This window comes from Henckelia pumila, chromosome 2 (genome assembly GCF_033568475.1).
Source record: "Henckelia pumila isolate YLH828 chromosome 2, ASM3356847v2, whole genome shotgun sequence".
Classification (NCBI taxonomy): domain Eukaryota; kingdom Viridiplantae; phylum Streptophyta; class Magnoliopsida; order Lamiales; family Gesneriaceae; genus Henckelia; species Henckelia pumila.
The window spans coordinates 7,381,989-7,442,428 of NC_133121.1; the positions used below are offsets into that span (position 1 = coordinate 7,381,989).

Below are 60,440 nucleotides of genomic sequence, written 5' to 3' on the forward strand. Positions count from 1 at the left end.
TAGTACAAAAAAAAATATTTTGAGTATTAAATCTAAACATCTTTATTAATGTCAACACTTGCAACATATGTTTAAGCACTCAAAAATCATATATTTGTACCAAATCTAACTTATTTGGTACTAAATATTATATATCAGTACCATATTAATGTTTTGTACCAAATTTCATCCAAAAAAGACAAATGTGCTTGCACTCCCTAAGCTGTATAAAAAATGTTTCTACATTTCTTGGACCCACGTTTTTTTCGGATGAAATTCAGTACCAAATTTCATCCAAAAAAGACAAATGTGCTTGCACTCCCTAAGCTGTATAAAAAATGTTTCTACACTTCTTGGACCCGCGTTTTTTTTCGGATGAAATTCAGTACAAAACATTAAAAATATGGTATTGATATCTGGTATTTGAGCACTTATTGGTTTAGATTTAGATCGGGTACAAAAAATTATATTTTGAGTATAAAATTTGAACAAATTTATTAATATCAATATTTACAACAATGTTTGGATACTCGAAAATCATATATTTATACCAAAACTAAAACAATTAGTACTCAAATATCATATATTAGTATCATACTTCTACTATTTTGTGCTAACTTATATCCAAAAAAAATACAAATATATTATTAACATCAATACTTGCATACATGTTTTAGTACTAAAAAATCATATATTAGTATCAAATCTTAATGATAGAGACCGATTGAAAAGTGAAGTTTAGAGTTTGGGATTTAAAACAAATTTTTTCATTTATTTCATCAAATGTGTTTGTTTGTTTGTTTTTTTTTATAAAAAAAATGCATTTCAAGAAGCCTTTTTTTGGTTCTGCTAATTCGACACGTTTCCCTATTCAAAACCCTAGTTTAATACTGCGTTTGCTTGCCGTGTATGGAAATTGGTTTGATGTGTGACGTATTGATGACGTTCTGCCAATGGCTGGATTCCACGTGGAAGGGTTTTGCCTAAAGGTGACGTTCCGGTGAAGACCATTCAGTATATAATCAGCGAAGCAACGAAAGAAAATATGAGAAACACAAAACAATCATTAAATAAATTTTTTTAAAATAAAAATAAAAGCAAAAGACTATGCAATAATTATAGAATATATATGTCTATTTTATGTGCTGGAGTACAATGATAGGAATATATGAATGTATATAAAACGTTACATACATTGAGATAGTCAAATAGTTGCTAGATAAAAGTTTCTTGATCTACCAAAAATTATAACATGTTATAAAAAATATATAAAATATTTTGATATTTTAAAATAGCGTTTATCTATCTTTTTTAGGGCTAGCTTTCCCAACAAAAAAACATATTGTTACCTGATATTATTTTTAAAATTAAAAGTAGTAATAATACCCTTTGAGGATGAGGAAAATAAAAGAGAAGCATGAGATGTTTTACTTGTTGATCGTAGATCGCAAATGTGTTGTTTTGGTCCCCTCGTCTATTATGGTGGTTGTGGGCGAGTCATTTAATATCGGAGAGTGACTTATCGATGATTTTAAGGAATCAAAAAAGTTATTGCCATTAAATTAAATTTCCGTAAATAAGAACACGACAAGCCAATACGTTAGTATTTATTGAAATATCCATCATTTTGAAACTTGTAAATCAATCGCAGGATAAACATGCATGATCTTCGATTTCAAATTTGTCAACAAACTTGCTACTTTTTCAAGCCATTGTTTTCCACCCGAAATTCTAAAATTAGTCAAATAAGCTAATAATTATTTGTACTTTTGGTCCTTTAATTGGTTTAAATTTTATCTTAATTTTACTTTTTCCACATATAGTCTTAATTTTTTAAGAAAACAATTGGGTTTTATGTCTAAAAAACCCCATGAATTCTATCAAGTTATTTAAAAAAAATCACACAAAACAATAATCATAAATACGGAAGCATGTCAGAATTCATGATTAATTTGTAGCCGATTTTGGATAACGATATTCAATTTTGCAATTTTCTTCCAAATCAGAGAGTTCTGTTGATATAATATAAAACTGAGACGTTATTCGGCAAAATTGGTATTATGACCTTTTTTTAATAATTAAACAAATTTTACTATTTTTAATTTGACCCCTCAGCAAATCAAAAAATATCATATATAATATCCATGAAATTATATCATAACAATTAAGTTCTAATTCTTTAGTTTTAAATTAGACAACGTCAATTTATTACTTATTTAATTGATCAGATTTAAACATTTATAATTACAGTTATGACCCCTAAAATTCTAACAAATTTTTATTTGAGCATTGATAAAGGACCTTACATATAAATAATGCAAGACATTTTATCAAATCTCCATCATATCCTCCACCCATTAAATATTAAATATTATTTTTTAAAAAAATTTCAAATCACATAATTTTTTCTAAAATAAAATATTATAACAATTTTATTTTTTAATATTTGTTTATTCTAAAACTATTTTCATATATGTATAACTCGAAACATTATTTTCATATAATTATACATTTTCTGGTAATTTCGACGATAAAAAAATTTTATAATACCAAACACATCAATATTTTTAAGTTATTTAAAATAAGTTTATCCAAACACTTTTAACAGCTTATTTTTAAAACAAGTTCTAACAGCTTATAAGCTCGTAAAACAGTTTTTAAGCTCTAAGAGCTTATAAGGTCTTTTTAATAAGCTTAGCCAAGCACGATAATGTTTGAGAGAGTTTTTAGGAAACACTTATCAGCTTTTCTTTTACAAAATTAAGTTTTTCCAAACACTACCTAAGAAACGTAACGCAAATGAACAAGCTTATCGTGATTTTGAGCTCTTAATCTTGTCTTCCACAAATACCATGTTACTAAAAGAAAGCTATTTGAAAGTTATTTTTGGAACGTATTTGCCCCTAAAAAGAAACTCATGACGCCATTAAATATAAGTTTATCTATTTCAAATTAACCATAGAGAACATGAAATTCCATTTTAAGTAAAAGTCAACTTCGTGTTCTGGGAATTAATTAAGGCTTGGTGTAACACAATGTTTTATGAGAAATATATATGATGTTATTGATTGAAAGGGTAAGTAGGATCAGACAAGCTAATTGAATATGAATTGGAATTTATAATAATATTGATGATACTTATTCATAATTATAATTATAACGTGTTTAAGAGTACGTTTTTTAAGAGACGGTCTTATGAATTATATCAATAAGACGAATAAATCTGACATTTTTACTTTTTTCATAAGTCGAGTCAAATATGATATATTCACAAAATTAACATGTGAAATTGTCTCATAAAAGTTTTTTTACTTGTTAAAATATTGTCATGCTTGATTAATTATTGTCTGATGCGTGTTTTCCTCCGAATTTTTTAATGTGTGTTTTTTTCATTTATATATAAATATAAATAATATAAAATAAAATGAATATTTATTTTGAGCTACATGCTAGAGAATATCCTTTGCACCCTTATTTTCACATGTTGGAAAATCCTAAACTACGTTTTTGTTATATTATATCCTAATCGTCCACATAAGCTAAAATTTTATTGTAATTTCATGCTCATACATTATGTATACGTACCATGCATGTGTGTTGCAACTGAACTTTTCTTGTCCATGTTATTAATGTAAGCAGATTCATAAATCAAAAGTCGTTGCATGAGAATATATTTTTTTAAAAAAAATAATTGTCACTTCAAATATTAATATTAAAGAATAATACAAATAAACTATGCTTTCACAATGTTTTATTTTTAGGAAACTATGTTTTCATATTAGATGAATAAAAACAAGCAAGATGAGTATCTTGAATGAAAACATCATGAAATGTGAGACTATTCAAACAAGTAGAATCTATTTCTGATTTTCATGAATTCTTGTGAAACAGTCTTATAAGTTAATTTTATGATATAAATTTCTTATTTAAATCAACCATGAAAAAATATTACTTTTTATGATAAACGTATTACTTCTTATTGTAAATATGAATAAAGTTGGCATCTTTCATGGATAAAGATTTGTGAAATTATTTCAAAAAAAACCTGCTCTTAATTGATTTTAGAGAAAGATTTAATTAAATCGACGATAACCATTAAGCCTGTACAAGATTGATAACTATAACTCATCTCACGAAACCAATAAAATTGAGCATGATACCCCAATGTTTTGGATAAATTAAATTACATTCATTATAATTATAATAAAATAAAAATAAATAAATATGTGAGTCCTGCAAAATAATTTGGAACTTATAGTTTCGAAATTTTGAGTGGAAGATTGTCAGTTGCAGTATTTACAGAATCAAAAGACCAGTCAAACACATTTCCCCTCCGACTTTGCAGAGCATACGTGGGGTTTGACAAAGGAGGCAGGCAACATACCATATATATGCTGCTAAGCTATATTCATGTCAAAATCTCATCATTTTTCTCTATTTTTCTTATTATTTAATTCTTGCTAAGAAAACTGGATTTTTTTTCGGGAAATCGTTATTTTCGGTGTGCATTAAGTAAATTTTTGAATTAATACAATAGTTTGTAAACTACGTTAACCAGGTAAACCATACTAGAAAAGCTCTGTGTGACTGTGACAAACTAGCCCAAAAAAGTATTGGTTGGGGAAATCGAACTCCTAACCTCTGACCAAGAGTTCATCTACTCCACCAACTTGAACATTTCTTAAAAAAGAAAACTGTATTATTGATTTAAACTAGTGTTTGTTTCCTTTCGAATAAAATTATTTTAAAGCAATTCCCATTTATTATTTTCAATTATAAATTGGCGGTGTATTGACATGTAATTTACTCGATATTTTTAATTATCTTTCGATGCATGTTGTATAATCTTATATTAAAATAGAACAATAATATATAAATTACGTTAGATAAATCTCGTACAACCGAAAAATATTGGATAGAACAATATCTAACAAGGTACTTATCAGCGATGTGAAAATTATTGAATTTACGTAAGTTTCGACTTTCTTTCGAGCAAAAGAATTTTATTAAAATATACAAACAGTGAGCCTGAATGAATCGATATTATTTATATATATAAAAGAGTGTTTTAAAATCCCCCGCCGTAGAATTCCATCTCTCTTCCCACCAGCCCTCCTGCAAAACAAGTACACTGCATATTTAGCTTTTTGCAGTTCCTTTTTTCTCTCATAATCACACGCTCCCGCACTCCAAGCAACCTTTATCAGACACCTCCAGCTTCACCAAAACACTGTCCAAATGGGTTTTCTTTCTCACAACTTTTCGCTGACTCGAAAAAGATGAAGAAACCCAGAAAGAAATAAGCACCCCTTTTGGTTGGACTCTGTGTTCTTTGATCCCTTCTTTTCTGCCAAAAAAAAAACAATAAGAGCAATCATTTTTTTTTACGTGTAAATTATCGATGGCCAATCTTTACGATACTACAAGCAAGTGTTGTTCATCTCCTTCTCCAGCGGAGCCTGATGACATTTCCCTGTTTCTCCAACAATTTCTGCTCCGTTCTTCTGGCAATGCTTTGGTGGAGAATCGTGAATCCGGGTTTGATATTGTTTCGGGTTCGGGTCGGATTTCTGCTTCAGATATGTGTTCCGGGCTGAAATTGCCGACCGGGGGTTGTTTTCCGGTAAGCACGGTGGTGAATGTTGCGTCTTCTTCTGTTGGGACGCTGGATAACGATCCAGATGATTATGACTGCGAAAGCGAGGTAATATATATTTATCTTTTTCTGGCAGCTGTTGTGTTATTACATCTACTCGATATTTCCTATGATTAATTATTTCACAGTACAGTTGAAATCATTCTTTATTTTTCATGTTGGAGTGCCTTATAAATGTAATTTGTTGATATTATTTGATTATGTGCAGGAAGCCATTGAAGCATCGGTGGAAGAAACAGTGCCAAATGCAATACACCAGAGGATTTCATCCAAGAGAAGCAGAGCTGCTGAAGTTCATAATCTTTCAGAAAAAGTTGTACTCTCTATTTGCCTTTCCAGACTTTGAATTATGTACATGTTTCAGTTCCTTTGATAAGTTTTGGTGTTTTTATGTTTGTTTGACAGAGGAGGAGAAGCAGGATTAATGAGAAAATGAAGGCATTGCAAAATCTGATACCGAATTCGAACAAGGTTAGGAAAACCTGAACTTGGTGTTACACTTCATGTGCTTCACTTTTTAGCTAATTATTATAATGGTGATTGGGTGATTTATTGATTTTCTCCAGACGGATAAGGCTTCGATGCTTGATGAAGCTATCGAGTACCTCAAGCAGCTTCAGCTCCAAGTACAAGTGAGTAGAGTGTGGCTTGTTTTTGTCTCCGAATGAATTATTTACGTTCGGGTTGAAAGCTGTGTGTAAACCTTCACGAAGCATGTAATTCAGCTATTTTGTAACCAATTTTAGAATTGGTTAATGATCAAATATCTAATAGTAGCATATAGTTCTGGTGAAAGTATAAAGCTAGCTCGAAATCACCCCTCTTTCTGAACACGTAAGACGAAGGATGTGGGATGGAGCTCCTGGTTCGATGGTAAACCATATATGTTAATAGTATTTAAGATTGAGGTTGATAACATTTGCCATGTCTCAAGGTTTCGGAGCTCGCAAGATGTAAGAGGTGAAAGATGTGGGATGGAGCTCCTGGTTCGATGGTAAACCATATATGTTAATAGTATCTAAGATTGAGGTTGATTACATTTGTCATGTCTCAAGGTTTCGGAGCTCGCTAGATGTAAGAGTTGTTTCACCGGTGGTAAATCTTTTGTATAGATATGTTCAGCTGTTTAAACGTCGTTTATTTGGTTAATTTCGTCCGAGTGTACATACAACTTGCTCGAAATTCTCAAATTCCAAGTAGGATGAGCCACACTTGTTCTAGTCATACTTGTGAAATGAAATTATTAAAATAGTTGCATCAAGCAGCGTCAACTAGTCTCTTAAGGCTGGTTTTTTTTGGAGAATGATCACAATGGTCAATTTGTTTTTCTAAAATTTTTGTCTCTGATTAAAGTTCATGTTTTATGTACGGATCCGATTCACTAGATGCTAACGGTGCGAAATGGATTGAGTGTGTACCCTATCTGTCTGCCTGGGATGCTGCATCCGAATCAAATCCCTCAGACAAGACCAGACAGCTACGAGGGAACTAGGTCCTTAAATATGAACATGACGAAAGCAGCTTCCATTGATCAAGAGACCTCGGCTGAAGCCATGCTCGGTGTACAAGATGATGGTGTTGAACGGATGCCCGTTTCCGGTTTCTCAACCATGATTAATTCAAGAACAGCTTTTCAAACAGAATCATCAATCCGGGCACATTTTGGACCAATTCAGTTGCTCAAATCTTCACCAGTAAGCTTGGTTTTTGCCTTTTCAGCCTACAACATATCAAGTTTATTGATTACTCTGATAATTTAATCTTTATTACGTGCGAAGGAAATTCGTCAGGAGGATGTTCTGCATTTGAACCATAGAATCGAGGATTGCGTTCCAAGTATTTTGACAGGTGAACGAACGCTTAATTAGCTTGCACTCATTAAATAATCAGTTCATGTTTGCACATCATTCATTGGATCTTCTAACCTTCTCTTCTACATAAAATTAAAGGCTACCAAGTAGGTTCCGAAGGAAACACTTTACTTCCTTTCTATGCGCAAGCTTCCAGTGTCAAGTCGAATGGACTAGAGCACTCATGCTTGGCTGGAGAAGACCTTTTAGGCGGCGGTGTAAACCTTTCACGTTTTGTCAACAACCCAACGTTTTCCCCACATTTTACCGAGTAAGTACTCGCATACGTCAAAGAGCCGTTGATCTTCATGGTTTATGTTCAACCATGATTTGTAGTCACTCTTGCTCTTCTCATCTATCAGCTCACGCAATGGAATCAGGCTGAGCAGCCGTCCCGGTAAATTGGAAGGCGATGAATTCTGTTTCGATGGTTCAAGTTAGAAAGTAATTAATGCACCATCCGCCATTACTTGGAAAGGGCTGTAATCTTTTGGTCGAATTTGTACTTGTGCCGGTGGTTGATTCTTGTCATGTGTACTAGACTTGAGCATACTGGTTGATTCATATTGTATCTTAGGTTTGAGTAATGTATTTGGTCAAAAGTATTCTAGCTTAATTTAGCTTGGCTTTGAAGAATTGACTAAGACGGCCGGGGGGGATCGATTATTTTGCAGTAGACTGAGACGGCCGGATTCGGTCCTTACGGATTATCCAAGTTCAATCTTCATTTGATCATTTCTATATGATACTATTGCTTGCAAGTTTCAACATATGAATTACAACGTTAATTTTTTATGAATACAAAATTGTGTGCAATAACAATGTAAGAGTCCTACAAGTTATCTGTTCTCATGTACAATTATTTTTAAAAAAACAAATGAACGAATTTCTTTGTAAGAAAAATAATAGAAACAAATGAATACATCTTAATAAATGGAGCCATGATGCTATCCTTCACCTCAGGGTGATCCAATTGTCGGTAACAGACCAATCAGGAAATTGATCACTCCCAAGATTCTGCAGCCGTCTCGCCGGAGTCATAGACCAAGAACCAGATTCCAGGGGATATTCTGGCGAGGCGAAAGTCGTTGAAGAACTCGATACCGATGACTCCCACTCGGGAAAATCAAATGGACATGTAGGAGATATTAAAGCTTTGTTTTCTTCTTCTTCCTCATTAAAATCAAAATCTTGATCATCTAAAACAAAGGGATGATTCAGGAGCATCTCAGCCGTCCATCTCTTGCTCGGATCCCTCACCAAGCATTTTCCAAGAAAATCTTTTCCTAGCTCTGATAAACTTTTGGGAACCTCTGGCAATTCTTCTCCGGCGCCAATTCTGAGCAACAGCCCCGCCACGTCGGAGCAATGCCACGCCGGAGTCCCGGTGGCCATCTCCGCCACCGCGCACCCGAGAGCCCAAATATCCGCAGGAGTCCCCTGTTCTCCGACGGTGACACTCTCTGGCGACATGTACAGCGGCGTGCCTCTCAATTCGCACCCCGAAAAACTCTCTTTTCTTCCTCCGGCCCGCTTCGCCAACCCGAAATCGGCGATCTTTACGCCGCCTTCCGGTCCCAAGAGAATGTTTTGCAGCTTGATGTCACAGTGCACGTAGCCCAACTTGTGGATATAATGTAGCCCTTTGAGCAAAGCTTTTGTATACCGCCGGGTTTCTGATTCCGGCAGGCTCCGGTAGCCGGAATTCTTGATTTTATCAGCCAAAGAACCACCGGGAGCGTACTCCAACAACACATTGTACAATTTCTCGCCATTTTCGTACGAAAAACTGTCTCCAAAGCAACGTATAATTTGCGGGCAATCTTTAAGCGCCTCCAAGATCAGCTTCTCGTTCATCAGTGAAGATGAACGCACGACCCCACCAGACTTCACCGCCATCAATGGCGGGAATAGAGACGTTTGTCTTCTGGGCATAGCTAAATTCACTGTAGCAGAACTCCCATGTCCCAATTTTTCACCGCGAACCCAATCCATGGCCGATTTCTAGTGCTGAATCAGAAGCTTTCGATATACAAGGAGACGAAACGATCGATGAGACTGATTTTTTTTGAAAATTTGAAAACTTGTAATGTATTTATATTAGGATTTTGGATGTACAGGTGACGCAGATGGGTGTCAAATTTGGGTACTTGGAAACGATGTTTCGCGGGAATCTTGAAATAGCGTACACAAGTTTTACAACTGCGGTAACTAGTTTTCCACGTGCTATTTAACATGTTACAAAAACAAAAACTTTCGACGATATTATGATAATGTATTACTTGTTAAATTTTTATTGTAAATACGAGTGAGTTTGATTAATTTTACGAATAAAGGTATATGAGATTGTTTCAAAAAAAATCAATTTTAACATATTTAACTTAAAATATATAATTTTCAAAGACCATAATTTTATATTATATAATATAATATAATAATCATAATTTAAAAATTTTTAAACTTTTGAATGATTAATTTCTCATATTAATCTTGAAAATAAGATGAAATTAATTAGCATAAAAAATTATGTACATGATCGATTAATTTACCTTCATTCAAGATTTGACGGAGGAGATCACTATATATTATGAGTACGAATTTTCGTTAAGTTCTCGATTAATAATTTCATAATTCTATATCGAAATATACAAACGTAAAGTTGATTTGGTTGATAAACCATTAATGAAAGTTGTTTTCTTGATAATAAATTAATAATTCCGTATTTTTATATTAAGATAAGATTTACGAAAATTATATATGTTTCATCCAGCAAGATTCATTAATGATTATAAGAGTGTCACCACTTAACAAAATATAAAACATTTCATTCTGATTAATGCAAATAATTAAATACTTTAACCCAACAACCCAAATTACTAGTCGATGCATAAATTAAATCGTAGAATCTCACGATTTATCTCCAAAACATGATTGAACTTTAAAGCACCACGTTGTCCGCAGTTAATTAAGTACATTAAATAATTAATTTCTTGTATAAAAAATTTGATTGGATTTGTCAACTGCCGCCGTTCTTCCAACTCAGGTGCAATCAATCGTAGTAATGCCTCAATTGTCCTATTCACTTCAATTATCACAAGCCAGTTCCTTTTATTATTTTTACTTTATTGTTTACGTTTGATACTAATAATAAAGTAATAATTTGTTTTGTTTTTTTTAATAAAGAAAACCATCAAATTCAAATATATGATATTACCCAATAAATTATCGTTCATCTAGTACCGAGATTTCATTTTTGGGACGTAGTCTTGAGTCCTTAGTATTTTCCCCCTTTTTTTTTTTTAAAGAAAAAAAGACGATAGAAAAACACTTGTGTTGGCATGGACAAAACGTTAATGTTATTTTAAGCATGCAAAATGTTTTATTAAAATGGCATATCACATGGGAATCCTGGCCTCAGAGTGTAAAAGTATAGGATGTCATACTAAATGTTTGGTTGTTATTGCCATTCATGTCAGCAACCACGTTAAAATTTTCATGCCCACCACAAAACTTGCAAGTCTAAAAAAAAAAAAAAATTTAAAACTATTGAATGATATAAGAAAAAATTTTGTTTTATGAATGTGGAATACACGCTTTATTTATTTATTTATTTACACATATGTATAGATATTTTATATAAATACGGCCTGTTTGGTTTCAAAATTAGAGCTTTTTCAGAAGCCAAAAATTGTAGCTTTTAAAAACATTTATTTTAAAAAATCTCTAAAAAATCAAAACGAGCTCTAAATAAGAAACTTGTACAATTTTATTTTTTTGGTTATTCGCACCCATTGTCCAAAGGAAATTCGTAGTGTAAAAGTTATTATTGTGAATTATAAAATGGAGCAAAGGTAGGTGGATGAATTGAACACAACTCTTGCTTTTATATATATATATATATATATATATATATATATCTTTGAAGATTTGATTAAATCTCTTGTCCTTTTCTTCATCATGTATATATATATATATATATATCTTTGAAGATTTGATTAAATCTCTTGTCCTTTTCTTCATCATGTACGCACAAAGAACCCTTTTTGCATGCTAAATACAAGTGGCTAGGTCCACCATTTCCATGAACTAAATATTGAGCACAAGTCCAGCTAATATGGGGGGTTGGTGAAATATCCAAATTTTTCAGTGGTTAATTAGGGGTCAATTCTAAACAGCACATACTCCTCCTTCATAGGCATTGAATTGAATACATGAGCATCACATGTTTACACGTACAAATTAACGTAAATAAAATACGTATTTTTAAGGATAATGTAAGGGGATGGGAAAATTTTAATTAGATTGTGGGTAGATTTCAATCTAACATATGAGTAATACCCAATGATAGATTTAATGTCTCATAATTTGTCACGTCAACAATATATAATTAATTATGCCTATGTGTAAAAATATGAACTGTTGAATGCATGATTTGAGTATTACTCATATGTCTAGATTGTGTTTACATTGTAATTATATCTATTTGAGAAGATGAATTTTGGTTTTAATTAAAGTTGAGTATCTTTTATGGTATTTATAAATCATCGTATCTTTAATCAAATCGTACTATTTCTTACATTTTCACAAATTTTATTTCGATTCAAATTGTTGTGAAATATATAAAAGATTATGTGCATCGCTGGATGCACTAGTATAATAATAGATGGTCGGAGTATAATAATTTTTCACGTATTTTATGCTTTATGTATAAATAATTAAATTACCATTTTAATTGGTGCTTAACTTATAACAAAAACACCTTAAAATGGTTTATCTGGTATATTTAAGTACACGAGAGTTTGTGGTATAAGATTTGTCCAATACAATTTACTTGACTAGTATATAGTTTGTAAACTATTACGTATCTAATTAGCCTAAGAATTTATTCAGTATAATAACGACAACATGTAATTTCTTCGTCATTATTAAAAGAAAAAAACGGATAATGGACACCTTGCCACGAATTGATCGGAGTGTCATTATAAATGATCGTACTTTATTTCATTCAATTAAGTGAGAAATGTCGAAATCAAGTAAATAGTTGTCTCAATAAATGTATTAATTATCACCTAACAATATGTTATCTATCATAGGTATAATATATAATTATTTTAAACTCGAGAACTGTCCGCATTTATTAGGCAAGAAAGTTAATTAACAATAAAAATAGGGGGACAAATTAAAAAGAACACAAATTTTCTGCTGCGGCATGCATCAACATATATATAGCGTAACGTACACCCAGTTCTTTTCAGCCCATACATGGTCAATAACTAAAGAAAAACAAGTGCTGAATCAACGTAAGTTCCTGGAAAATTAAGTAGAAAAAATATGGAACCTTTGAGATCTCATAAGAAACACCACAGTAAACCCCTAATGAATCATAATATACAATCCTCCTAGAACATATCGGGATTTTCATCAAATGAGAAGTTGTTCAAAAAATCCTTCCCTTTGTTGAAAATATATATAAATATATATTATTATTTATTGTTGAATGTTGAAGGTTGAAAGTTGAAAATTGAGTTGTAAAATATTGAAAATTAGTGTGTGATGATGTAATTAATGATGTATTAATTTTTGACTAATCTCCAATTGAGATCTATAAATAGGTCTCTCCATTTGTGTAGAAAAACACAATTGTGAAGAGAGAAAAATTTTATAAAGTGTAGAATTTGATAAATTTTGAGTTTTTGAGTTTTTACTTTTTACCGTAAATTTTTACTTTTTCACAACACGTTATCAGCACGATCGCTCGAAGGTTCTCTATATTTTCCGACGCTCCAAAATACAAGAAGAAGTCAAAAATATTCAACAAGTAAGAATTTTTATTTTACTGTTTATATATTTTTATTGTGTATATATTAATATATAATATCATGTTATGAAAAAAATAAGTTTTTTTTCAAAACTTGTTATAAATCCTGGGAGGATGTTAAGACGACATCCCACACTCCCGGTAAGGGATACGACAAGTATAAAAGCCTCTAAGGTTTTTAAACAATAACGTGATATATATTTATTATGTATATATATTAACTATATTAATATATAATTTCATGTTATTATATAAAAGGTTGTCTATGACACTGACCTTATAATAACGTGATATGATATATATTATTGTGTATTTATATACTAACCATATTTGTATAATCTCATGTTATTATATAAAAGGTTGTCTACGACACCGATCTTATAATAATGTGATATGATATACTATACCTGACTTTATACTAACTATATTGGTATAATTTCACAACATTATATAAAAGGCTGTCTACGACACCGATCTTATAATAATGTGATATGATATACATAATTATTTAACTATGATTATCATTATATGCATTACATGATTATCACGAATTTTTATTCAACACATACTCAATTTTTTCTTTACCCCCAACGGTCACAAACGGTAACAAAACGGCTAGTTTTTGCCCTATAAATATGTTCACTCAAACTCATTTTCAATCACACCAAATTCATTCTTTCTCTCAAAATATTTTATCCTCGGTTTTTTCGAAGATGGAGATGATGACATTTATAAGGATATTTTTCATAACGACTATGATCATCATGCTCACGAGTCTTTTACTCACCAGCGATTTTCCAACACATATTTTTTCTCTATTTGTATACGCACTTGTAATTTACGTTCTTCCATTATTTTGTATTGTCATATTTATGGAAATTAACTAATAAAATGCATTGTTATTTTCTAGTACCACCATGTCGAACTTGGCGAAACTCGAATTCATTGCACTTGATATAACCGGAAAGAATTATATGCCATGGACCCTCGATGTATAAATGCATCTCGAGTCATTGGGTCTTAACGAAACTATCAAAGAAAATAACATATCATCCTCACAAGATAAAGCAAAAGCGATGATATTTTTACGCAGACATCTTGATGAGGGGTTGAAATGTGAATATTTGACCGAAAAAGACCCAATGATTTTGTGGAAAGGGTTAAAAGAACGTTTTGAGCATATACGGGAAGTTATACTTCCGACCGCACGAGATGAATGGAATACTTTAAGATTCCAAGATTTTAAAAAGGTGAGTGATTATAATTCTGCGATGTATCGAATTGTCTCACAGCTGAAATTTTGTGGGCATAATATTACTGAGATGGAAATGCTTGAAAAGACATTTTCCACATTCCACGCATCAAATATAACTCTACAACAGCAATATAGAGTGCGTGGATTTTCAAGATACTCAGAACTCATCGCATGTTTACTCGTGGCGGAAAAGAATAATGAATTGCTCATGAGAAATCATCAGTCCAGACCTACTGATTCAACGGCATTTCCTGAAGCAAATGTCGTAAGTAAAAATGAAAACCAAAATCAAAGATATAGACAAGATTTTGGTCGAGGTCGTGGACGAGGACGTGGGCGTGGGCGTGGGCGTGGACGTGGGCGTAGAAATGATCGCGGTCGTGGTCGAGGCCATGGATTTGAAAATAAAAGAGATAGTAATTTCAATAACTCATCTCAAAGGAACGTCACGAACCACCCACAAAAGAGGCAGCATGATAATACGGGTGAAAATGAAAATCATCCAAAAAGAACTGAGAGTGTTTGTTATAGATGTGGCACTCCAGGACATTGGTCAAGAACTTGTCGAGCCCCTGAGCATCTGTGTAAGCTCTATAAAGATTCAATAAAGGGGAAAGAAAAAGAGACCAATTTTACTGAAAACATTGACCATGCAAGTGGTTCAATGAATTTAGATGCTGCCTACTTTTTGAATGATTTCGAAGATATTGATTAAATGTACTGGTTGGAAAAGAATGTAACAATGTAATTTTTATTTTATAAAACATATTATATTTTGCATGTATTGTTTGCATGTATCTTTCTTAATTCATTTTATTGCATATTGTTTTTGAAGATCATTATGGAAAATGCTATGATCAAAGATGGAAATAATGCACTGAAAGTTTGCATACCAGATAGTGGTACAACGCACACTATCCTCAGAAATGAAAAATATTTCTTGGAATTAAAACCAACAAAAACAATGGTGAATACAATATCAGGTCCTGTAGACTTGATTGAAGGATGTGGCAAAGCACAATTTTTGTTACCTAATGGTACAAAATTTTTGATAAATAGTGTTTTATATTCACCACGATCACAAAGAAATTTGTTGAGTTTTAATGATATATATTCTCATGGTTATGATACGGAAACAATAACCGAAAGAAATGAGAAATATATGTGTCTTACTACATATAAATCAGGAAAGAAATATGTAGTTGAGAAATTATCAATGCTCCCTACTGGATTGCATTATACACATATAAGTCCAATCGAATCAAATATGGTTATTGGAAATTCTTCAATACTAACAAATTGGCATGATCGATTGGGACATCCTGGTTCAATAATGATGCGAAGGATTATAGAAAATACAAGTGGTCATCCACTGAAAGACCAGAAGATCTTTCAGAATAATAAGTTTCAGTGTAAGGCATGTTCTCTGGGGAAACTTATTATAAGACCATCACCAGCTAAAATCCAAAAGGAATCACCCATATTTCTTGAACGTGATATTTGTGGGCCAATTCATCCACCATGTGGACAATTTCGATACTTTATGGCATTGATCGATGCCTCTAGCAGATGGTCACATGTATGTTTATTGTCCACTCGGAATGTGGCATTTGCAAAATTGATGGCTCAAATAATAAAATTGCGGAATCAATTTCCCGAATATACGATCAAGAAAATAAGACTTGATAATGCTGGAGAATTTACTTCCCAGACTTTTAACGACTATTGTATGTCGATGGGAATTACTGTTGAACATCCTGTAGCTCATGTTCATACACAAAATGGATTAGCTGAATCATTGATTAAACGTCTGCAGTTGATTGCTAGACCAATGATTATGAGAATGAAACTCCCTATTTCTATATGGGGACATGCAATTTTACATGCTGCTGCATTGATTCGCATCAGGCCAAGTGCATATCATAAACACTCCCCATTGCAGCTTGTATTTGGCAAAGAACCAGATATTTCTCATTTGAGAATTTTTGGATGTATGGTGTATGTGCCTATTGCACCACCTCAAAGAACAAAAATGGGACCTCAAAGAAAGAATGGTATTTATATCGGCTATGATAGTCCATCAATCATTAGATATCTTGAGGCTCAGACAGACGATGTGTTTACAGCACGGTTTGCTGATTGTCATTTTGATGAAAATAACTTCCCAATGTTAGGGGGAGAAAAGAAACACATCGAAAAAAAAAAAAAATCACATGGTATGTACCATCATTATTACATTTGGATCCTAGAACTAAACAATGTGATAAAGATGTACAACAAATTGTGCATTTGCAAAGAATAGCAAATCAAATGCCAGATGCATTTGCAGACACAAAAGGGGTAACAAAATCATATATACCTGCTGTAAATGCCCCTGCTCGAGTTGAAATTCCAAAGAAACAAAATGAAGACATTCATGATGTCATAAAACGCCTGAAGCGTGGAAGGCCAATCGGTTCAAAGGATAAAAATCCTCGGAAAAGAAAATACATAGAGAAAAATGATGATCAGAAAATAGAAAATGGTGTTCCAGAAGAAACACGCGATGATGAAAATATTCTGTCAGAACCACAAACTGACGAGAATCATGAAATCTCTATCAATTATATTAATACTGGAAAAATATGGAACCGAAAGAATTTACAAGATATTGATGAGATATTTTCGTACAATGTGGCATGTGACATCGTAAATGAAGATAATGAACCAAAATCTTTTGGTGAATGCAAAACTCGAAAGGATTGGTCAAAATGGAAAGATGCCATCCAGGTTGAATTAAATTCGCTAAATAAACGTATTGTTTTTGGACCTATAGTCCTTACACCTAAAGGTGTTAAACCTGTTGGGTACAAATGGGTTTTTATTCGAAAGAGAAATGAGAAAAATGAAATAGTGAGATATAAAGCTCGACTTGTTGCACAAGGTTTTTCTCAAAGACCTGGAATTGATTATGAAGAAACATATTCTCCTGTTATGGATGCAATTACGTTTCGGTATTTGATCAGTTTAGCAGTGTCTGAAAACTTGGACATGCGTCTAATGGATGTTGTTACAGCTTATTTATACGGATCACTTGATAGTGATATATACATGAAAATCCCTGAAGGATTTAAGATGCTAGAAGCACAAAGTTCAGAACCCAGAGAATTTTATTCTGTGAAATTACAAAGATCATTGTATGGGTTAAAGCAATCCGGCCGAATGTGGTATAATCGGCTAAGTGAACACTTGATGAAAAAGGGATATGTAAATGATCCAATATGCCCTTGTGTTTTCATCAAGAAAACAACATCGGGATGCGTGATTATTGCTGTATATGTTGATGATTTAAACATCATTGAAACGAATAAAGAAATTCAAGAAGTGATGTTATACTTGAAGGAAGAATTTGAAATGAAAGACCTTGGAAAAACCAAGTATTGTCTTGGTTTACAAATTGAACAAAAAGAATGTGGAATTTTTGTTCACCAGTCTAATTATACAGAGAAGGTCCTTAAACGTTTCAATATGGATCAATCAAATCCTTTAAGTACTCCAATGGTTGTCAGATCATTGAATATAGAAAAGGATCTATTTCGTCCATGTGAAGATGATGAAGTTGTTCTTGGTCCTGAAGTACCATATCTAAGTGCCATTGGTGCCCTTATGTATCTTGCAAATTGCACTAGACCAGACATATCTTTTGCAGTAAATTTATTGGCAAGATTCAGTTCATGTCCAACGAAGAGGCACTGGAACGGAATTAAACATATATTCCGTTATTTACGAGGAACGACGGATTTGGGACTTTTGTATCCAAAAGATACAAATCAGAGAATAATTGGTTATGCTGATGCTGGATACTTATCTGATCCACATAAGGCACGTTCCCAAACCGGATATGTATTTACTCGTGGAGGCACTGCAATCTCTTGGCGATCACAGAAACAAACACTTGTTACAACTTCATCAAATCATGCCGAGATAATTGCACTACATGAAGCAAACCGTGAATGTGTCTGGCTTAAATCAATGACTCGGCATATCCAAACTTCTTGCGGATTATCAGTGGACAAGAATCCAATCACACTGTATGAAGATAATGCCGCATGTGTTGCCCAAATGAAAGAACGATACATCAAAAGTGACAGAACTAAACATATTCCTCCTAAATTCTTTGCATACACTCAAGAGCTGGAGAAGAATAAAGATATTGATATCTGTTACATTCAATCAAGTGAGAACTCATCCGATCTCTTCATAAAGGCACTTCCCACGGCGATATTCAGAAAACACATTTATAATATTGGGATGCGCAATCTACGAAATATGTGAAGAATCATTCATGTTGACATCAGGGGGAGTTTACGTGGCTGCACTCTTTTTTCCTTACTATGGTTTTTGTCCCAATGGGTTTTTTCTAGTAAGGTTTTTAACGAGGCAGTATACAACACGTAATGGAGATAGTCATTCTATCATGATCATCATCACAAGGGGGAGTGTTGAAAATATATATAAATATATATTATTATTTATTGTTGAATGTTGAAGGTTGAAAGTTGAAAATTGAGTTGTAAAATATTGAAAATTAGTGTGTGATGATGTAATTAATGATGTATTAATTTTTGACTAATCTCCAATTGAGATCTATAAATAGGTCTCTCCATTTGTGTAGAAAAACACAATTGTGAAGAGAGAAAAATTTTATAAAGTGTAGAATTTGATAAATTTTGAGTTTTTGAGTTTTTACTTTTTACCGTAAATTTTTACTTTTTCACAACACCCTTATCATTTTCAAGCAGCACGTTTTCGAGAACAAACACTTGTTCGGGTTCATGTTGACTATTTTTGATTTCATTAGAGTTCGGGTTTATGTTGACTATTTTAGAGTTGATTGGGGTTCGGGTTCGGGTTCGGGTTCGAGAATTTTTTGGTAGTATATATTGTGTCAAGCCTACCTAAATCCACTTGTTCCACACGATATGATGCCTACTTATTTTCGTCATCCTTCTTTAAAATCCTGAGAAATTATAACAAATAACCCGTCAAAAATGTATTTTTATAATTAAGCTTTCTACTAATTAAGTATTATATGATGTAGTCTTTTGCAATATAATATCAATAATCCTAAAATATCCTTCTTTATTCTGTTTCCCTATATATATAAAAAAAAACACTTCAACTAATTATTGAAAGAAGTTTCATTTTTCAATTTTTTTAATAAATAATTAAGAATAGTGATTTATTTAAATGAATAAAATTTTACAAATAATAATAATAATAAATTATAATATTAATAATCTTGTGAATTTCAGTTAAAATAATAATTTACTGGCATCATTAATGATAATTAACATTATTAGTTTAATTAGTATATACGGTTTGCGATGGTTCTCGTGTTTATTAACTTATTGCAACTAATTATTCTTATTTTTTTGTTTTCAAACTCATATAATTCAACACTTTTTAATAAATAATTCTTACGTAAATGAAATAAAATGTGCCATTATAATTGTGTGTATACACACATTTGAATTGTACTCCTAGTCATTCGGTTATCGGGCCCATAAATAGGTCAGATCCAATGATTGTGGATCTAGAATGCAGGTTCAAACCAGGCCCAACCCAAGAAATTAATTTTCTTCCAGTTATCAGCTTGGGCTCAACTTCCTGGCGTGACATGAACCCAAGTGGAAAATAATCGTGTATTAAAGCAATCTTATATTAGTTCTTCTTAATACTTATTCAAACTTTGTTTTAGAACAATATTATCCCATTGTTAATTATTGCAATGGAAAAGTAGCGACACCGACGCATACGGTAAAAAATTTCGTTACATCAGGATCCAACTTCGAAATTTCATCTCAAACTTGGAAAAATCACACAACCCACATTGTGTTATTTCATATTTCATGTACATAAATAACGAAATATATTTTAGATCTTTTCAAAAAAAAAAATTAGTAATTATTATAGGGATGAAAATAAATTTGAAGACCAATGAATTATTGACTGAGGTACAAAGGACAAAAAAGTTTGTTAAAATAGTAACGTACACCAGCAATCCATTTTCAATAATTCCACGACAGCCAAAATTAAATGTGCAGGCCATGTATTGTATAGTCACAATCCAAACTCGATCCATAGAAATAAAAGAAGTAGTCTCCCTTCTCCTTCTGCTTCTTTGTATCAACCACATATCCAAAAAGCTATCTGAATTTATAAATGGCCAATGTTTTAATATTGTTCCACCATCGGCAGACATTTCACTTCTCGCCGCCACACCCGCGGCGGACATGTGAGGCTGATGCCACCACCTCCGCCGCCCACAGGAGACATGATTCTTTATTGCTTCAATATGCCTCACTCACGTATACATTGACTAATTTATTAGATCGTTCACTAATTTTGTATGATGCAATTTTTTTTACAATTCTATGTATTTCGAAATTACTCTTTCATATCTCATTTCTATTAACCATACTTGTAGTCATTTCTACTAATAAAGATTGAAATAAATTTTTTTTTTTTACATTATGGGAAAAAATATTTTATGTATAGTTAAAATTTAATAAACAGGCGTGCCAGAAAATACTAGTAGTTACATAGAAAATAATATCAAAATTACTCTTGATATTACTTTCAAATATGCACAATTTCTAAAGATGTCTATATATCATTTTTTTTAAAAAAAAATGCTTTTCAATATATATATATATATATATTTATTTATTTAAATAATTTGTTTTTTTAAAAAAAATTATTTCAATAATTTGTTACACGTTGTGTTAGGGTTTTTTTTTCACCCCTAATTAGCCAAATATCTATATCTATATATATACACACATGAGAAGAACAGGCTAACGGTCGGTTCAGACAGTCGCAGAGTCATGGGTGTGTGAATTGTCCGTTGAAGCATTTAACCATTTATGGTCAACCTTCGAATATTTATCACTTGCATTTGTTAACCCGTTTTAAATTTAATTATTGCTTTTGAAAAGATTCCAATAGATCTCCATGTCAAAACGAAAATATATACTACTTTTTAGCCAGGGAGATAACTTCATGGTTGCATTCGGCTTTACCAACTGTGTGATAACGATCGATATGTTATTTATATGTAATAAAAATTTTGGTATTCTAAAAATTTTGCTACGATATATGTATAATATTTTTTTATACCATAATTTTCGATACAATATATGATATATAATTTTCGGTACAGTACGGTATATCATCCCTAATTATTACACTCCAACAAAGAGCTTTTGCCAAATGCATGTTGATAATAAAACCATCAATGAATGCTAACTATTGGTATCAATCATACCACGAGAGACGAGCAAAAAATCTTCATCAGCTCATTTTTTGTATCGAGTATATATAGATTTATTTCATCAATATTTTAGAATAATAAAGTGTCTTGGGTCAATATTTTACACATGAATGTTTCGTCCCTTCACATTTTACATATAGACGAACTATTTTTCATCTCATATATTATGATAAATAAAAGTAATACATCCGAAAACATAGTTAGCAACCTAAATTTTGCACATGACAGCGAAAGAGTAAGCCTGCTAGGGCACATAACATTATGTATATGAAAAAAGATTTGAGCTTTTTAAATTTTCTTGCAGGCCTTCTTCCTTCAAGTTACTTTGTGGATGAAAAAGAAAACTTAGCGAATGAATGATTTTAGTTTCGGACCACACAAGTAGATCGAACTAGACCTGACCTGGGTGTTATGTCTGGCAAAAGCCAAACGTTGGAATATCCAAACAAATCTATTTTGATCAAATTCCAAAGCACACCCCTTTCCCTTTCTCACTTCTTTCCATTCATATTTCATCTCAAAAGAAGACACCACCAACCTCCACTTCCAATCTTCTTTCTATTCATATTTCATCTCTCAACCAATGAATTCACCTGCCGTAAATCACTCCTTTTGAGTGAGCAAGATATTTGAATTTTTGTTTTAAATAAAAAAAACAAAAAAAAAGGGAATTAATTTAAATTAAATTTATGAAATATGGCAACAAGTATATTATTTTAATGTATGAATTTTTTTTTTATTAAAAAAAATGTCAGAAACATTAGGTTCCGTGGGTGTGTGTTGCCTCGAAAGTTAATTGCAACACCCATACTCGTCAGGCGCACCATTGCCGCTCCATTTCAAACAATCACTGCCCCACCCTCACGTCGTCGTTTCGCTTTCCTTTTCCCTTCCCTTAAATATTTTCATTTTGATTGATTATAAAATATGATGCAGTCATAAGTTAAATTTTAGCTCACGTTCTAAATTTCCCTGTTTAAAATATAATTATAAATATGCGAACAATTTAACTAAGTTAAATATTATTAGTTAAGTGTTCTCAAGAGGGAAAATTTAGCTTGACTAAAACATTTGATACATATTATATACAAGGCTTTCAATTTCTTAAATCACAAAACTTTTTTGAAATAATTTTACGAATCAATTTTTGTAAGATGAATCTTCTATTTGATTCGACTTATAAAAATATAACTTTTCAAGCCAAAATTTATATTAGATATATATTGAATCAACTTGTATTACGGATATAAATCTATCTAGGTAGAACCTTGTGTAAAAAAAAAATGATTTTCACTCATAATATTTCTAATATGATTTTCCATTACATGTCGAACCATATTTTGTTTAAACAAGATTCACAATCATTTTATAATAGAATAACTTGATTTTCTATATTTTCACAATTACACTTGCTAAATCATATATTCCTATTAGCCAAAGTTTTTGTGTGAAGGCAAAAATGATGAAACACGAGACTTGGATAGGAGGTGATGAAAAACAAAAAGCGAAAGGAATCTTGGTTTTACGACAACGATGACCGGTTCACCGACTCAGCCAGTTTCCCGATTCTCGCGATCAGCTCGGGAGACAGCTTCTTAGCCTGTTTCTTCTTCTCCCGTCGGAAATCGAAACCCAATGCATCGGATACCTCCTCGGAGCTCCATCCCGCTTGCCGGAGCAGATCCGAGAAACGATCCGTTTTCAGAAGCAAAGCGTCCCGCACGGCTTGGTTGTCCAGCATCACCATCTCCCCCTCGAAGAACCCAGATGCCGACACGTGTACCATCTCCGAGATGTCGGATTCCGTCCACCCACCCTCTCTCAGAACGGATCCCATCCGGGTCACGTACTCGTCGATCCATTTTGGGATTTCGGATTTCGGCATGCCGAAGTATCTGTCCGGAGAAGATGAAGATGAGGACGAAGAATTCGAGTTTCTCCGGCGACGTTCCACGGCGGCGTCGCTCCAGAACTCGACCCATCTCGGCGCTCTTCCGCCGGAGATCGCGTCCAGGCTTCTTCTAGAGTAGTTGGCGAATGATCCCGCTGATTTCATAGAAATGGATCTTTGCTTGGCGAGGCCATTCGGGTCGGATCTTTGATGGAAAAGGGAAGATTCGCGGTCGAAAAAGTCGGACAAATCGCAGCCGCAGCAGAAAATTCTGTTCTCGTCGACGTAGAATATGGGGTTCCCCGCGAGGCAGGGATTGCTGCTGGGTATGTAGCAATGGTTGAAAACGGGTATCAAAAGCGGGGCCCGTTTCAGGGCGTTCCGGGCCATCTTGAGAGCCTTCTCCGGGTCGGATGGCCGCTGACCCCATGATTTGGACCATAAAGCATTACGAGCTATGTGGAAGGAGACTGAAGCAATGGGCAGGTCGATTGAGGCGCGGAGGTGTAGCCGAGCCGAGCCAACCGATCGCCAGTCCGGGAAGCCGGCTCCGACGGGAAGACCGGCCGAAAGCACCGCTCTCAAGTCCGGCGGGAAGGCGAACCCGAACTCTGCTTCTGCTAATGCGAACTCCGACTCGGACAACCCAGGTTGGACCCGGATGCCCGAGTTTCTCAAATGGGTCATGACTTTATCCGCGAGAGAAGCGAAGGAGACGAGGCTATTGCGTGGAGGGAGGGGCGTCGATGGCGCAGAGGCGGCGGCGCGTGCAGAGAGGCGGCGGAGTCCCGCCACGTGAGCCGGGTTCAGACCAGTCATCCTTCGATCCACGTCCACCATTTCTTGTACTCGATCACAACTTTAGACCTTTCAAGAAATCACTACAGAAAAAAAAAATGTAAAGAAAATTCCGAAATCTCATATACTGATCTTCGGAAAAGACTAAAAATTCATTCAGAGAAAAAGGGTATTTTGAGCTAGAAGTGATTCACAGAAAAAAGCTGGAGAAATGGAGATGGAGTGAAGCTGAAGACTGCAAGTGAAAATGGGAAACGGGCAACGATCATGGAGGAATTTATAACATGGTTGTGGAGGTGGGGCCCAGTTTCATATTTTTTTTAATATTTTTTAAAATTTTCTTCTTTTTGCCCTTTTTTTTTATTTTTAAATGCAGTTGAAATAAATGATCCTAAAGTGAGAGATATATGATCATAAAAGCTTGAGGTAATACAAAAAAAGTTGAAGGGGTTAATTGTTTTTCTTATTATCGGGGTATATATAATATTATTATTAACGACATTAATAATGAATTAATGTTTCTAAAAAGATGGGTTCAACGGTAACCAAATAAGGAAGTAGAAAGGGTCAAGAGGCGAGGCCGTGTCCAAAAAATGTTAGGTGAAACGTTATTTTGTTGTATTTTAAAACTATATAAGAAGGTTAATTGCAGAAATTTATTGATTATTTACATATATTGATAGGATTATATTTAGATTTTGGTTGAACGTTGAATTCTTAAAATTAAAAAAAAATTAATATCATCGACTAGTTACAAAATCTGTTATTGATTTCATTTTTAGATTATTGGTGGATTTATGTAAGTTTTACGCGAAATTTATCGTGCTTGAAAATATTTGTTTGAATGACAGATTGATATATGTATAATTTCTTTATTTTAAAAATAGATTATATATTTATTTGAACAGATGATGCATATCTACTAACTCTATGAAATAACTTTGAATATCTAAACTGATTTATAGTAATTAGTTTCAATAATTTATTACAAATTATGATTAAGAAGTTGATTAGTTGTATGTTTTTAGTGAGGAAAAAATTGGGAAAGTGTTCAATAGAGTTATGTTGTCTGCTAAAATAGCCAGTGGGATAATTCTACAGCCGTGCACGCCGGATGTCATTACTAAAAAAAATGCCAATTTTTTGTGTAACAATAAAATAATAATCTATTTTTTCCTTCATTAAATTCAGTTTCAAATAAATATTAATAATAATAAATTAAAAAATCGTTAACCATGTGTCGTATATAATTCAATAATACCATCAAGTAACAAATTACCAAATTACTAATTGGTAAACAGAGATCCATATAAGTGAGATTCGAACCCAAAATCGTTTGTGAAAATGAAAATCATTGGATCCTCTTGTCGAGTCCGGAGAACTTTGCTAAACAAAAAATAATGATACTAATTTGATCGTAGTGAATGTGAATGGAGCTAATCTTGGGTGCATAATAAAGTGTAAAAGTGCACTTCTTTCCAATAATTTTGCCGACTTCTGAATATAAATTTGCGTATCCCTCCATTTATATATAAGAATGAATTAATTTTTTCACAGAAATGTTTGTGGACCGTCTTATAGGTTGTTTGTGAGAATATCTTTTATTCAATACGAACCATGAAAAATATAATTTTTATGTCAAAAGTTCTTATTTTTTATTCAATGTATGAGTCAGTCGATTTGTCTATAGATCTCAAACAATTGCTTTTCGAACGAAAAACAATTCATGAATATGAGAGATCATTTACCACTAATTTAGAATTCGACATTCCCTAGTAAGAGATAATATTGTTTTTCTCGATACATAACAATACATAATTATAAAATCAATCGAAATTTAATTTAAACACCAAATAAATAATAAAAAGGTGATTTTTCACAGTTACCACTTACCACACATATTGACACCATATCTTCAATAGCACCGGCCTACCAAAATGGGAAAAAAGAACACCCGCTATATTTATTATTAGTTGTTGAATGTAATAATTAATTAATGGAAAATAGTTAAATTATGTGTATCTAAAAATTTAAGTTTTTTTTGTGGACAAATACGTATACAACATTTTTATAAAAATATTTTTTTAAAATTTATATTAGAATAAATATTTACTTGAACAATTATTTTATAAAAATGTTTTAAAGTTAGAAAAATGTTTTGACAACTATTTAAAAAACGGTTTTATAGTTAAAGATAAGTAAAAATATTTTTGAACAACTATTCTATTAAACATTTCATTTTTTCATTTAATCTTTATAAAAAATTAAAAAAAAACCTCAAATAGTTCTTAAAAAACTATATTTAGTGAACAATTTTTAAAAATATTTTCAAAAACTTTTTAAAAATTTTATTCAACACAGACTTTAATTTTTTTCATCTATAAATATATTAAAATATTTTTAAAATATTTGTTCAAACATATACTCTTACAGTATGTTTGAATGCCTAAAAAATAGAAATTGGAATTGGAATTGGAATTGGAATTGGATTTGGATTTGGATTTTAAAATCATGAAATTCAAATTCCATTTTGGTGTTTAGAAAAAAGTTAAAATACATATTGGAATTTAATAGCAAAAATTTTAGGAAAGTTATATTTTGAAAAAAAAAATGTTAAGAAAACTTAAATTTATAATTAAAGTTTATAAATTTATTAGTAGAAATAATTATTTTATTTTTATAAAGTCAAATCCATGAAATCCCATAAAATAATTAAGGATTTCATTTAGTTAAATGAAATCTCATCAAATATCAATCATATTTTAGAATTCCATTTTGCAAATCCAAATTCCACCAAATCTCATCCAAATCTTGTGCACACCGTATATTTATTATTGACTAGTACAATATACCTCTTCGCACACGACAGTGTATATGCATTTTTTTAATATTAATAATTTTTTGTTATTTTAACTTTTTACGACAATTTTTCTACTTTAATATGTTGGGTTCACAAACAAAACAAACTTGATTTTGAAGATAATTAAATTGTCATTGTGGTTATAATATATTTACTTAAAGTGCGTAAAGTATAATCGTTAATATCTTTTCTTTTTTATGTCTACATTTCGAATGTTCGATATTTCTTATTTTTTTAATTCATGTAGCTCATGTAATTGCATTTGTGTGTGTGTGTGTCTATATATATATATATATATATATATATATATTATGTAAAACATTAACACTTTCACTTTTCCATCGTAATCCGTGGGTCCTCACTTCATTCCCATGATAAACCGCCAATATTTCACATGACACTTGACTACATTATTAAATATAATTTTTACCAGTATTTCACATGACACTTAGAACAGTACAATGAACTTGATTTATATAATTCTGTATTTTATTCAATTATTTATTTTTAAAAAAATAGAAAATTCGAGGAGAAGGGCTAATGAAATTGTAGCCATTGGATATGACATGCAATTTATATTTATTATTACTTGCCGCAGGGTGTCACATGTTAACGTGACCTTACGATTTGTTAAATAAATAAGAGATAATATAATTTTAACGTGAAGCTAATAACCATTTAATTATATGATTACCTTTAAAAAATTAATGGGTCAACCCTAGATTTATGATTCTTTAATTTTAATTGTGAACTCAAATTTCTAATATTACTTTGTTTTTGTACTGTTAGGCTAGAAGAATCAAATATTATCTTCTTCTTATTATTTTGAGTTACGAGCAAGTTGTGACCAACCATTTTTATGACCTATCTGACATACAATATATAATATGATTTAACGAAAAATTCTTAAACAATATAGCTAGCTAGCTTGGTTTAAATTTTTATTAAATATAAAAATATAATTTCAATGTTGTATATAATAGCTAGCTAGTCATATGCATGGTAGTTGAAATATACGTCATGTATACGAATTTTTTCGTGAAACATACATGCAAGGGGTTCTATATTATATGATTAATCAAAGTGAGTCGAATTATTCATAAGTTCGAGTAAAAATAAGATTATTACTTTAAGAGGAGCATATTAATTAATACCGATAATATCAAGTCGTATTCTTGTCCAAGAGTCACCCGACACGGTGGGGCTGCTTGTGACCGACCCCGTCCTCCGGTTCCGACACGGTGGTGGGCGTCATAAAGAAGTTGTCTTCCTCCGCCACACCCATATTTGTTCGTCTATTGATATGTCAAGCTTTCACAAAACAAAAATAAGTTCAAAGATACAAAAAAATAAGTTTCGAAGATGGAGATCACTCGTTATGACATTAAATTTTCGTAATAAATTCAGTTAGGTGTGATTGTTAACTAGACATACACACGAACAAAATTGAATATATAATCGTAGAGTGGAGCAAATCTGATTTAATAAATTCATATAACCAAATTGACAACTGTGTGTGATTTGGCTAACATTGCACGTAATGATAATGACAAATCAGTTGTTAGATTTCTAACTATGATTATACAAGTGGCAATGACCAATTCTCTGGTTAAAATTTTTTCGATAATAAAAAAATATATGCTTGTGTACTCACCAAGAATAATTTCATGCTATATGAATATTTGATTTTAAATAATATCAAGTAGCATGATTAGTATCAGAGCTAGCTAGTGTGTTCAAAGCATTCTTTTTGTAACTAATGAGAGTTTTTCAAAACTTAAAATATGAAGTTTGGACTCTAATGAAAAAGATAATGGAGTAGCAAAAATAATGATATTATTATCATATTACAGAAGATACAACTAACACTTGAAATTTCAGAAGATTTAATTTCGTGGATTTTTGTTTGCGTCGTCATAAAACAAAGAGAGTGGTGACGGAGTGTCGAGCGATAGTTGCCGAATAAAGGTCCAAATTAAAGAACTAAAAACATTTGACGGTTAATAGAGATCATATATTGAGACTATAACTATTCATAAATTTTTGAAGTGTTTTACTTGGAGATTGTTGAATATACGAGTCTTAATAAAACATCTCAACTATATATAATTAATTAAAGATCAAACCCAGTTGGTTAAAAAAATAAATTGGGTCATATATTATTCAAAATATTTGCAACTTAATGCAAATAACAAAAGACTATATTATTAACTAAATTTGCATTAATTTATCCATCTATTTTTTTGCCTTAATTGATTATATCATCAGTCTATCTACTGATCCCTTGTGAGAAAGTTGATCGAACCACACTTGCACGTACGTTGTTTAATTTTATTATTATCATTATTTTAAAGATCCACTATTAAAAATAAAAGATTCAAAAAATGGGCATGATTTCAACAAATAATTCATGAGATTACCACGACCATCCCATGTGCTCCATCAACGTTTTCATAGATAAAAATAATTAGATTCAGTCTCCTAAGTTAGTAGGAATAATGGATCATTAAAGCCTAATCTAAAGTGGTTTCCAAAAAAGAGGGTTGATGTTCATTTTCCTACATTTTTATATGCATTCGTGAAGATTTGAGAGCACATAAATTCATTATTTAAAGAAGATATAGAAAAAGTAACCATATTATATAACATTTTTTATTCTTATTTTTATCAAAAGGCATGCATCATTGAATCGAAGTTTGGATTTGTAGGGTGTAAAGCTACATAAAAAGATGATGCCTACTAAGAACCAAACACACAAATGGTTTATTTAAAAACCTTGATATAATTTATATGGGACCAAAATCTTCATGATAACAAGAATTTACGATACCTAATAGTTTTTACATAAATAAATTATATTTTCAAATTTTTTTAATTATTATAATATGTAAGTTGCCCCGCCAAGGTTATGTATAATTGCCATCAATGTCTTATTTTCCATCTATCTCCATTTATATAGTGGTCCTATAGTTCTATAGCTATAGCCGTATAGGCAATATCACAGGACCAAAGCTTATCATGCAATTTTGTTGGCTCAATCTACCAAAGCTAATACCCATTTTTTTGTATAACTTTTGAGAACTTAAAATCATCATTTTTGAAAAAATATATATAATGTGAAATCGATTTTTTCATGAGAGGGAATCGAAGCATCTATCGTTATTCTTGTGTCATAAAGAGGCTCAAGAAGCAAATTTTTGGAATTGAACTTAATAAATCAAAGAAGAAAATGTTTTAAATATAAAAAGTCTTGAATGAAAATGGTGGCAAGAGGAGTCATGTCAATTGTCATCACTGCCACCCTCTAGGAGGAAAAGGCTGTGTAGTCTTCTATCTTATAGAACCCTCCTTTGTAATATTGTGGCTTTGCAATTTGCAAATTGCGTGTGATATGTATATGCAAGGATTGTTTGACGCAAGAATTAAAGGATGCTAACATCTCAAAATACAAACAAAAACTTTTGGACCTTTGAATCCATCTTTCAAACATTACCCGAAAGGTAGCATCGAACAATTCGTATAAACACATAGCTATATGTCTAAGCTAAAATTAATCGATAGACAACTTGAAAAGTAAAAGAGATTGGACATTGTCATAGAAAATAAATCGGACTATCTTGGTGGATTTTTTTATTTTTTTCTATATATATAAAAAAAATAAAACATCAAAAGTATGGGGTACATAGGGATGGAACAAAGCAAAATATTAATGTTGAGCCTTTTGGGATATAGATCAAGAGTACAATCCTCTGATGCACGGGATTCAGTGGGCGAGACAGAGTCTAGGCATACAATAAATTCCTCAACAAAAAATTTGTTTAAATTTAAATAAATTTGAAACAAATTGGAGGAGTAGATGATAATTAAAATGGGCACATATTTTCCGGTCTCCTTTATGATTTTGGACTTTCGTAGAAAAGGATATACAAAACAGTTGGCTAACAAATAATTATTTACTATTTCAATCATTCTTTCATAATTTGAAGGAACCACCATCGCCCTCCCGTTCGTTGTCCATTCCCCTTTTAAAGCAAAAGCAACAAACCAGAAATATGTGTCTGAGAAGAGAGCAAAGTCATCACTCATCATGGACGTAGATTTATTCCAAGTAAATGAAATTTAAGTCGCCATGCAAACTTTAACTTAGAGTTGTCAAACAAGTCAATCTGTTTTGCCTCAGCTTGCTATCGAATGGGACGGGACCATTCTGGCAAGTTCGGAAAATCCTTAACTCGTACATAAGTCATTCTAGACATCGACAAACCTTGTGTCATTTCATTTCCTCTTCATTTCTTCTTTTTTCCCCGCTCTTACTCGTGCCCCAAGATCCGTCTTTTTTATCGACAGAGCGGACCGATGTCCGGTCCGACCAAATCAACATCACTTTACATATTTTAACAAGCCGGTAAGCACAACTAACTTAGGTAGTGTTTGCAACCTCTAAAAATAAGCGATTATGGAAATTTTCTTCACAAATTACTTAGTGTTTGAGAGAGCTTCTACAAAGCACTTCTCAGTTTTTTCTTAACAAAATTTTGAAATTTTGTAAAATTTTGTTAAGAAAAAGCTGATAAGTGCTTCTTACTTCCTAGAAGCTCTCTTAAACACTGCCTAAATCCAAGTTCAACATGAGACACTGCATTAAAGTCAATCAATCTGAAGCTTAGAGAAGATACTTATGGATTGGGCTGGGTAGGCTTTACTAGAACTGGAGGTCAGACCACTTAAAATTTTGAAGGATCCTATAAGCCCAACCCACTTAAACCTAACCGAAAAATTCAACGGATCCTACAAAAATGGGATAGTAAAATACATACTAATTTTTTTTCTTATAATAAAAAAGTCCATACAATTAAATTAACTAATTAGTAACTCCATTATAATCAGATGAATAACTAGTTAACTACCTACATACAAACAAAACAATTATGTTAAATGTTATAAATTATATGATTTCATACGTTATCATAAAGGTAAAGTGCATCATAGAATTTATTTACCGATAATGTGTTCGTTAAACGATATAATTTACTATATTTACCATATGAGTTGGCCAGTTTGGGTCTGGATTGGATTATATACAAAGTCGTTACCTCAATACACATTTAAAGTAGTGTTTGAGATTGCTCCCAAGTCAAAACAACCCAAAACCAGACGGCTCCGGGTCATTGCCATCGTTACTCAAGCTAACTCATGGTCACCATGAAACTCAAATATGTACGTCAGTCTTCAGCCAAACCTCGGGCTTAACCGTTCGATGGAATAGCATCCATTCGAACGTAAACTAGACTAGGCAGATAGTGCGACTTCCCATTCTAAAGTACGACAAATAGAGACATTTGTGGACAAGATATGCAGCAGCTAAGTCTAAAAGGCAATACCGCTTCATCGGAAGTCAATATAAGAGCCGAGTATCATAATCCACAATTTCGATTACTCAGTACAAATTTTTCAAAAAATTAAAAAATTCATGGCATTTATATGAAAAGAAGGCGACTATAATAAGGTAAAACCATACCAATTTTCCTTCTCGTCATGGATAACAGTATTTCGGATAATGTAATAGACAACAGAACTAAAGCACACTAGCACAAAGCATTAAATCAACTTCACTTCGATTGCAGGGAGGTGCTGCTGAATTTCTTTCAAAGACCTTTGGAGACCTCGCCATTTAATATCTTGACTGCCTTCTTCCCCTGCAAATATGAAGCCATACGTAACCAAGATATACCAGCAACTGTGACGCCTTATAACCTAAGACAGTAAGACTAAAATATGTTACCGCGGAGAGTAGGAGTGAGAACTAGAACGAGAACTAGACCGAGAGCTAGATCGTGAATGATATCTACGTGTGGTTCTACTCCTGCTTGGACTACGGCTGTCTCTGTACCTTCTGCATCAAGCACATATATCCACGCTTAAATGTGAACTTAGTTTGCAAACATTGAACTAGTTTGCTAAACAGCAAGTTTTATGTCTACTCTTACTGTGACAACATAAAGGTGTCAAACAGTTGTCAGTGAAATGCAATGCTTTTCCAAATCGTGAAAAGTATAGCATGCAAGAAGATAAGAAAATGCATTACACGAGTGAAGGGAAAAAGGAAACTCTCAATGGAATTCGGTTTACACAGAGACATGGCAGGACAAGGGATGAAACTGAGTCCAACACACTACAAATATGGAATTCTAGTAACATTCATACAAAACTAAGAAACCACTATATACCTAGGAGAGCGGCTGTAACTTCTACTTCGGCTTCGGCTTTCGCGTTGATATCGACTTATTCGATTTGTTTCCGCAAGTTTTTCGATCCTTTGCTTTTCTTGCTCTCGTTTTTTAGCAATCTCGGCGGCAGTATCTTTTTTAACTACAAAAAATAACAATTGCACCACATTTTATGATAATAATTATAGAGTCACATGACCAAAGCTAACTTTGGAAAAAGACATCCTAGACTCCTAGTTGTCTATTTTGACAACATATTGCAGCAGACGAATGGATTGGGTGCTTCACTTCTGGAATAAACATCAAGCAAATATACTTTGTTTGTTTAGTTGTTTCTCCATGATCCGTTTAAGTCGTTCTTGAGGAGTTTCCTTCTTGTCCCCCTGTTGCTTGGAAAAATTGCCACTGCTTGTTGCTTTGCTCAATTTCGCTAGCGCAGAGGAAGTACTGCCAATATAATAAGAGTAAAATAAACCAGTAAGGAAAGCACGATAAGAAATGCCAAACAGTCCTCATAAAACTTACAATAAAAAGCAATACCTATTAAAAAAATTATAATGTGTATAGGAGAAACCAAGCACTACCTTGGTGTTTTCAGCAGCACGGTGCTTTTATCTTTCTCAAGAGATACACCAGATGCAGGGTCTATATGGAGGGCCTCAAGTATGCGACCAGATGATGGCCTGCATGAAAGCAGAAGCGTTAGAAACACTTCATGGGACTTCCACCAGCCCAGATGCAGTCATAGATGTCCAACGCAGGGAAAAAAGAGCTCCAAAAAAGAAGCTTCTTCCCTCATCTCCCTGGAAGTTATGCTTGTAACCTAAATATTATTATAAACCACAAATGTTTGGCTCGGATAACAAAATGGAGGCAAAGCTGCAGCAGAGTAAAGAGTGTCCAATCTATCTTTGCAAGAATTAAAGGTCAAGTGCTCCGACCGGTTCGATGAATCAAGCCGAGATGGTGGAGAAGGTGGTGGAGAATATCCTTCACGCTTTAGCTCATCTCCATCACCAGCGCCCCCAAATTCAGTAATATACTCTATTTTGGGACCATTATCCTTGCTCCGATGAGTATCATCAGCATTCACTCCACGTGAAACGCGTCTTGATTGTGATGGGGAATATGATCGAGATCTAGACCTTGATTTATCCAAAACAGATACTATTCAGAATAGTCTCCCAGTTGTTTTGCTTGTTTTGAAACAAACACAAATTGCGAGCATATTAACCTTTTAGAACGCGAGTAAGCTTCATAAGTAGGACTTCGCCTGGAGTCCCTGCAAATATCAGATTAATTTACATTAGGACTACCAATACCTTCTCCTAGACACTAGTTCTCCACATGTTCCAGTAAATGCATCAAGAGGAGGATCGAGCATTCACCGATAGGGGTCATGACGAAGTACTCTTGTTCCATTATTCTTGGCAGCTTCTCTTTCCCTCTCTCTTTCTATCTGAGAAGCTTTCCTTCTTTCTTTGCGACTTAGCTTTCGCTGAAGTAGAGGTAATATAGATGGGTATGAACTATATACATCTTTTCTAACCTCCACATTTTGAATCCAAACCACACAAAAACTTACAATTGAAGGATCTCCTTTGATGATTTCTTTTTGCCTCCTTTTCTCCTCCTTAGCTTTTTTATCCATATATAAAAGCCATCCATATCTCTTTACTCCAAAATCTCTTGCAATTGATTCCATTACTTCATCATTACTGTCATCACTGTTAAAATCTTCTTCTTCATCGTCCTCTTCGTCATCCTCTTCTTCACCATCTGAAGATTGAGCATCTTCTTTTCCTTCCCCACCATATGAGAACCCAACTTGAGAATAAGAGCCTTTGTTCGGTTGAGGCTGAGCCACATGAGATCTACTGCAACCACGGTTTTCACGAGAAGGTTAAGACAGCAAACACAAGATTAATTCAAGTAAATAAACAAAAGAGAATGATCCGAACAAAGGCCAATCAGTACTACACAAAGAAAACATCAAGAAAAACAAGTATCTTGCACCAACATACATTAAACTGAAAGTCTGAAACGTTTGGGAGAAGCAGCACGATGCGAAACATGAAATATCACAACGAAATAACTGTCTATATTGGTAACAGCATTCTCCCATCACGCACGCACATAGTGTTATTTTAAAGTATGAAAGAATATGCATGTGGCCAATTTCGGTATCAGAAATATAAATTTACAGTGCAGTAGCCAGAGAAGAAAAATTCAACATTAAAAGTAATGTTATAAGAAAATCTAACCTGTCTGATTCTCTGAAAAACGCTGTGATTTTAGCCTCCATCTCTTGGTTAACATGTTGCAGCCCATCCTCGTCAGTAACTGACAAACTTCTTGTTAATCCTTAAAAGTAGTGATTAATCACATCCATACAATTCAACAGTGATATGACAAGACATCATGACATCGTCGAGTAGATATTATACAGAATAAAACGTAAAGAATCATAAATCACACAATTGAATTCTAAATAGCAAAAAAAGTACCGACATCCTCTACGGCGATGCTTAATTAAATCCCGATAACGCTCAAAATTAACAAACTCCTCTAGCTCTTCTTCTTCTTCTGTTTTATCAAGGCCTCGAGATCGTCGGGAACTGGTGTCACGAATAAAGTCGAGAAGGGCACGACCATCAAATCTGTAAATAGGATAATGTAAGTGTTGTCAATAAGTAAAGCACACAAATCACCAGTAAATTTCCTCACTTCAAATATTTTCGGCAATTCCTCCGTTGGAAATGCAGTTAAGAAAAAATTTAAAAACAATACCTGTCAATTAAAATATCTTGCTTCCCATTCCAAGGTATCCTGATGTATGGCAAAGTCGTTACCTCAAATTTAACGACAAAATGCAATAATCCAAATGGAAAGAACATACATGTAAACGCTATAAAAACAGCTATAATCAAGAGCAAGTTAAGAACAATCAGCATTATTAATTCAACACCAACAATCCAGAACACCTGTTCTCACAATTCAATGAAAAATTTGCCATCATTGTTGCTCATATACTAAACTTTTTTTTAAAAAAAAAACAAAAAGAAAAAAAAACATTTGTTCCCTTGATCCACGTGGCCTCCAGATTACAATAATCTATTCCATTTGAAAAAAATACTGATGAAACTAATAGAATAAACACTGAAAAGCCGTACAAGCCTTGCTGATCCTGGGCAGCTTGGTAGAGTGCATCATCGCGGTGGATGCGGCAGCGAGATCCGACAGCCTGGATTGACTGCTGAGGGTCGCCCCGCCGCTTAGCCAGGTATAGGGCTCGGCGCTGAGCCCGCTTCCGAGCTGCGTCCATCATATCATGCACCTTCCTCTCGGACTTCCGAGCCTCATGCCACATGTTGGTCGATTAATTCAGTACGGTTCCAATCAAAATTTCACTATCTATTTATTCTATTGTATCAAATAACAGCACGGGGTGTATTGTATGACTGATTCTCGATCGTCAAGATGAAACCCTAGGCCCGCAAATTTACCCCCATTTTCATTTATCTTATATTATATTTTTTAATCGGCAAGAGAAAATGTAGAATGTTGCTGCGAAGGTTAAAATTGCATTTTAGTACTCTCACGGTTTAGATTTCTTAAATTAATCCTCTATAGTTTTAATTATTTCACTTGGCTCCAATTTGAGTCCTCTAGAAAAAGGGAAAAATAGATGATAGGGTCCATTATAATATAATATATTTTTAATTTTTATATAAAAGTGATAGTTAGTTTGATAGGTTTTTCATCTCGATTTATTTTGATATACGGGTTTAGGGGTGCAAACGAGTCGAACTACTCGTGAGCAGCTCATTAGTAGCTCGGTCAAAGTTCGAATCGAGCTCGATTTGACCGAGCTCGATCTTGAGTAGCTCGAGCATATAATCGAGCTCGAGCTTTAAATCTATTTATTTATTTATATATAATTTTCATGCTCGAGCTTGAGTACTCGAACATTACTCGAGTTTGAGCTCGAGTATAAATTTACTACTCGATCGAGCTCGAGTAGTAAAATATGAGTTGAGCTCGAGTTCAAGTAGCGCTCGGCTCGATTACACGGGTTACCGAAAGATATTGACTATAGATTCTATAGTCATTTAAAAAGTGATGTTTTGACTAATTGATTTTTCTATAGTCAATTCTCAACTAATACAATTTATATGTGGTTAAAAAATATCATTGGTTTTGTAAATTTTATTTAATTAAATAGTCAATTCCCAACTAATACCATTTATATGTGGTTCAAAAATATCATTGGTTTTGTAAATTTTATTTATCTTTAATTAAGGAAATTATTTTTCCAAAAAGTATATATACATACCATTCTACCGCAAAAATTTATTATTTGTTTTCCCAAACTTTTTAAATTTTACCCCGTAACAAGTTCTCAAACTTAGGATGAGATTTTAGATCAAGAAACATTTGCACACGCACACGCATATATACCAGCGTCAACACACATGATTTGTGTGAGAGTAATATTTATATATATAACAAAATTTTATTATAATTTTTAATCATATATAAGTTATTTATCTATATTAATTAAGTATTAAATAGTTTGTATGATTTCAATAGTTATTTAATTTAAACAATTAAAAAGATAAATGTAATATATAAAAGAGTTAGAAATGTGAGAGGGGTTCAAATTAAAGGATATTTGTAGACTGTTTTAAGAAGTTTAACCAACTTACCACTAAAAGATTAACTTTAATAATATCAATCGATACTATGTACTTTACCCTTTAATTGACTTCTACAAATTTTTTTAAGGGATAAAATTGAATAACTGATGATTTGGACAAAAGTGGAGGGTAATTTTAAAATGGAGTAAAATGTATTTTGGTACACGAACTATTGATAAAATGTCATATTGGTACACGAACTATTGAAAATGGTTTAATTGGTGTATGATAAAATTAAAATGTCAATTTTACCCTTAATAGGAATTAATATTATATTTATTAATTTTAAAAGAGTAAAATGTATTTTGACACACGAATTATTGGTAAAATGTCATAGTGGTACACGAACTATTAAAAATGGCTTAATTGTTACATGATCCAATTAAAAGTTTAATTTTACTCTTAATAGGAATTAATATTATATTGATTAATTTTAAAATATCGTATTTATTTAAAAATTAATTATATATATAATGATAAACAATTGTTAAGTCAAATTATACAACAAATATTATAATATATTGATATGATAAAAATATATATCACCGAAGTCTGTTGATCTTGTGTTTAAATGATTGAAACAAGCATAATCACCATTTTAGTTTTTCAAAATTTAGTATAAAAATTTTCAACATTAAAGATTAGATCATAAGAAAACAAATATCACAGAAAAAATCTCACTCATTATCTCAATTTACGTAGTTCTAATAACAAAATTTTTTTTACTCGATTTAATAATTTTTAATTTTATATTTTTTTACTCGCACTTAAATTAAATATAAATAAATATGTATTTAATTATATTTTATCGTTATTAAATATATTTTAGTCTTGAATATGATTTATTTATTGAGTTTGTGATTTTATTATTATATCATTTATATCAATTTTTTAAAATGGATAATTATTTACATAGATAGCAAAAAATACCATTTTATTTTATATTATTAATATTTTAAAAATATAAATAATTTATTAATGAGTAAAATATAAATATATTATAAAAATATTAAGATACTTATTTTTTATTATTTTTAAATTAATATAAATTTTAATTTACAATAAATAAAAATTAATTTAAAAAATAAAATGTACACTTAGTTGAATTTATTATTAAAAATAATTGAACTTAAAATCAATTACTAAAGGATAAATTAAACTTTTTAGTTAAATCATGTACCAATTATATCATTCTCTTATAGTTCGTGTACCAAATTGATATTTTACGTATAGTTCGTGTATCAAAATGAATTTTACTCAATTAATTTTTAAATAAATATGATATTTTAAAATTAATAAATATAATATTAATTCCTATTAAGGGTAAAATTGACTTTTTAATTGGATCATGTACCAATTAAGCCATTTTCAATAGTTCATGTACCAATATGACATTTTACCAATAGTTCGTGTACCAAAATACATTTTACTCTTTTAAAATGTATGCCTCAAATTCGTATATATATTAGATTCTACTATGAAACGCGTTTCTTCATAGTACTTAAAAGCCAATGATTAATCTAAGAAACAGCTGTTGAGTTTGTTCCCAAATCAGAAATCATTTGGGAAAAATATATATTAATTTTATATAAATAAATACTTATCACTGTGCTACCGAGGGACAAATTCTGCACAGCATGCAGTTCGTATAAATTAATCCTTTTCATTTCCCAGGAAATTTTTATTTGATTATTCTATCGTAAGTTCATAACTTCATCTAAATCAATAATTGTTTATATTTGTATAAATTAACATCCAATTATCTTTGTATCGCACTACTACTTTTAACTATAATTTATTGAGTCTTTTCCCCATTCACGCGAGCAAAATCTTCATATTATATTTAATGGTTTAATTATAGTTTGACTCTGTCAAATTCGTATATAGTGAAGTTAATTTATGGAGTCACATAGAAAATTACAGGATTATTGGGCATCTAAGTTGGCCTAATTTTTTTAGTCTTATTCAAATAACTTTGCTTTATTTTGGAATTTTGGCTCTCCTCCCTCGTCAGTCGTCGATCGATGTCGTCAACGTAACGACGAAAATTGTTTGTATAACATCATGCAATTAATATAAAGTGGTTGGTTTCATAACTTGTCATGTCAAATTTCAAGCAAATAATCGCTAAAACTTGAATTTAACTAGACATAATATTAAAATCACATTTATGCCAAGCCATATATACGATCAATTTTACGATTTATTTATAATACGATCACTTGATGCAGCTTTTGAGCTAAAATAATAGAGTATCTTATAGTTATCAACAAGAATACATGATAAAAAAATGTTAAAAGAATCTTCATTTAATTATCTAGCCATTTCACAAACACTAATGTTCAACTCTTCTCGCCAAATTTTTGCCAGCAAAGAAAACTTTGCCAGCCAGCCTCTGATCAAAGTCTGGCGCCAATTCTTGGCATTAATAGTAGCCTTAATTCCTCCATATATATGAATTCATCCACCATTTAATTTAACCATCTGTACTCATTTAATATTTCTTGTCCATGCATGTATCCGCCACACACCACCACCTCTTGTCTCGTATTTCCCACAAACTAATTATATGAAAAATGTGATCATTTTCCCCCCTCCTTCACATTGTACGTCCACGTGATATTTTTCTCTAACTAGTTGCAAATTAAATTGGTATAATCAATGTTTTTTTGTGGATTATATATGCACCGACCACTTTTAGTGATCGCCTTCTTTTTCTCAGCATGCATGATTTACTTTTAGACTAAGAAAGTGAAGAAATTAATAAAGCAATTAGAAAGAAATAATTTGGCGCATTAATTGGGGGATATATGAGTACGTACGTACGTACTGATAATTAGTTAATCTCCATTCCTTTCTGGTCAAATATAATATTTAATGTTTGAGCTTGACTAGAATTAATGGCCTAAATAGTGCATGCTATTCTTGCTAGCTAGTGTGGTTAGATGCAGAACACTGATTGAAGACTATTACTATTTACTTGGTAAACCCAAATTTTTGAGAGCCGAGTGTACATATTAATTTTACTCTCAAAGGCCAAAGCCACATGAACTTTGTGGATTTTAAGTGTTTTGTGATATTGCTGCTATATACGTACGTACTTCTTGTCATTGGGTCTACCTTTGCATATATTTAACATTAATGAATCAGAATAGATGGTACGTACATAAGGACGTGGATAGGAAAAGAGTTAAATCAACACGTCTTAAAAATTTGTCGGCAAATACCATGACGTCATACATATTTCTTATTTTCACCCGATATTTGCAAATATTATATATTATAGTTGGTTTTTTACTCTCTAAAAAGATGATGTATGCTCATGATCATTTATAAAACAACCCCTCTTCCTCAAAAAACCAATTGCATTTTATGGTTCATGCATGATATTGGATATTATATTATATATAATTATTAATTAGTTTAAAGAAAAGAAGGAAAAGTGAAGTGAGAAATTGTACGTCTTGATTCCCACCAGCCAAGTCAAGCCCACAAAAGACCGGATCAGGGTTTAGGATCCTATCCAAGATTCGGCGATCAGTTCACTGAATGCCAAAGTAACATGTAATGACAAAAACCATCACATCTTTTAACAAAGATATCCATTGTAGTCAACAAACATCAATGCTATCCACATCACTATGATTTTTCTGTATGTGTCAAAATAAATTTGTTCAAGGATAAGAAAAGCATCTTCCTTTCTTTTAAACATTTATACATATATCTATATACTTTACATGGATGGATATAAAATACACAAAAAAATTTATATCAATCTCTTTGCCAATGATATACATGCAATACCATCGATCGATTGAGTCAACACAAGGAGGCTTGGAGAAGTGGCTCGTGCCATCTATTTTCTAATGTACATGTACATTTTTTAACATATGCATGCATATTTTCCGAGAGCCAAAGTTTTTGGCTGATTATTTTACATGACACACGTGATTTTTGTGTACGTGGACAAGTTGAGAAGTGTTTTTTAGAAGCTCAGCTCTCTAAAACACTATTTTGAAAATTTTGTTAAGGAAAAATTGAGAAATATTTCTTATAAGCTCTCTCAAACACTATCATAGAAACCCTTAGCTACTTATAACTTATATTTAATTTGCATATGGAACCTAAATAAGCCTCTTATACATGAGAGGATCACTAGATAATGCAATTCAGATATATGGATATACATTACAAAATGAACCAAAACGAACTTGCTCATTGAACTCAAATATATATGTACGTATATGTGTATATATGAACATAAAGTTTGAGATACAATATCTACAAATCACTCATTTGGATCGGAGCCCTAATTCTAATTAATCAATGAAGCCAAAAATCTCAATTCATGATATATTATAAAAGAATTTGGGGCAAAAAAAAAAGGGAAATCCAAATTATTATATTCTAAACACATTTAAATTCAATAATTTCAATGTCTAATATATATTTAAAATTATTCTAAACCTCACTGTAAATAAATTTTTGAAGGAGGATATATATAAATTAAATATACGTACATCAGATTCACAAGAAATTTAGCAGGAAACTTCTTGAATGATTTATGTGCATTATTTATTTCTCGTGGAACAGAAGCTCACGAGCTTACTTTTAAACTTGGTGCATACTTTAATTCATTATAATAATAATAATAAAAAAAAAAACTGAATACTTCCAACTTCTTTTTAAAAAAAGTACATAAAAGGGTCTTCCTCTACAGATATAAATACAAACACATCCTGCTGCAATGAGACAGTAGTAGAGTGAGAGGGCCCTTTCATAAATTCCAAATAATCAAAATATTTTAAAAAACAACATACATACTTAACCATTTCACCATACACTAAAATTTTCTTCTTTAATTTTTCCTTCAAAAACCTAAATATCATATCCCTCAATTTAGCATGTATACACGCATCGCATCGCTCTCGTCTCTATAAAATAGAGAGATAGATTTAAAAAATAAAAAAGGAAAAAAAAAAAAGAAAAAAGAAATTTGCCTCCTTTTTATGTAAATGTTGCCAGTTGGTGAGACTGTTGTATGGTTTGTTTAGAAAATGTACAACCAAAATTCAGAGCAGCACAACAAAGCTCCTCCCATGAGCCCTAGAATCTCTTTCTCAATCGATTCTCATTCCCAATCCCAATCCCAATCTCAATCCCACGCCAGGGATCCGTACAGGGATGCCCCCGTATCCTCCGATTTCGCCTTCTCCGTCACCAATTACTCCATGATGACCGCCGATGAGCTCTTCTCCAAGGGCAGGATTCTTCCCTACAAGGAGTCAATCGCCAACAACAACATCTCCAAGAGCACCACCACCACGCTCAGGGATGAGCTGCAAATCAATCACCAAGAAGAAGAAGAAGACGCCGATTTCTCGCTCAGGCCCCCTAAGAATCCCACCAGATGGAGAGGCTTTTTAGGCCTTCGCAAACCCTCCAGGAAATCTGATAATAAATACGCTCAAACTTCTTCTGTAGAGAAGAGGGGGGCCTTTCATTATGAAGATATTCATATCCAATGCAGCAAGAATTCACAGGTAATTTTAATTACATTATTGTTATTAATGAAATGAATGAATGTTTTTTTTTTTACTAAATTTCCTCAGGCAAAAAAAAAAAAAAAATCAAGTTTGTTCTGCTTTGTGTTTTCTCAGGAATCTGTTGAATGAATGATGGGTGAAAAAAAAAGAAGCGAGAATTCATGGATGGAGTTTCTTTGCTTAATTGGGAAGAAATTTTGGGGGAAGATGTTAAATTTCTGTGAGATTTATCTAATTGTGTTAGCCTAAGTTGGATTAAATTTTTATCTAGTTTTGAACTTTTTTTTTGTATTTTTTTTCTTTTTCCATGTAACTTGGTTCGGTTTCTATATTTTCCTGTAGAACTAATTTTTTTTAATTAATGTACTAATTATGATCCTTAATTCACTCCCAAGAATTTCCAATTTTCGTAGCCATTAATATGTGTTAGTAAATAATCAACCGCTCACTAATCCTTTTCATGCAGACGATTCATCGTGAAACGGGTCAACCGTACCCGTATTTATAATAATATCTATTAATAAGTAATATTTTTGGCATAAAATGTAATACTTTTTAATGGATAACTCATATAAAAAATCCGTCTCAAAAAAACAACTTTTGAAACCGTCTCATAGAAATTTTTGTCTATAATTTATACGTTTTTTTTTACGGTTTGTATATTGTTTAAAGGGTGAAAAAGTAAACAGAATCATATAACTCAAAAAATCTATGCGTAAATACGACACATTTAATTATATACATGAGTTGCACATCCCTAGATATTTGTTTATCATATGATTATAATTATAAAAAAAAAACCCAAAGAAAATTTCTAATACCATAAAAAATTATTAATTGATTGTATTTGAAGGAAGACATAGTAAAAATTTAAAATGGAGTCAACGGTCAACGAGACAGTGGACAGCTCATAGGAAGGCATCACGTTGGGGGAAAAAAACAAAGATGAAAAAAGAGAAATAAAAACAGAAAAAAATGAAAAATCTGACAAAATGGAAATGGGTATTCTTACATATATGTGGGAGTGGTGACAGTAAAGTACTTAGTGAGGAGCGTATCCAGTTATGAGTTACCCCTTTTGGTCATAAATTCTATGCCAACACCGACTCTTTTTCTTACACACTCCCCCCAAACAATCTTTGTCCTCTTTCCACCAATAATAATAAATATAATCCTGTTGAAAAATATATTATTATTATTATTACGTTGAATATTGAATATTGAATATTGAATGTTGAATGTTGAATATTGAGTTATAAAATATGGAAAATTAGTGTGTGATGATGTAGATGATTATGTATTAATTTTTGGACTAATCTCAAAAATGGATCTATTTATAGGTCTTCATTTGTGATGAAAAATATAATTGAGTTGAGAGAAAAATATTATAAAGTATAGAGTTTGATATATTTTGAGTTTTGGAGTTTTTATGCATCACATGATTATCACGAATTTTTATTCAACACATACTCGATTTTTTCTTACCTCCAAGGGTCACAAACGGTAACAAAACGGCTAGTTTTTTGCCTATAAATATGTTCACTCAAACTCATTTTCAATCACACCAAAATTCACTCTTTCTCTCAAAATATTTTCTCCTCGGTTTTTTCGAAGATGAAGATGATGGCATTTATAAGGCTATTTTTCATAACGATTATGATCATCATGCTCACGAGTCTTGTACTCACTGACGATTATCCACCGCACACTTTTCATATATTTTTAAGCATACTTGTACTCGTCGTTTATCCATTATTTTGTATTGTCATATTAATGGAAATTAACTAATAAAATGCATTGTTATTTTTCTAGTACCACCATGTCAAATTTGGCAAAGCTTAAATTTGTTGCTCTCGATATCACTGGAAAAGAACAAAGAATTGTTAATGAGAAATCATCAGTTCCCACCCAATGTATCTACGGCATTTCCAGAAACAAATGTCATAAGTAAAAATAAAAACCAAAATCAAAGACATAAACTAGATTTTGGTCTAGGTCGAGGATGTGGTCATGAATGTGGACATAGAAATGATCACGGTCGTGGTCATGGCCGTGGATATAAAAATAATCGAGATAGTTACTTCAATAACTAATCTCAAAAGAACGTCACGAACCACCCAAAAAGGCAGCATGAAAATATGAGTGAAAATAAAAAAAAGATATGAGAGTGTTTGTTATAAATGTGGCACTCCAAGACATTGGTCACGTACCCCTGAGCACTTATGTAACTTCTTTAATGTATCGATAAAGGAAAAAAAGACCAATTTGTTGAAAATAGTAACCATTTAAGTGGTTCAACTTATTTCAATGCTGCCGATTTTTCAAATGATTTCGAGAACATTGATTAATATATTGGTGGGACTGGAATGTAACATGCTATATTTTCATGCATTCTTATGAAACATGCTATATTTTGCATATATATATTATCCTTGATTTTCTTTATTGCATAATTTTTTTTGAAGTTCAAAATGAAAAATGGTATGAGCAAAGCTAAACAAGGAAATAATCTCATGAAAGTTTGCATACCCTGTAGTGACCCTTACCCGGATCACCTACTAAACAGAACTTATGCATGTAATTAACTTAATTAAACAAATATCAGAATAAAACTGCGGAATCCATAAACAAAATATACAATCCCCAAATAAAGGAATCTGTAATTTATCCAATAATATACAACCAAATCGAATAGCTGTATAAACCCAAACAACAGTAATAAAACCTAAGCGAAGCTCCAGCTGGCCAACCAATGACTAGCCCCTCCTGGATCCACCCTCCTCGTCCAATCGCAAACCTGCCCCATGGAATAGGGTGTCCAGAAAATACAGAGTACGAGACGTGAGCATAAAACGCTCAGTGCGAGAGTATGAGTATACATGCATGCAAAGTGAACTCCCTATAGACTCGAGGTCAAGGATCAGATAACAGAGACAGACCGGGCCCTGGTATGTAGCACGCTGTGCCGTCGCTTCAGGAGGTGGCTCCCATACCGAGATAACCGTGGATACGCCGGACCCAAATCGATGGAAGTCCATCCACAACAGGATAGGGTACAACCCTACTAACAGACATCTCGAAAAAGATACAGCAAGATGCAAATGAATGCAGCATAATATCATGGCATATAAATCATGCAGTCACATAATACATGCATACTCAGTCAGGATATCTCGAACAATACTTTCGTACCTCAAAATAATGCAAGCTCTACCAACTCTAGGTCCATGCCTATAGTCTGCTCTACACTGCCAAATGATACTACTATCATTAAAGTGCTCTAAAAGCCTTAACTAAGCTATTGCATACTCCTAAATATTTATAGGAAGCAAAAGCTATACCTTCGTCCGTCGTTAGCCCTTTGATGTCGATGCCTCCAGAACTTGGGCACAACTCCGCTACGACTACCGAACGCCTCGCCGACCTCCGGACCAAGCCTAAGAAGACTAGAACAGCTCCAAAAGGACTAGAATGGAAAGGAGAACTCGGAATTGGCAAATGAAAGTGAAACCTCGGCCTTCTATTTATAGACAACGATCGGAACTTCCGATCCTTGATCGGAACGTCCGAACCTCGATCGGAATGTTCGATCCTGCCATCGGAGCTTCCGAAGATCCTGATCTGCCACGTGTCAAAATATCACTTGTTGACTTCGGATAGGGGTGATCGGAGCTTCCGGTCCTGATCGGAGCTTCCGATCTTGCCACACGTCATGCCTGACGTAATATCGATCGGAGCTTCCGATCCTGTTCGGAACTTCCGATCCTGATCGGTGCTTCCGAACTCACCTTCGGAACTTCCGAACTTTACCCAAGTAATTATGATTAATTCCTTAATTACTGATTTTGGTTACGGGCTACTACATTCTCCCCCACTTAAGATACTTCGTCCTCGAAATCAGATCTTAAGTACCGAATGCAAATACAGGAATCAGAAACCTTCTTTATTCAAATCAAACGTTTACAGAGTTTGCAACTGAATACAACTTAAAGAATGAAATCAAAACAACTCAGGATGGTCTTTACGCATCCTGTCCTCGAGCTCCCAAGTAGCTTCCTCAGTGCCTCGGCGCTGCCACTGAACTAAAACCAAAGGAATGACTTTGTTCCGTAAAACCTTATCCTTATAATCCAGGATACGAAGAGGTTTCTCAACATAAGTCAAATCCTTGTCTACCTGAACCTCAGACCGCTGCAGAATATGAGATTCATCCGCCACATACCGTCGCAACAGAGATACGTGGAACACGTCGTGAATACTGGACAGATGCGGTGGCAAAGTGAGTCGATAAGCCAAATCGCCAATGCTCTCCAAGATCTCAAACGGACCGATAAATCTGGGAGACAACTTGCCCTTTAGGCCAAATCTGAGAATCTTGCGGAAAGGTGATACTCTCAGAAATACTTTCTCCCCGACCTCGAACTGCAAGGGCCTACGCTTGATATTAGCATAACTGGCCTGAAGATCCTGTGCAGTCTTAATCCGTTTCTTGATTTGATCAACAATGTCTATCGCCTGCTGGATAAACTCCGGTCCTTCAGCCTGTCTCTCCCCCACTTCTTCCCAGAAGAGTGGAGTACGACAACGTCGCCCATACAACGCCTCGAAAGGTGCCATACCAATACTAGTATGATAGCTATTGTTGTACGCGAACTCGATCAACGGCAAATGATTCTGCCAGGCTGAACCAAAATCCATGACGCACGCTCTAAGCATATCCTCTAAAGTACGGATAGTGCGCTCTGACTGACCATCAGTCTTCGGATGATAGGCTGTACTCAAACTGAGAGTAGTACCCATCGCACGCTGAACACTCCCCCAAAATCTAGAAGTAAACCTGGGGTCCCGATCACTGACAATGCTCACAGGCACTCCATGAAGTCGGGCGATCTCCTGAATGTACATCCGTGCCATGCGATCCACAGAGTACTCTCGGCTATAGGCAATGAAATGCGCTGACTTGGTGAGTCGATCCACCACAACCCAGATAGCATCACAGTTCTTCGGGGATACCGGCAAATGGGTCACAAAGTCCATAGTGATAAACTCCCATTTCCATTCAGAAATAGGAAGACTGTGAAGCAATCCTCCAGGTCGTCGGTGCTCTGCCTTGACCTGTTGACACACCAAACATCTCGAAACAAACTGATAAACACTGCGTTTCATTCCCTTCCACCAGAAACGAGTACGTAAATCCATGTACATCTTGTTGCTCCCAGGATGAATACTCAACTTAGTGCGATGCGCCTGAGACAAAATCTCCTCTCGCAACTCTTCATCCTGCGGAATCACAAGCCTACCAGACAAACACAGAAAGCCATCTGACTGATAATGAAATCCAGACGAGCTACCTTCGTTAGCTAGACGAGCTAAACGCTGGGTCTTCGAATCAGACATCTGAGCATCTCGGATCCGCGAATACAAGGCTGGCTCAGATAATATCGCAAACATCTGGATACTCTGCATACCTTTCTTATACTTGAAGGTAAAACCTGAAGTACAACAGTCACTGATCGCACTAGACATCGAACAAGTCTGAAGTGCGGATAGTCGCACCTTGCGACTCAAAGCATCAGCGGTGAGATTAGCAGCTCCCGGATGGTACTTAATCTCGCAATCATAGTCCTTAAGCAAGTCCATCCAACGTCTCTGCCTCATGTTCAACTCTGCCTGAGTGAACAAATACTTGAGACTCTTATGGTCGGTGAAGATCTCAAATTTCTCGCCATACAGATAATGACGCCAGATCTTCAAAGCGAACACAATGGCTGCTAACTCCAAATCATGGACTGGATAGTTGTCCTCGTGAAGCTTCAGCTGTCTAGAAGCGTATGCGATCACATGCCCATTCTGAGTCAGGACACAACCTAACCCCTGAAGAGAAGCATCCGTGTAAACTACATACCCTCCAGATCCTGACGGTAATGCCAACATCGGCGCAGAAGTCAACCGCCGTCGAAGCTCACGAAAATTCTCCTCACACTCGGAGGACCACTCAAAATCCACACCCTTGCGGGTAAGCTGCGTCAACGGTCGAGCTAACTGAGAGAAGTTCAGAATGAAGCGACGATAATACCCTGCTAAAACCAGAAAACTACGAATCTCAGCAACTGTCGTCGGACACGACCAATTAAGTACCGCTTCAATCTTGCTTGGATCAACAGAGATCCCCTCCCTGGATATGATATGGCCAAGAAAGACCACTCTATCCATCCAGAACTCACACTTGCTCAGCTTGGCGTACAACTGCTCATCTCGAAGAGTCTGTAGTACCAATCGCAAGTGAGAAACATGCTCTTCCGTATTACGTGAATACACCAAGATGTCGTCAATGAAGACCACGACAAACTTGTCCAAATACTCCCTGAAGACACGGTTCATCAAATCCATGAATATAGCCGGCGCATTAGTCAAACCAAATGGCATCACTAGGAACTCGTAATGCCCATAGCGAGTACGGAATGCAGTCTTGGCTACGTCCTGATCACGGACTCTCAACTGATGATACCCAGATCTCAATTCAATCTTGGAGTAAACTGATGTGCCCTGCAGCTGGTCAAACAAGTCATCAATACGAGGCAACGGATACTTGTTCTTCACAGTGACTCGATTCAGCTACCGATAGTCAATGCACAGCCGCATCGACCCATCCTTCTTCTTCACGAAGAGAACAGGAGCTCCCCAAGGAGATACACTAGGATGAATGTACCCCTTGTCCAAAAGATCCTGTAGCTGATTCTTCAACTCACGCATCTCTGACGGAGCCAGACGATACGGTGCTCTAGAAATAGGCGAAGTACCCGGCATCAACTCTATGCCAAACTCGACTTCCCTAGCAGGAGGAAAACCCGGAATCTCATCAGGAAACACATCTGGAAATTCATCCACAACAGGAATGCTCTCTATCCCAATACTCTCAGCGGACAAATCAACTGCATAGATAAGGTAGCCTTCCCCGCCAGACTCTAGAGCTCTACAGGCTCTCAAAGCTGATACCAAAGGCATCGGGGGTCGCGCTCCCTCACCATAGAAAAACCAGCTCTCACTCCCCTCCGGATGAAAGCGTACTAATCTCTGATAGCAGTCCACTGAAGCTCGATAGGTAGTCAACATATCTATTCCCAGAATGCAATCAAAGTCGTCCATCGCCAGGACCATGAGATTCGCTAACAGAATGTTTTCTTCGAACTCTAAAGGGCAACCCATCACTAGACGCTTAGCCAAAGCAGATTGGCCCGTCGGAGTAGAAATAGACATCACTACGTCTAGTGCAATGCATGGTAACTTATGCCTCTTAACAAAACGTGCAGAAATGAAGGAATGAGATGCACCAGTGTTAATAAGTACAAGAGCAGGTATACCATAAAGCAGAAATGTACCTGCGATGACTTTCTCATTCTCCTCCACTGCTTGATCATGTCTCAGGGTAAACACCTGGCCAGTAGCTCGTGGCCTCAAATGAGAACTCCCAGCAGACTGCCCCTGCGACCTCTGCTGTACGGTGGCCTGAGAACCCGATCCTGAACCAGATCCAGAACCGCCTCCCCCAGACAGTGGACAATCTCTCCGGATATGACCAGTCTCTCCACAACGGAAACAAGCTCCAGAAGCTCTACGGCACTTGTCGGATGGATGGTTCTTCCCACAGTGATCACACTTGTCCTTCTTACCGTAACGGACAACACCTCCAGAACCAGAGGAAGAAGAAGATCCAGACTTCTTAAAAGTTTGGGCACGGGGACCCAAAGAACTAGCAGGCCTCGACTGAGGGAAAGACCTGTTCCGCCGAATGCTGTCCTCCGCCTGGTGACAACGGCTCACCAAACCTTCGTAGGACATGTCGTCGCCAACCGCCACATGGTCATGGATCTCAGGGTTAAGGCCCTGAAGGAACAGATTATACTTCATCTCTGAGCTATCAGCAATCTTGGGGCAATAGGATAGCAGATCAAAGAACCTCTGCTGATACTCATCGATAGACATGGCTCCCTGTCGCAGACTCAGTAGCTCGCCTGCCTTCGACTGACGGAGTGCAGGAGGAAAATATCGCTTTTGAAAAGCTGTGCGGAACTCGGCCCAGGTGGCCACTCCTCTCGCCGCAACAAAAGGTGCAGAAGTAAACCTCCACCACCTGCGCGCACGCCCATCCAGAAGATAGCCAAGGGTTTCCACCTTCTGCTCCTCGGTGCATTGGAAAGTCTGAAAAGTCGTCTCCATGCGGTCTAACCAGTTCTCCGCATCCTCCGGAGACTCACCTCCAACTAAGGGCTTAGGACTCATAGCTAAGAATCGACGCACAGTGAAACGCTCGTCATCATGGTGACGATGACGCCGTTCTCGACGAGGCTCCCGGTCGGCATCACCCCAACGCCCACCAACACTGCCATGAGAACTCTGGTCGTCACGATTTGACATCTACAAAAATACCTCAAGATGAGACTAAATCCCAAGAATTCTTTTGCATGCTCTGATACCATAAATGTAGTGACCCTTACCCGGATCACCTACTAAACAGAACTTATGCATGCAATTAACTTAATTAAATAAATATCAGAATAAAACTGCGGAATCCATAAACAAAATATACAATCCCCAAATAAAGGAATCTGTAATTTATCCAATAATATACAAACAAATCGAATAGCTGTATAAACCCAAACAACAGTAATAAAACCTAAGCGAAGCTCCAACTGGCCAACCACTGACTAGCCCCTCCTGGATCCACCCTCCTCGTCCAATCGCAAACCTGCCCCATGGAATAGGGTGTCCAGAAAATACAGAGTACGAGACGTGAGCATAAAACGCTCAGGTCGAGAGCATGAGTATACATGCATGCAAAGTGAACTCCCTATAGACTCGAGGTCAAGGATCAGATAACAGAGACAGATCGGGCCCTGGTATGTAGCACGCTGTGCCGTCGCTTCAGGAGGTGGCTCCCATACCGAGATAACCATGGATACGCCGGACCCAAATCGATGAAAGTCCATCCACAACAGGATAGGGTACAACCCTACTAACAGACATCTCGAAAGAGATACAACAAGATGCAAATGAATGCAGCATAATATCATGGCATATAAATCATGCAGTCACATAATACATGCATACTCAGTCAGGATATCTCGAACAATACTTTCGTACCTCAAAATAGTGCAAGCTCTACCAACTCTAGGTCCACGCCTATAGTCTGCTCTACACTGCCAAATGATACTACTATCATTAAAGTGCTCTAAAAGCCTTAACTAAGCTATTGCATACTCCTAAATATTTATAGGAAGCAAAAGCTATACCTTCGTCCGTCGTTAGCCCTTTGATGTCGATGCCTCCAGAACTTGGGCACAACTCCGCTACGACTACCGAACGCCTCGCCGACCTCCGGACCAAGCCTAAGAAGACTAGAACAGCTCCAAAAGGACTAGAATGGAAAGGAGAACTCGGAATTGGCAAATGAAAGTGAAACCTCGGCCTTCTATTTATAGACAACGATCGGAACTTCCGATCCTTGATCGGAATGTCCGAACCTCGATCGGAACGTCCGATCCTGCCATCGGAGCTTTCGAAGATCCTGATCTGCCACGTGTCAAAATATCACTTGTTGACTTCGGATAGGGGTGATCGGAGCTTCCGGTCCTGATCGGAGCTTCCGATCTTGCCACACGTCATGCCTGACGTAATATCGATCGGAGCTTCCGATCCTGTTCGGAACTTTCGATCCTGATCGGTGCTTTCGAACTCACCTTCGGAACTTCCGAACTTTACCCAAGTAATTATGATTAATTTCTTAATTACTGATTTTGGTTACGGGCTACTACATACCCGATAGTGGTACAACGCACACTATTCTTCGAGATAAAAGATATTTCTTGGAATTAAAACCAACAACAAAAATGGTGAATACAATATCAGGTCCTGTAAACTTGATTGAAGGTTGTGGAAAAGCACATTTTTTGTTACCTAATGGTACACATTTTTTGATAAATGATGCCTTATATTCACCAGAATCAAAAAGAAATTTGTTGAGTTTTAATGACATATATTCTCATGGGTATGATACTGAGACGATAACTGATGGAAATCAGAAATATATGTGTCTTACCACATATAAATCAGGAAAAAAATATGTGGTTGAAAAATTATCAATGCTCTCTACTGGATTGCATTATACACATATAAGGCCAATCGAATCAAATATGGTGGTTAATAGTTCTTCAATATTAACCAATTGACATGATCGATTGGGACATCCTGGTTCAATAATGATGCGAAGAATTATGAAAAATACACATGGTCATCCATTGAAAGACCAGAAGATCGTTCAGAATAATAAATTTCAATGTAAATCATGTTCTCTTGGAAAAATTATTATAAGACCATCGCCAGCTAAAATCCAAACAGAATCACCCATATTCCTTGAACGTATTCAGGGTGATATTTGTGGGTCAATTCATCCACCATGTGGACCATTTCGATATTTTATGGTATTTATTGATGCCTCTAGCAGATGGTCGCATGTATGCTTATTGTCAACTCGGAATATGACATTTGCAAGATTAATGACTCAAATAATAAAATTGCGGATTCAATTTTCCGATTATACAATCAAAAAAATAAGACTTGATAATGCTGGAGAATTTACTTCTCAAACTTTCAATGACTATTGTATGTCAATGGGAATTACTGTTGAACATCATGTTGCTCATGTTCATACACAGAATGGATTAGCTGAATCATTGATTAAACGTCTATAACTGATTGCTAGACCAATGATTATGAGAACAAAACTCGCATCAGAACAAGTGCATATCATAAATTATCCCCATTGCAGCTTGCATTTGGTAAAGAACCAAATATTTCTCATCTGAGAATTTTTGGATGTATGGTGTATGTGCCTATTGCACCACCTCAACGATAAAAAATGGGTCCTCAAAGAAAAATAGGTATTTATATCGGTTATGACAGTCTATCAATCATTCGATATTTTGAGCCTCAGACAGACGATGTGTTTACAAAACACTTTGCTGATTGTCATTTTAATGAAGAAATCTTCCCAGTGTTAGGGGGAGAAAAGAAACACATCGAAAAAGAAATCACATGTTATGTATCATCATTTTTACATTTGGATCCAAGGACCAAACAATGTGAGAAAGATGTACAGCAAATTGTGCACTTACAAAGAATTGCAAATCAAATGCCAGATGCATTTGCAGACACAATAGGGGTAACAAAATCATATATACATGCTGTAAATGCCCCTGCTCGAATTAAAATTCCAAAGAAACAAATTGAAAGCACTCATGATGTCATAAAACGCTTGAAACGTGGAAGGCCAGTCGGTTCCAAGGATAAAAATCCTCGGAAAAAAAAGACATAGAGAAACATGATGATCATAAAATAGAAAATGGTGTTCCAGAAGAAACACCTGATGATGAAAATGTTCTGTCAGAACCACAAACTGACGAGAATCATGAAATCTCTATCAATTATATTAATACTGGAAAAATATGAAACCAAAAAGATATAAAAGATATTGATGAGATATTTTATTATAATGTGGCTTGTGACATCATAAATGAAAATGAGGATCATGAACCAAAATCTTTTGGTGAATGTAAAACTCGTCATGATTGGGCCAAATGGAAAGATGTCACTCAGGTTGAATTGGATTCGCTAAATAAACGTAAAGTTTTTGGACCTATAGTCCTCACACCTGAAGGTGTAAAACCTGTTGGATACAAATGGGTTTTTATTCGAAAGCGAAATGAGAAAAATGAAATAGTCAGATATAAAGCTAGACTTGTTGCACAAGGTTTTTCTCAAAGGCCTGGAATTGATTATGAAGAAACGTATTCTCCTGTTATGGATGCAATTACGTTGCGATATTTGATTAGTTTGACAGTATCTGAAAATTTGGAAATGTGTCTTATGGATGTTGTTACAGCTTACTTATATGGATCACTTGATAGTGATATATACATGAAAATCCATGAAGGATTTAAGATGCCTGAAGCACAAAGTTCAAAACCCAGAGAATTTTATTATGTAAAATTGCAAAGATCATTATATGGGTTGAAGCAATCCGGTCAAATGTAGTATAATCGGCTAAGTGAGCACTTGATGAAAAAGGTTTATGTAAATGATCCAATATGCCATTCCATCAAGAAACAACATCCGGATGTGTAATTATTGCTGTATATGTTGATGATTTAAATATCATTGAAACGAATAAAGAAATTCAAGAAGTTATGATGTACTTGAAGGAAGAATTCGAAATGAAGGATCTTGGAAAAACCAAGTACTGTCTGGGTTTGCAAATTGAACAAAAAGAATGTGGAATTTTTGTTCACCAGGAAAATTATACAAAAAAGGTCCTTAAACGTTTTAATATAGATAAATCAAATCCATTAAGTACTCCAATGGTTGTAAGATCATTAAACATAGAAAAAGATCCATTTCGTCCATGTGAAGGTGATGAAGTTATTCTTGGTCCTGAAGTACCATATCTAAGTGTCATTGGTGCCCTTATGTATTTTGCAAATTGCACTAGACCTGATATATCTTTTGCTGTAAATTTATTGGCAAAATTCAGTTCATATCCAACAAAAAGTCACTGGAACGGAATTAAACATATATTCCGTTATCTATGAGGAACGACAGATTTGGGACTTTTGTACTCAAAAGACACCAATCAAGTATCATTGGTTATGCTGATGCTGGATATTTATCTGATCCACATGAGGCACGTTCCCAAACCGGATATGTATTTACTCGTGGAGGCACCGCAATTTCTCGGCGTTCACAGAAACAAACACTCGTAACAACTTCATCAAATCACACTGAGATTATTGCGCTACATGAAGCAAGCCGTGAATGTGTTTGGCTAAAATCAATGACACAACATGTGACGCCCGGGGCTGAGGAGGCAGGGAGTGATCGCCGGTGCCAAGAGGTTGCACGGACAATGAGCGGCTCCGGTAGGCTTCTAGGCAGAGGGAGACATGAATGAACCGATCCCGTGCCGGAATGAGAGGGGATTCTGAGACTGTGTAGGTATGGGACTACATAGTTGAGAAGGGCTTAAAAGATTTCATATGTACTGCTCATATCAAGAAGGTGCATCTTCTTTTCGGAAGCTCATCACATAAGAACTCCAAAGTTAAGCGTGCTTGACTTGGAGAAATTATAGGATGGGTGACCCCCTGGGATGTTTCTTAGGGTGCGTGTGAGTGAGGACATAAGCACGCTGAAAAGACCCGTCTTGATACAGTGGGTCGTTGCAAATGGTATCAGAGCCGACCTCTCTTAGTACGGTATGGTTCGGGGACGAACCAAGCGGAAGCTGGTGGGCATGTGACGCCCGGGGCTGAGGAGGCAGGGAGTGATCGCCGGTGCCAAGAGGTTGCACGGACAATGAGCGGCTCCGGTAGGCTTCTAGGCGGAGGGAGACATGAATGAACCGATCCCGTGCCAGAATGAGAGGGGATTCTGAGACTGTGTAGGTATGAGACTACATAGTTGAGAAGGGTTTAAAAGATTTCATATGTACTGCTCATATCAAGAAGGTGCATCTTCTTTTCGGAAGCTCATCACATAAGAACTCCAAAGTTAAGCGTGCTTGACTTGGGGAAATTATAGGATGGGTGACCCCCTGGGATGTTTCTCAGGGTGCGTGTGAGTGAGGACATAAGCACGCTGAAAAGACCCGTCTTGATACAGTGGGTCGTTACACAACATATCCAAACTTCTTGTGGATTATCAGTAGACAAGAAGCCTGTGACGTTGTATGAAGATAATGCTGCATGTATTGCTCAAATGAAAGAAGGATACATCAAAAGTGACATAACAAAACATATCCCCCAAAGTTCTTTGCCTACACTCAAGAGCTTGAGAAGAATAAAGATATTGATATATGTTACATTCAATCAAGTGAGAACTCATCAGATCTCTTTACAAAGGCGCTTCCTACGGCAATATTCAGAAAGCATATATATAACATTGGGATGCGCAATCTACGGAATATGTGAAGAATCACTCATGTTAACATGAGGGGGAGTTTACATGGCTGCACTCTTTTTTCCTTACTATGGTTTTTATCCCACTGGATTTTTCCTAGTAAGGTTTTTAACGAGGCAGTATAAAATACGTAATGAAGACAGTCATCATATCACGATCATCATCACAAGGGGGAGTGTTGAAAAATATATTATTATTATTATGTTGAATATTGAATATTGAATGTTAAATGTTGAATATTGAGTTGTAAAATGTGGAAAATTAGTGTGTGATGATGTAGATGATGATGTATTAATTTTTGGATTAATCTCAAATGTGGATCTATAAATAGGTCTTCATTTGTGATGAAAAATACACTTGAGTTGAAAGAAAAATATTATAAAGTATAGAGTTTGATATATTTTGAGTTTTGAAGTTTTTACTTTTTACCATAAATTTTTACTTTTTAACAACAAATCCTACTATAATACTATTTCATAAATTTCACAAAATTGACATATAATAATGCCTCGCATAAGTTTTCATGATTAGTAAGAGTGCTTTGATTGTTTGAGGGTGAAAAAACCTTAATGGGCCATGTGAACGAGACACTGCATACCTAGAAAGAAAGCAATTATTGCCTCGTTAAATAACAACGAGGATATGTGCAAAATCACTTTTTGATATAATTAATAAAAGGAAGATGGACTTTATAGCGTTGGGCAGGGCTTGAATTATGCGTCTTATATCATTAGTATAAGATGCATAGATTTACGAATAATGAATTTCAACATATATTTTGTGGTAGTTAATAGTGTTGTATCTTTGACTCTTTGTAGACTAAGCCCTCATGAGTCATATGAAAGTAGTCCATATGAAAGCTTAGTTTGTATCTTGTTTCAAGGTACCTTGCATGGTATATGAATGCCTAGTTACGGTTGATATTTATCAATACATGTGAGGTCTATTATTTTTTAATGAACCCCACATGTATTGATAAATGATCACCCTTATATCTATCATGAGATAATGTCTTTATAGATAACATTAAATATTCCGTATATGAATGCAAAGTTTTATTTTTGGACTTGTACTTAAGCGTTTTGTTTTCGGGCATGAGTATATTGTCAAAATCCAGTTGCTCTTATGATGGTCAAACAGTATAAAAGCACAATAACATCGAGTATCTAGCCATAAATAGAACGTGTTAATGATAAAAATGAGTATTGATTATTGAATACATAACACTGAATTAATGCTTGTGGTCCATTGATCTTTTCACTAAAAACATGCCACAAAAATTTAAGTATCAAATAGACAACCTGGCAAGGTTTCTTTTACATGATTTTGTTGTATAAAAACGATGCCTTTATTAATGAAAACTCACTATGATTTTTTTTTTTTCCCGTATTTTTTTTCGTTTGGGTCGAGTCCGTTTCTTTTTTTGAGAAATATAATTAATTTGGACCTAAACATAACATATTTATCCATTAAGTTCAGGGGTGGATCTAGTAGCATAAAGCCTACGAGGGCCACGGTCCCCAAATTTTTTTCTTAATTTAATCATATATTAATTTTGGAGAAACTAAATATATAATAAAATTACACCTCAAGTAGCTGAAAAGAACATGTAACTTGTGTTTGACTAAGTTTATAAGCTCTTGAAAACAATTTATAAACTGTTTGAGAGCTTATAAGCTCTTTCAATTTGTTTGGTAAATTTTCTGTCAAACAACTTAGAGACTGTCAAAATAAGATGTTTGAAATCTTACAAGCTGTTTAAAAATAAGTAAGGTAACCCCTAATTTTAGAAAAGATTTTATTTTTGATATTTTACTTCTCTATATTATCCTCATATATTTTATTAAAATCCCATCATGCCCTTCGCTAATTTTTTGTAGATAATTTATCAAACAAATTTTTAAATTAAAATAAAAATGGTTTTATTTTTTCAAATATATGTTTAACACTTATAATAAATTTAAAACTATTTTTGTATGTACATTATTATTTACATTACTTTCATAGTATTATACTCTTTTTGGTAATTTCGACGATAAAAAGATCTTATAATACCACATACATCAACATCTTTAAGTTGTTTAAAATAGGTTCATCCAAACACTTTAACAGATTATTTTTAAAATAAGACCTAACAACTTGTAAACTCCTAAAACAACTTATAAGCTCATAGAGCTTATAAGCTGTTTTTAATAATTTTAGTCAAACACTCTCTTAATTGTATAAAATATTTTATAAAGTAAAATTTATTTTGGTACACAAACTATTGATAAAACGTCAATTTGGTACATGAACTATTGAAAATGACTTAATTGGTACACGATTCAACTAAAAAGTTGATTTTATCCTTTAGTAAAATTACTTTTAAGTCCAATTATTTTTAGTAAATTCAACTAAGTGCATATTTTATTTTAAAGTAATTTTTATTGATTAAAAGTGTAAAAATAAATTTATATTAATTTTAAAATTATAAAAAATAAGTATCTTACTATTTTTATAATATATTTATATTTTAATAAATTATTTATTCAAATA

At 34.1% G+C, this 60,440-nt stretch overlaps 5 protein-coding genes across 7 annotated transcripts; 2 read left to right on the forward strand and 3 right to left on the reverse strand.

Annotated features, from left to right (window-relative positions):
• The first annotated feature begins 5,078 nt into the window (after positions 1-5,078).
• LOC140884353 (uncharacterized) lies at positions 5,079-8,187 on the forward strand. The gene is made up of 8 exons (XM_073291087.1): positions 5,079-5,683; positions 5,844-5,948; positions 6,041-6,106; positions 6,202-6,267; positions 7,021-7,329; positions 7,414-7,483; positions 7,585-7,756; positions 7,848-8,187. Exons 1-8 carry the CDS (start codon positions 5,381-5,383, stop codon positions 7,924-7,926), a joined length of 1,170 nt encoding a protein of 389 aa, XP_073147188.1. The 5' UTR covers positions 5,079-5,380; the 3' UTR covers positions 7,927-8,187.
• A 74-nt stretch (positions 8,188-8,261) lies between these two features.
• On the reverse strand, positions 8,262-9,532 carry LOC140884722 (mitogen-activated protein kinase kinase kinase 20-like). The gene has a single exon (XM_073291567.1). It carries the CDS (start codon positions 9,478-9,480, stop codon positions 8,440-8,442), a length of 1,041 nt encoding a protein of 346 aa, XP_073147668.1. The 5' UTR covers positions 9,481-9,532; the 3' UTR covers positions 8,262-8,439.
• Positions 9,533-23,181: 13,649 nt separating this feature from the next.
• On the reverse strand, positions 23,182-25,028 carry LOC140883906 (uncharacterized). Its single transcript, XM_073290527.1, has one exon. It carries the CDS (start codon positions 24,602-24,604, stop codon positions 23,396-23,398), a length of 1,209 nt encoding a protein of 402 aa, XP_073146628.1. The 5' UTR covers positions 24,605-25,028; the 3' UTR covers positions 23,182-23,395.
• A 7,850-nt stretch (positions 25,029-32,878) lies between these two features.
• LOC140879843 (uncharacterized) lies at positions 32,879-37,174 on the reverse strand. 3 transcript variants are annotated; one of them, XM_073283770.1, is made up of 13 exons: positions 36,823-37,174; positions 36,440-36,478; positions 36,161-36,309; positions 35,914-35,992; positions 35,235-35,523; positions 35,038-35,147; positions 34,884-34,931; positions 34,591-34,800; positions 34,234-34,332; positions 33,966-34,096; positions 33,650-33,791; positions 33,205-33,315; positions 32,879-33,118 (listed from the first exon to the last, which is right to left on the reverse strand). In XM_073283770.1, exons 1-13 carry the CDS (start codon positions 37,017-37,019, stop codon positions 33,094-33,096), a joined length of 1,629 nt encoding a protein of 542 aa, XP_073139871.1. In that variant the 5' UTR covers positions 37,020-37,174; the 3' UTR covers positions 32,879-33,093. The 3 variants fall into 3 exon arrangements, with proteins under 3 accessions (XP_073139871.1, XP_073139870.1, XP_073139872.1); XM_073283769.1 differs by having other exon boundaries at positions 35,235-35,526; XM_073283771.1 differs by having other exon boundaries at positions 34,591-34,794; positions 35,235-35,526; positions 36,823-37,173.
• A 5,969-nt stretch (positions 37,175-43,143) lies between these two features.
• Positions 43,144-44,260, forward strand: LOC140885131 (uncharacterized). The gene is made up of 2 exons (XM_073292065.1): positions 43,144-43,892; positions 44,010-44,260. Exons 1-2 carry the CDS (start codon positions 43,407-43,409, stop codon positions 44,022-44,024), a joined length of 501 nt encoding a protein of 166 aa, XP_073148166.1. The 5' UTR covers positions 43,144-43,406; the 3' UTR covers positions 44,025-44,260.
• The last annotated feature ends 16,180 nt before the right edge of the window (positions 44,261-60,440 follow it).

What these genes read in the sequence shown, in the direction of transcription:
- LOC140883906 (XM_073290527.1), bottom strand. Translation starts at nt 24,604, where the DNA reads ATGGTGGACGTGGATCGAAGGATGACTGGTCTGAACCCGGCTCACGTG.
- LOC140885131 (XM_073292065.1), top strand. Translation starts at nt 43,407, where the DNA reads ATGTACAACCAAAATTCAGAGCAGCACAACAAAGCTCCTCCCATGAGC.
- LOC140879843 (XM_073283769.1), bottom strand. Translation starts at nt 37,019, where the DNA reads ATGTGGCATGAGGCTCGGAAGTCCGAGAGGAAGGTGCATGATATGATG. An exon ending in GCTTACTCGCGTTCTAAAAG is followed by an intron (nt 34,801 to 34,883) that starts GTTAATATGCTC and finishes TGTTTTGGATAA; the next exon opens with ATCAAGGTCTAGATCTCGAT. An exon ending in GAAACAACTAAACAAACAAA is followed by an intron (nt 33,792 to 33,965) that starts GTATATTTGCTT and finishes TATTTTTTGTAG; the next exon opens with TTAAAAAAGATACTGCCGCC.
- LOC140884353 (XM_073291087.1), top strand. Translation starts at nt 5,381, where the DNA reads ATGGCCAATCTTTACGATACTACAAGCAAGTGTTGTTCATCTCCTTCT. An exon ending in ATTATGACTGCGAAAGCGAG is followed by an intron (nt 5,684 to 5,843) that starts GTAATATATATT and finishes GATTATGTGCAG; the next exon opens with GAAGCCATTGAAGCATCGGT. An exon ending in AGCTTCAGCTCCAAGTACAA is followed by an intron (nt 6,268 to 7,020) that starts GTGAGTAGAGTG and finishes CCGATTCACTAG; the next exon opens with ATGCTAACGGTGCGAAATGG.
- LOC140884722 (XM_073291567.1), bottom strand. Translation starts at nt 9,480, where the DNA reads ATGGATTGGGTTCGCGGTGAAAAATTGGGACATGGGAGTTCTGCTACA.